General features: G+C 37.0%; 1 protein-coding gene across 1 annotated transcript; it reads right to left on the bottom strand.

Moving 5' to 3' along the window:
* Positions 1 to 6,129: 6,129 nt before the first annotated feature.
* LOC149289050 (nitric oxide synthase 1-like) lies at positions 6,130 to 37,750 on the bottom strand. The gene is made up of 27 exons (XM_089491112.1): positions 37,056 to 37,750; positions 32,206 to 32,317; positions 27,200 to 27,337; positions 26,976 to 27,121; positions 26,633 to 26,795; positions 24,160 to 24,251; positions 23,542 to 23,683; positions 23,264 to 23,403; positions 22,474 to 22,648; positions 21,803 to 21,904; positions 20,060 to 20,254; positions 18,529 to 18,614; positions 18,230 to 18,374; positions 17,745 to 17,849; positions 16,688 to 16,746; positions 16,225 to 16,341; positions 15,540 to 15,714; positions 15,125 to 15,263; positions 14,815 to 14,893; positions 13,530 to 13,723; positions 13,088 to 13,257; positions 12,730 to 12,940; positions 12,190 to 12,277; positions 10,069 to 10,190; positions 9,666 to 9,814; positions 8,090 to 8,284; positions 6,130 to 6,252 (listed from the first exon to the last, which is right to left on the bottom strand). Exons 1-27 carry the CDS (start codon positions 37,748 to 37,750, stop codon positions 6,130 to 6,132), a joined length of 4,257 nt encoding a protein of 1,418 aa, XP_089347238.1.
* Between the last annotated feature and the right edge of the window lie 17,412 nt (positions 37,751 to 55,162).

Below are 55,162 nucleotides of genomic sequence, written 5' to 3'. Positions count from 1 at the left end.
TGCAACTCTATTGGTCGTTTCGGCAGGGGGCTCGCCTGCCATCAACGAATGAAGTGCATTCTGCAGTTCTGCAATTCATTTGTTGATGCCAGACCACCCCTTCCGGCGACCAATAGAGTCTAGCTGCTGCTGCTCCGATGTGTTCTTAACCCCGTATTAACCCCTGCTACGCAGCCGGGAGAAAACAAAGATGAAACAAGCACGAAGAATGTACACGAATATTGCCCGAAAAGAAGACAGGAAAGGGCGAATATTCGCGGAATACGAAGTTTTTTTCCCCCCCGAAGACGAGCACAAAGACGAACACGAAGAGCCCCCTGGTGCCCAAGTCTAGTAAAAATATTGTCGAGGATATGAAATACAACTTAAATTGATCAAGTAGAATAAACAAAAATGGTTCATGATTTGCATGTTTAGAAAAAAAATAGACAACCAGGGCTGAGTTAATGAAATTTCTTTTATGTTTTATTTATGTAATCTTTGTAAACAGACATATGCAATGTTGATTTATATCACAGGTTGCTCGAGACTATACACAGGGAGGTGCATGCTTACACTATAGTTAAACTGGGGTGGGGGGGTAATCAACTAACCTAATGGAATTGAAAGATATATTCTAGAGGGTAGATGGAAAAGTCTGAGAGACAATATTGGCAGAACATTCTGGAGGTCAACTTTATCAGTTAGTTAGAACACTGACATTTCTCCAGATCTGTTTTAATATTTCCATGCAGTGTAGTTGACATATCAGGCCTTTACAAAGTGACAGTAATAAGGCCCCAGGCAACACCAACAGTCAAAAAAATTGAGAAAACCCTATACAGGACGATAGATCAAGAATCAAATGAGCGCAAAGATTTTGTTTGGATTTGAAACTTAATTGTGGCACCATGTAAACATTATTCCTCATTGCTAACAACTCTCAGACCCTTTATTTACTCTTCCATTTACACCACTTAATCAGAATATACAGTACATGATCATACAATGTAGACTATTCCATCGTTCCAGCTATATGATGCTGACTGCATGTTGTTGCTGAATGGAAAATAATCACAAATGAAAACTGTACAATACATTAAAATATATTGTACTCACAGCATCACAAACATAATTGCTTAAAATGCTGGAGCCATATGATTTCATATACTTTTATACCCTATGCATACATAAACATCTATGTTGTAATGATTTATCCTCTCTTTTTCCCTCTGCTTTCCAGTTATCACTATTTAACATATATCATATTTGTAACCATTTCTGTATTTTTATTTTTAATATATTAGTTATTTTATAACTTAGAATCCACAAATACACTTCCAGGGCAAGATAAGGTTCTGTGCCAATATAACACTTCAGCACCAAACAATAGCTTTTCACTAAGAGTACATATGTTCAAATATACCGTAAATGACTCAATGGTGGTATACCTTTTAATTTTAAGCCCTACATTAACTCGATCACAGATATATAAGATGTATAAGCAGCTTTGCATGTAAAGAAATTCAAACCAACATAGGAATGGTTTCAATTTGAGACAAATACAAAGACTTAAAAATGACAAAATTAAATAAATTAATAAGTTACATAAACTACATTTTTAAACCATCTCGTTATCTTAACCAAAGTCACAATCCCTGCAAAAGTGCAAGATAACTTGAAATTCAGCAAGTTGAAAGTACAGCATGAAATTGTTAGCATTTTTATCATTTGAGGGTCAAAGATGTCTCCCTGCATAGCTCCCTGGTAGCTCTTAACAGGTTCTTTGGACATTTCAGTTATTTTATGTCATTGCTTCTAAGGATGACAAAAAGCCTAGTGTATCTTCTTTGAATGCAGTAACAGCTCGGTATATGGAACAACAATGCAGATTGAAGACCAGAAAGATTTTGCCTTCTTGCGTTTGATGGTAGCATGACCTCAAATCCCTCAGAACATGAGATCCATTAAATTTGAAGACTGTCAAATAAAGCCTGAGGAATATTAGTAACATCATGCACCAGAGATTTTTTATTCTTATGTTTATATTTTTTTTATTTTTGGCTCTTTTTTTGCTTTTCATTCCTTGTTTCAAGATGCAGCTGCTGAACCTCAAGCAAAGACACAGTAGTGAGTTTATACCCGAAACACCTGAAATCCCATAATAAGATGCAATATATTATGTATATATGTCTTTTGTATATATATATATATTTATATGTATATATAGATGCATATTAGCACAGGACAAAGACACCACAGGGCAGCAGGCATAGAGGTGTCCCATTAAAAAAAAAACTCTTTGCTGCTGAAATTACAAAACCCATCTTATGTGAGAAAGAATTAGTGAATTAGCATATATGGAAATCTCGACACTGTCATGTGGGCATGGAGGCGTTTGTTGTCATACATGCAGTACACACAGTTTATGTCTTCACAAGCTCTACATGCAGTTGTATGATGTGACGGAAGCCTCCATCACTGGGGCCACTGGAGAAGCCTGACTGCCAGCCTCCTCCCTATTGACTATGGGCCCTGGGTTTGTAAAGACTTCTGTGGCTACCCCCAGCAGTATCATCTCATCACTGGCTGAGGGGATTATCTCCGGCAGACAGCCAGGATCTGCCACCAGGGAGTGACTGCCATTGTTTCAGTTTAATGTTGTATAAATCAGTCTCCCCCCTATTGTATTGTTAATCCCGTTACTGCCCCTGTTGTCTCTGAGAGGCAGATTAAGGGGGTGGTTTGTGTCCCAATATCTTGTTTTATGTTAATGTGTGTTTTGCTGGATATATCCAGCTCTGTGTGTCTAAAATAAATCAGTCTTCGTTTGGTTTTACCCTACACTGAGTCTCGGCTAGTGACTGGGGAACCGGGGAAAGTGTGTTGTCCCAGGCTAAGGGAGCACAAGACAGCGGAGGCAGTCGGTCGGACTAGCCAGCTCCGTGACATATGACATGTGCATGAATTGTGTGCTTGCAAGACCAGTTTGACATCTTTTGAATGATGACACTTTCCAGTTATGAGCAGAAAACCCTGCAGGAGGAAGAAAATAAACATCTTAACAGGTATTTAAACATCAGACATCTGTGCCAAAAAATATGTAGTGTTATCAAACATTTTCATGTGATTGCTTGTTGTTATTTTACAAAATTGGGAAAAAAGAATGAATCCTAACCCCCTACTGCTTCTAAACTCATCTCCCTTGCTCACCCTGATACCCAAGCCTGTTTAGCATACTGACAAGCCAACTAAGTGACTCTCAGTTGATCACTAAACATGGCTAAAAGTTGGAGGTATATATGACTGTGTGCCAGGGAACTCATGTAGCATATGTAGAACACCAGCTTTGCTAACAGACGGAAGAGATATGTGGGCCCTACAACTGGTATAGCATTATGGATTGTAGGAACATCAGCATCTTCAGAACCTTGACTATATATTTAACTTGTAATTTTAATATTAGAGCATTTGCTATTATTAAGAAGAAGGCCAGACACTAGGGAGATGAAACGTGACTACGTGAGGCCAATGCTGGTCGCATTAGCGGACTTCTTCTAAGAACTCAGCCATTCCTTGGGAGATAACCTATTTAAAATGAAATAATTGTACCCACTTTTCTTGCCAATACCCTTACAGAGCAGGAAAGAAACATAAGCAACAATATTTTATTTTAACAGAAGAAAATGCAGACTGACTGGGGAGGCATGCAAAGTAATCTCTAGTCTTATTATAGAAATAAAAGTCATAAGTGCTTGTTCAAGTTACAGTAAATGATCCTATTTCTCTTTGTTGTGTTACAGATACTGTGCTGCCTGGGATGGGGGAATTGTAAATAAAGGCAGCAATACATTAAACGCAGGTAATTATAGTGCGGCCTATTGACTGATGAAAAAAAAAGATCTTTACTCATATAGAATAGAAAGATGCGTTGAAAAAGGCCTGCTAGTTAGCCTTCTAGATTACGAGTTCTTCATCAAAAATGGATAATTAAGAATGGTGAGAGAAAAGATGAATACGAGAACATGATCTATGAAGCACAAACACAACCTGTTTATTGCACAGATATGGACCAGCCAAAATGGCCATAACAGATGCTTCAGAATGAACCAGAATGACAAATGGCTTGTTTTGGGACAAAAACAAAAGTATCCCAGCTATGAACTCGATGAGACTGGAGTGCTAAAGGTCTTGGCTAATTAAACATGGACAAAGCCAGCAGGCATTCGCTCTTATTCCAAATCAGAAGTGAAGCTCCTTTCAGGATTGGAGAATTACATGGCCACAGAGATTTTTTTCATACATAGTTAGGCGGCACATGCATCACATTTATTCTGTTCCTAGGAAATTGGAATGCAAATCTATGTATTGTACTACTTTTTATCCTTACCTTCCTTTTTAACAAATGCTACTTCTGTAACCTGACTTCTCGGCTCTTCATGTCTCTACCAGCACTAAGAGGATAAGCAGAAGCAAATGATTTTGTGAATATAATCAAGCACAGGATTTTATAAAAATGTTCTGACTATCAGTGTCTTCCCTGATATATTTATGCAGTATCTTTCATTATCTGGGCACAGAAAGGTGAGATACCATGGATCTGTTCCCAGCAACAAGGAATTACCAATGGCGGATTTTACAGAAAAGGCTGTATATGCATGTTAATATCTTGAATAGGAACTATAATGTCAAACATGCAAAAACATTTCTCTCTAAGTGTCTTATATTTTACTCTCTAAAGACCCCGTAACAGCTGTAAGTCTCCATCTGACACATTTCAGAAGTACTATCTCTAAATATGTCATTTTGGCTTGATTTGTTGATTGTAATACATTCCATGTATATATGTTATGAAACAATGCATACTGATGGATAGGTTAAGAGAAAGTTATATGCGTTTTAGTTTCAAGTTTGAGAGAAAGAGAGAAATAAGCAAATGGACATTTGGTACCCTGACTGAACGGAGAACAACATAGCAAGAGAAACATCTAGAAGATGAGGTGAAGCAAAAGAGAATAAAGATTGATGAAGGTAGAAATGAGCCAGTTGCAGTACTGAAGATGGAAAGAAGGACACTCCAAGAGCTTGGTTCCAAGAATGTTACCTGTCAAAGAATTGTAGCTATTGTATTTGAAGCAGAAAAGCTCAATTCGTACCTTCCTCTGGATCAACACAGTAGGGACACAATATGTATATAGGTTGAACTTGATGGACTTTGGTCTTTTTTCAACCTTATGAACTATGTTACTATGTTACCTTGAAGGGCCGATAGTGAACTAGGCTTTAAGCGTAACAAAGTCTGCTGTTGAAAATACTGATTTTAAGGGGAAACTCCAATCCTTTTTTCTCAATGTTATGTAGTCAGGAGGGTACCTAGTAATGTCTGCTTAATGGTAGATGTTAGGTGATGCTGCTTCCATATCGGACATCAACACCATTTGCGGCATCTGTATATGCGCAATTATATTGTACACTATGTTACATGTGGCGTAATCACCACAGTGTTCCGATCTCAAATCTTTTTGAGAACCACTGTATATTGTCTGTGGATTCAGTAGTATAACGAAATTACTAACTTACTTAACTGAACAAACAATACCAACTACATTATGATATTAAAATGCTATTGTCTGAAATTGCCAAAATATAAACCTTAAAGCTCCATCTTTTTGAGCATTATTTTCTGACCTGCTCCATTAACATATTTTCAATTGCATTCTATCTTCTATGCAATTGTCCATATCAAGTCTTATGATTGTTTTTGTATTATTTTCCTAAATATTTTACTATATCCATCAATCCTGACTTGGTCACTTTTGTGGACAGGGGAGTGCCATCTGGACACGCCTACCTCTGTGCCATTCCCTACTGTCTTTGGCTAGCCCCGCCCCATGCATGTCTAGCCACACCCTCTTCACAAAGGCACTCCTTAAAAGAGGCCGATCTCTAGGTCGCTACATTGGGAAGTTCCCAGGTATGATATGTCCTGACAATTTCAAGCGTTTAAATAAAGTAAGTGTGAGGGAATACAAATAATAGATGTTTCGAAAGGCAAGACAGATCTACGCTGAGACTGCACTTCCTTGAGCTTGATTCATTTAGCTTTTATGTAAATCATCTTAAACTATACGTTAATAGCAATGCAAGAACTTACTCATCAGAGTCCTTTTTGCTTTCTTCAATAAATGCGATTGATTCAGATCTGAGACGGTTTGTAACTTCATATGTCCGAAGTGTGACTCCAAAAATATCTTCATGATATCTGTTATCATCCTAAATGTGTGTAAATGGGGAAAAAAGCAACTTTGCTGTAAACATTTATTTAGCATTTCTCCTGAGAAAACGTCTGCTACACGTTCTTACAAGCATGTGATACATTGCAGAGAGGATGATATAAGATGACACAGAATCTGCTGGCGCTCTATTAATAAAATGTAATGGCACAGTAATTTGCCAGCTTATTCCTTTAAGTATGTCATGGGCATACCTAGGAACCTTCTGGCTCCGGCTACCCGAAGCCCCCTTTATGCAAAGCTACTCTCGCAACCCGGAGAAGCAGAGCTTCACCCAGAGTCTTCAAGTCAACACTGGAGTGTTCCCAGGTACGATCAAGGGTGCTGCTTTAATAATTGTGATAATGAAATGTAGTGGGAGCATAATTCATATCACAAAACAATCAAAATAACATGGTAACATCTACTTCTATTCTAGGAAAAAATGTAACGTTTCAACAACTGCTTAAAATCTGCAAACTGGGACAGAGGTGTCTTCATGAATTCATAAATAGAACATATTACAACAGCCTTCACAGTGCATAGAACTAATCCAGAAATCACCATGAGATGAGACTTTGCCATAAGACATAGTTGATAGCATGACTACACAGTAAGAACAAAGTACATATTTTAGCACGCCTACAGTCAGAATGAGAAACACATTACTGCTCCATGTTTAGAAAGATGTTTAAGAATCAAGATTTACCATGACTTACTATGTTAGAAATAAGTCACTTTTTATTTTCATGTCGTGTATATATATATATATTTTTTATTTTTTATTTTTTTTGGGCAAGGCTTTAAGAAATAACTATGAAAGAGGTATTCACCCCCCCCCAAACACTAAGGTACACTCCATTAATTAACAAGAGGCCACCTAAATAATTAAAAGAGCAGTGATAATAGGCATCAGTGATGGCAGATTCAGGCTTCTACTTTCTGTCATGAGACAGGATCTGCCAGTAAGTAGCTCTTTTTGTAGTCACTAAGAGTCGGTAAGAGTGGATGGCTCCCTGCTTAACCATACTGGAGAACTTGCTGGCTGTGACTACCCAGAGCCCGCCTTGCAGGATGCGGATCAGAGGTCCCTCTGCCGTCCGTGGGCGATCCCGCTGATGTCGCAGGACTTAAACCATTTTTCATGGGGAATTAGGTGGGGAATATGGTGTGGGAACAACGCCTTGTTCTGCATGACGCACCTGGCTTTGTTTGTAGTTCCCTTTTCCCCCCTCCCTTAAATCTAACTCCTGTGAATGATATTATATATATATGTCTAAATCGACACGCACTCACAGGGCTTTTTAGTAATCAGCAAACAATTATTAGCATGCAAGCATCACTGACGTTTCAGTCCTTTTGTCGAGTGCGTGTGGACCTATTGGCTACGCAGCATTTAGGTCAAAAGACTCATCTACGAAACTTATTTTAGCTGAATGCAGGAGATTTAACCGCTCTGGTTAGGACATATGATGAGGACAGGACTTTTACTTCAGTTCTACATCAGGCCTTACTTTGCCAGTTTTACTTCAGTTCTCATTTTACATATTATACAATTACGCTAATTCTTGGCCCTGAGATCATTATCACAGTATTATACCAAAGTGCCAATGTGTACCAAAAAAGTAACAATGCTCAAGTACTGCAATTTATACTTTCCATACTAATGAGATCTGATGAGAAATATCTCTTACTATAAGGCACGTGGGAGCTCAGTACACATGAAAGCTCAATTACCCTTAAATATTTAATAAAGTGCAACTATGTCCATGAGTATAATTTGTTAATTGGATGAGTTAATATTGAATTACTGGTGCATGTGCAAACTAAGCACTCACCCTCAGCTTGCTGATGAATGCTCCTGCCCCTTCGGGTGTAAGGTTTCCACACTGTTTGACAATCTGCTGGAGGCTCTTCAGTACATCGCCTGCCATGGTGACGTCACCACATACGTATATATGTCCTCCTTGCTCTTTCAGGGCTTTGTAAGTGACTTCAGACAGCTGTTCACGAAGCACATCCTGCACATATTTCTGTAGTAAAGTAAAAGAAGAAAAACATGTCTCACTTATGACATTACAAGGCACTGTATTTTACCAGCTATACACGTAGGGAAAGGGAGACAGGGCTGCTCTGTAATAAAGATTTTGTGCTACTACCTTAAGCTCTGGTGTGTATTTTACTTCAATTCTGTATTCAGCCACCAGTCTAGAGTAATTAATTATTTGCACATCTTATGATGTCCCTTTCCGTTAACGTGCTTTGGACTGGACTGCATAACTCTAGATTTTGATGGTGGAACATGTGATGTTTTCTGCATTTATCATTGTACTATAAAAGGAATTGGACTTTTATAAGCGTGGATTTTGAGACCTTGTATCTGATCAGTTTAATTCAGAGCTGTTTGATTCAATCCTGAGGAAGTCAAGCTGTAGACAAGACTAAATGCACAGCGTATATACAATGTTTTACACATATACACTGTGAACATCTACTGATCTGTAAAAGCTGTCTCTCATCACCATGAGTGAGTTATATTGGGATGCCCCATGACCTGGTACAAAGAAATAAGGACACAACTGTATTCACAATTAAACATGAGGATGACAACCAGAGACAAGCAATCTGAGTCCAGCGGACAAAGAGAGGGCTTACTTTCATCAATTTAGTCTTAAATGCACGTCTCTTGTTAGTGTTCAAAGAAAACTTTGGAAGTGGACTCTGTTACTGTATCTTCTAAGTGAAAAACGTTAAGTCACAAACTTTTTCTAGGACGTATTGTTATGTATGGCTTGTTTTTCATAAATTAAATGGCTGGGGGACAGACCACACAGCCCTGTATTGTGTTTCACAAAAAATGCTGGATTTCATTTTAAGAAAATAAGATTGTGATGCAATATTTACATTGTACATCAAGTAAGCTGCTGATATAGGATAATAAATTGGTAAGACTTCTCTTCCTGGGCAAGAGGCGCCTTTGGTTCTGTTATTTTGCAAATCAAGTCTGGATCTCTACAAGTTGGGAGTTCCCTGATGCAGAGAAATAAATGACCTTGAAAATAAACTGAGTGCCAGCTAAAAATAAGTCATATATCGGATTACTGTGTATTTATGCAGTGTTCTAATGGTAAGGCTTCACAGGGTACTGTAATGTCCATCTCAGAAATAAACATTATAGACTAATATAACAAGATCATTCAAACACCTTTCAAAAGCAATTATGGATGTGTATATTATATATATTTACAGTGCAGAACCACAGTTCGTATTTTGTATTATTCTATTCTGTTAAACATTGTGTTTATAACCAACTTGATTTCATTACTGTTACTTGTTAAGCGTCGTATTTGGGTTTATGTTTATCATCATGTTATATTTTTATTAAAATGCTGGTTAATATTGAGCCTTAACCACCTTTGGTTTATTGGGTTCCCGGGAATATGCTGTAAACAGTTCTTTAAACACGCCTTTGTTCTTGGCAAGCATGGTTTCCTCTTTGTAGATGTGGTCAATTTTGGATTCTCTGCAGCCAAAGACCAGGATCATGGGACAAGGCTTTAGCCCTACAAGGTAAAGTGAGAATACGAATAATGCTATAGCCAATTCACGACAGTACAATATTTCATGCCTTTATTCCAGATGGGGGTTGAGCAATTAAAGAGTATGTACATATATGTTACTTGTAGTTTAAGCCAACAAGTAAAGAGTAACTGTCTATGCATTTACAGCAACAAGCATACGTGTTTATGAGACGTGCTGCATGACCTTACTGATTTTTTCCCCAATTTTTATGTTAGCGTTGGATTAATAAACTAACCTTTGTGCTGCATATCATAAAGACGCTGTTGCCAAAAGCTTCTGAAAGGAGCAATGCCAGTTCCAGGGCCAATCAAGATGCAGGGAACATGTGGATCTTGTGGCATCTGGAAATTTGGTGCCCTGAAAATGAAAAACAGAGATTAAGAGACATGAATCTTAACTGTAGTAAAACTAAAATCTAGATGCAGCCGTCTGCTTTACACCTATCCAAACTGTTCAAATGAAAGATGACAACATCAATACAATGTAAAACAGCTATTTGGCGTAGTACACTGATAACTCTTTTATGGAGAAACATTGCATCCTTACGCTTGCACAATGGAATGCGGGTGAAATTTGGTCGGTAGGGTGAATTTCAAATTTTTTGCACTGGAGATTGACTTTCCCTTGGAATTGACCTACCCATTAAATGATTTAGCAGCAGCTCAATGTCAAAGTGGGAGTGCGTATGTAATGATCTAAAGCAAGCAATACAGGGCCGCACATACCAATTGCAACTCACGAGGGTCCTTATTTGGTTCCTTTATATGGTTTTAGGGCTAGTCTTAATACGTCAAATCCAATTAGATAAAATATAAGTTTTATTTAGCCATTAAAATGGGAGGACCAGAACCCAAAAAGCCAGAGTAGAAAAATATCAAACCACACGCTTAGTACAAATTAGGGATAGTGTTGTTGCATAAATAGGGTTAAACAGTAGACAGGGATGAGAGCAATAAATGTGGAAATGGGGATTAGTCAGCCTACATAAAGTAGATAGCTGCACTATAAATTCTACCTGACCATAGCGTAAAGCTTCTTTACTCGAAAGTAGGAAAAAATAACCTGACGCATGTTTCACCAGCTACCTGCTGGATTTGTCAGGGAAACCCGTATTTCTGGATTGCGGGTATTTAAATAGACACTCTAAGTCCCTGAACCGGGACTTAAATGAAAACACCGTTTTGTCTTTTTTGTTTAACTTTATTTAACATCCTCCATGTTAAAGTTAAAAAAAACTTTATTTAACATGGAGGATGTTAAATAAAGTTACAAAAAAACCAAACGATGTTATAATTTAAGTCCCGGACAGTGCCCCTGTTGCCATGGCGCCCTGTGCGGCCGCACAGGTCGCACACCCCTAAGGCCTGCCCTGGAGACAGCCCCAGAATATGATTCCATAAAGTATGGTATAACGCTCTCTTAATAACTTCATGAAATTTATGATTTGGGTATCATTTTTTTCCTCCTTCTCGGTAAAAGATTTTTCGATCCGCTGTTTGTACCCCTAGACGTCCCTGTTCCTGAGTGTAGGTTTGCGTATTGTTTGATGTTGGTCTAAAATAATGGACTTTTAGTGCGTGTGGAGGAACATTTTCTTTTGGAATCATTTGTGGAAGCATTGGTCTCAGAGTCATACCTGTCACCTGACTGTTTAGGTGATTAGTCATAATTAGTAACATTTATTATGGTCAAATCTATTCAACCTTTTGTCTCTACGAAAAACTTGATTAGTGCTTAAGTCATTTTTATCTCTTGGGAATTTAATAAATTTTCAGTCCTTAACCTGATTCTTAAAATGTGTCCAGATTAATATTTAATTTCTGTTCAAGTCTAAATACAGATTATCTGTTTTGAATGTAATAGTCTCTTGCGTTTCTATCTGTAATTGTGAGGCAGTCATGCCTAGTTCCTCTTGTTTTGTAATAAAGATTAGTTCCATCAGTCTAAAGGAACACTCAACAGTATATTTTCCCAGTTAGTATGAAAGGAATCACTAATCAAATGGCTAGTGGGAATATGATAATATATAATCATTGTGGATTTAATTCCAACTAGATACATTGGGAGTGTGGCTTTCTCTGCAAGTATTTGCGTTTAGTCTTAATATGCCACTAGCATTTAAGCAGATGTCGGAGGGGCCTTATGAAGAAGAATTAAGAGGTTGATTTAAATAATTGATAAACCCTCATGGGTATCCATTACTCAACCGCAAGCACCAAATAACAGTCAATGAAAAAAATAAATTGTGTAGGTGCTACAACACAGCATGTATCCAAATGCATGTAGACAAATGCTGCCATTACTAATGGCTACAGATAACTATAATGATAAAGATTAACACATAACGTAAACGTACCCTCTAACAAAACATGGCACTACTTCATCTGGTTGTATCCTGTTCAGCCATGAAGAACATACACCATGGTGGATTGGTCCATCCCCATCTGAAAGGTTATAAAACAATAAAAAATGTTCAGATACAATTTGGCAGGTTGGCATTACACCGCTAGAATTTAAGGATTTGCAGCTCCATTATCGCTTAGACTGGTTGCAGCTGAGAACACAAGCACGGATACCAACATGTTTCTAAGAGGTACTAAAAGAGGCCCAACCAAAAAACTACATATGTTTTCATGGGAAGTATTGTTTGCTGAAATATGAACATTCCCAACATAATCTTTTTTAGAGCTCAGTAATTACTACTTCCTTTCTGCTTTTATGTGACGTGGTCTGATTACTTATTAACCATATCCCAACCTGCTGCGTCCAAGCAGGTTAAAAAAAACTTCATCATTGTCTTAACCTCTGCTTTGACTGCTCCTTGCCGATGAATTCTGAGGTTATGGATCCTCCTTAGTTTTGCCCTCTTGGTCTATGCACTGTACAGGAGGATTACCTCTTGTGCGGTATGATACCACAGCAACTGTAAGATGAACTTCGTCAGGATACATCTCAGGGGAGGAGCTGATTGAGTAGTAACGGGGTTGTAGAAGGGGTAGTTGTGTAAGCAGCAGTGATGAGGGCATCTGTATTGAGGGAAACTCCTGCAGAGCCTCAACAATAGTTGGGTTCTTGTACCACTTCCACTGCTCATACTCCTGCAAGCCCTAAATCACCAGAAAACAAATATTATCAAAATTAAAATGTCAATCACATGTTATCATGCCATATGCTGTCTTAACTGTAATATCCATTACATTTTACAAATGGTTTCATGAAGTTAGTATGTAAATATTAGGATGTTGTTGTCTCACCTTACTCAGGATCTCCAGCTGTGTTTTCTCCTTATCGTTGGTAGCAAGGGATGCAAACTGCTGCATGAGTATCGGAGTAGGTGGGGTTGTTATATCTAGGAAGTACTTAAAGGCTTGGAAGATGGTGCAGGGTGGGATCCGCTCCTCTTCTGTCCAGTTACTAATTACACCTGTTTGGTATATGTGGTACACATTATTGAATGCATGTATATTTTTGTATGCAGTAAGCGACGAAATTTATAAATTACACAAGTGCCAGCTCTAGTGGCATTGATACTGTCCTAAAATTAGTATTATTCAATTATTATTTTTTCTTAAAAATCATAATTCAACAGTGCTTTTGTCATCAGTGATATTTTGCTCAACTTAACATTGAACACGAACAAGCATAACTTGTGTTATGTACCACATATGAATTTTATGTGAAATAAACACTTTATACCTAAAGCAGTATTTCTTTCTTCCAGCATCTCCACCCTCACTAACTGATTGACAGGAGGTGCGTCTTCCAGTCGTTCAATTAAGGCATTAACCAGATCCTCATGATTGCCAGGGAATATCCCCAAATGGTCTCCTGGTCTATACTTCAGCTGTTGGTGTCCATTGGTGTGAAGCCGGAGGAAAATGGTGGACCGACTACAGAATAAAAAATATTTACTGTAGACAAACTCTGCTAACTCTCCTAAAGTTAAAGGTAAATTGATATTTTATTGACTTCTTAATGATATATTTTATCACTGGGTGTTTATCAAAAACAAAAGAAGATGTTTTTGTACTTTTTATTTTCTATTTTATTATGATTTATTGTTTGAAATGGTGCTATCATATTCTGGGTAAACAGGACATAACAATTTGATTTAAGAAACAAGAGGTAAAATGAGTTTACAATCTAAGGTAAGGGTAAAATATTACACAAGAGGCAAAAATGCAACTGTAGTTAAAAAAAAATTGTTGGACATAAGTATTTTTGTGAAGCAGGAGTAGAAAAGGGACTAAAAAAGGTGATCTAAAGGTAAAGAGGATGAAGGAAGTTAACATGTCAGTTCATAGGGATCCCTAAACAAGTGGCTCTTGAGAGATGTTTCTGAAGAATCGAAGGCAGGAGGAAAGGCAGAGAAGCTGGAGAGGGCATTCCAGACGATGGGGGCTGCCCTTGAGAAGTCTTGTAAGCGTGCATGAGAACTAGAAATCAGAGTTGATGACAAACATCATTGGACTGAGTAGGAAAGTTTTTGAAGATGAATGAGGCGTTAAGTAGGGGAACCACTATTAAGAGCTTTTAAAGTAGGGATTTTTAAATGAACCCTGAAGCATACAGGTGACCAGTGAAGAGGCTGACAGAGGGGAGAGGTGTTAGTAAAGCAACAGCTAAGGAAGATAAGACATCAGGATTTATGATGGATTGTAAAGGGCAAAGAGGGGTAAGAAGGAGACCAGCTAAGATAATATATGTAACTGTGTAACAGCAATAACACTGGAAACGGTTAGAACAACAATAAACATTTGAGAGCTTTAGAATAGAAGGGATAAAACAGTCCAAAATCTGTGAGTTCAGCAGAAATGCTGGAAGACAATTATTTAATTAAATTGTTGTTTAAACTCAATAAGAGATTGTTCTGGGACAGTTTGGGCAGATAATTTTATGTAAACTTTTACCAAAACAAATGTTGGGCAAATCTTGGGATAATTTGCAAACTGACAGTAAAATTGTTACCAAACTGCTATACCCGGATTTTGGGCTTTGCAAGTTCTGTCGACACAACATACGCGCTCCATATACTTTCTTTTTGTGAATACTGTACAGAGCTGTTGAAATAGAAACATATTTTAAGTATAATAATAACAATAATAATACAATACATGATAACAGATGGTCGGCAATACACTCATATTTAGGAAAGACCCAAAGAACATGGTGGAACATGTCCCCAAATGTAGTTGCGTAGAAAGTTCATGCAAGGAAAATAAAAAGCACAAAGACATTTTCCTAAAGTCATTCCTATTCCTATTATCCCATAACCCTTGTTGATCCAATACCTTGTGTGAGTTCTGGTGCCTCAGCCACAAAACTAATTCGATATTTGCTCCTCTTCCAGCTGCGGTCATTAGTGATCAGTGAGTTGTTGGCTTTCTCAATATTCACATCATCCCCTACACAAAATACGTCACATGCAGCCTGTGCAGTAATAAAAACCACAAATCCTTTCAGTTTTCCATGCCACAAACCAACAATCAATACATACTACTGCTGAAAAGGAATAAACTAAACTATTTATTCTGACTGTAAAGCTGTATTAAGAGACACACCACGCTGTCTGTCTAGCTTGTCCCACTAGAAGCATATCAGGAATAAGATCTTCATTTATTGTTATCTCACATTGTCTACCTGTCCTATTGTTTTCAATGTGAATGTATGAAAATCGTGATGATGCTTCTAAAAGTAATACTCAACCTTAAATACTTTCTTGGCCCAGGTTCTAAAAGATTCTTCTTGCCCACAAAGTTCATCACCTTCCCCCATTTTCATTATCCGTTCCCCTCCCAGCTCTTCTAGCAGAGTATCGGCAGCTCGAGCAAAGGCACAGAAGTGGGGATAAGCTCTTGATCCAAGTCCAAAGACTGAAAACCTAAAGCAGAACAAGGCAAAAGCACAAAATATTGTATTTCAGTCCTTGCAGATTAACACTATGTCTGTTTGTTCATGTATCTGTAGCCTCTCGAAATAAGAAAGTATATTAAAGTACTTTTTGCACATTGGGGCAGGTGATATCATACCCTGTGGGCCGGCAACAGGGGCAAATGCATATGGGGAAATTCTGAAGACCCCCCATACATTTGCAATGGGGACCACTGAGCTATCATCTGCATTAAAATGCTGGAGTGTCCCTTTAAATATATATATAAGGATTGGCCTAGAATAATGACAAGGCCAATAATACAAGTAGGACCAAGTGGTTTATGTATATCAAATATTATTCCTTCCGGCTGGAAAAATAAAATAACTTGTATCCACGGCTTTGTGTATGTATATCCATCTAATATAGCTCCTTATCTGTCTTTTCCTTGGAAGCTGCAAAATGATACATAATGATTCAAAAACACTTCAAAGGACAAAGTCCTTTATCCATTACCCTTACCTTACATTAGCCAAAGGGCCTGCACTCCCAAAATTATCTCTCGGTCCTGTCTCATCACCAGACAATTTCCGAGCCTCACCAGAAGAGGAAACACTGTTGAAACGAACCTTGTAGCTCCTGAAAACAAACATTGATGACAGTGATAGTGAAAAATGGAATGCCCCAGGAAATTGAAATGGTTGCACCACTTTAAAATAAAAAATTCTCTTTTGCAGTTAAGTTGATGTTAAATCTTTGGGTTACATTGTGTTTATCCTCGGAGACATAGTCATTGCCTTTGTTACAGGCTACTGTTACCAGTCCTGTAGCTTTTTCCAAAATTTAGATATATTTTGAAGTTTATGTCATAGGTAAAAGATGATGATGACCTTTGTGTTACCAGTATCAGGGTGTGTGCATGTACTGACAGGTACGAAACATACTCTGAAAGTTTACATTTATATATAATAATGTGTAAACTTACGTCCGCTCCTCCAGATTAGAATTGGGATGTATCATCTCCATCATAGCACAGCCAAATTTCTGCAGTAAAAAGTAAATACGTTTTAACCTCTATCACATCATACTATGGTGGACCAGCTCGCTTATAATGAAACGAGTAGAAAGAAAGCTGCCTTTGGTGGAGGTTTGGTGAGTATAATCAAAAGTGCAACTAGAGACATGGGTTCCTTGCACGTAGTGCGGTATCATTTTGTACAGAATGCTGGTACTGACTCAGTATGCAATGAAACGAAATATGAGATAATTTGTATAAACAGATTGGTGTTGGAAGTGATAGAAGCAGAGCAGATAGTCCCTCTGATATCATGTAGTACTGCCAGTCCATCTGTCCATTTATGTAGATGCTGCTGCTTCTGTAAACATTCAAGTCTGTCACATACAAAACACCAACAAATGAGATTGATTGGTAATATTTGCTACCACGTTCCTAAAGATTTCAATGTTTCACACTTTTACTATTTGAATTTGCGGTGCAACTTTATGAACTAGTACTGAATATATGTCATTTACATAATGCAGTATGTTGAACTGTGCCCGCTGGGGCAGTATCAATACCAGTCATTATCTGCTTGTTTTGAATATATTTGACGAATCCAAGTGGTTATCTCTGCCAAGGCAAATGTTTTCATGAATTATAAACATACTAGGTATCTTTTAGTTACCTGGTATGTTTATGGACATGTTAAAACACTGTGGATACATTATGAAATTAATGAATCCCAAATACAAAAGTATGTCTTCCTGAGCCCTTGGGTATCTGGTAATACCAATCAGAGGTTAAACGAATTCTAGTATCCAGAGCTGGATTTACTTGCAAACCTATACACATTACTTCTTCCTGGGCCCCTTTCATTTGGTCCAAAAATGTCAGCGTTACCTTCAGTACAGACCTCTACCCTTGTTTATTCATAAATTGCTATAGTTTTCTGTTTTTCCATCTTCTAGAATTTTATTTTTTTTTGGAAACTACAATGACCTTTGCACTCTCCTACCATTTTTTGTTTGGCTTTCTTTCATACCTCCCCATTTTCAGGTGGGTCACCATTTCCAAAGGTGCTTGTCACCACCAAGACAAGTGTTTCATGTTCCAGGTGAACAATGTCGTACTCTTCCATGGACATGGCCTACAGAAAAAAAAGTGGAAAGTTAATGCTCTAAAGTGTCTTTGCTTCATCAAATATTCTTTTATCTTGTGCTAGTATTATATCTGAAAAAAAACAGGTCTGAATTAAGCCATGTCATATTACAATTTGTATAGAAAAAACGAGTATTAGCCTTTGGTATTACTTCAGGGCTGGTTGTGCTTGGTGAACCACATAATGTGTTATACTATATTTTTCTTAGAAAACATTGACTTTGTTAACTTAGTAATGAACCACCAAGGCCATATTGTCTTCAGAGGTCCAAAGATTCTGTCAAATTAAAGGTATTCAATTTTGTATACATTTTATTATATGTTAGGTGTAGGCTGGTTAAATTAATGATGGACAGCGTAACTGCTTACCTTTGCATCAAAAGCATGTTTAAAGATTTCACACAATGTTTTTGCGTAGGCTTCTGATTTTCCTGTCTCAGTGGCATACAGAATTGTTGCTTTCACTCTTTTCGCCATGGCTTGTCCCATTAACTTAGCTGAAAACTTTACAGCCCTACAGAGAAAATATATAACATAAGCACCAGCTAGTATCTTGCTTGTCAAACCCCTTATAACCATTAAGACAACCTTTGCCTTTGTGGGAGTTATGGTGGGAATGAAACTTTGTAATGCCCCTGTTGTAAAAGACACAAAAGTGTGGTACTTACTTGGCCAGTTTTTTAAATCCAATGGCTCTTTTCTTAGTTGGTGTTCCGTTAACACCTTTCCATATGTGAGTATTCCAAGGATCAGGCTAATAATGTTACATAAAAATATAGTTAATATGAAACAGTATGCATAAATGCTTTTATAGGTCACGTTGAGACATTTATGTCGCATTATCCATTGGGCCATGACAACAATAACAGATATAAGCATTATCTCTAGTTTTTTTTATTGTGTTCAGTATTTTTAAGAAGCAATAGATTTTAGATTCCAAGGTCACCCTAAGGGACATGTTCTCCATATCCACAAACTATTGGCTTTAGTCCTTATTGCTCTCCTTGCTGAAAAGACGTATCCCATTAATCTTCATGAAGCTGCATTTTCCTCAAGAGGTTGAATAACAGAGGCATCAGTTCCCTTGGCTCTCATCAAGACTCCTTCAATGAAGATTAACGGTGGAGTTCTCTTTGCAGTAAATTACAACTAAGTTATATTTTGATCATGCCTTTTATTTGTGTTGCTCTTTCTTTGATGGGAAGCCATTATTAAAACATAATTTGTTGTTTAGTGGCTTTAAAGGTGCAGTCATGGTATTTTTTATTTTAGTGTCTTTCAGTATTACATTTTAGACCATTTTTCCCTTTTGCTATTTCTTAGGCTTATTCTCTAGTGTCTACATCCCTCTCTTTTTCTGTCATTGGTCCCTCAGCCTGTCTGACATTTACCATTGTGGTCTGTCCCAGGAACCACTCATTCGGCAAGTAAATTAACCCTTAGTTGGAAACCTGCCTGCAAACCCAACTAACAAGATGCTTTGCTTTTTACCGAACCAGCAAAGCAAACACGATTTGCTTCACTGATTTCAGCTGATCTCAGATATAAAGTATCTTCTAATATATCACATAAAAATAAATGTATGTGTCTTTTTCTGATAAAAATTTAAATATGGTGTTCTGAAGACTGAAATACTAGAAAAATTCCCAGCTGTTTTGTAATTCTAGCTAAAGTCGGTTAGGCTATTAAGAAAAGAGTTGCGTAGTAAGCCATTTAAAGAACCTATAAGAATAAAAAAAACTGTTGTGTATTGTAGATTTGTTTCATTGACTTCTATGCATGAATTTATTACAGTAACTACTGCATTTAAGAATGTGTTGCCTAAATTGAATGAAAGTCAACTGTGCCAGCTGTAAAGTCAAGTCGCATGGAATTAGTTCAACCTACAGAATTTGTTAATACCAAAAACGATTTAACCAACTTAGGCAAAATTATGGAAATCTGTTTAGCTTTTAAAGGGCTAGTACTTAAGATATGAGATACTTGAAACCCCTTATGGCTGTTATATAAATGCTAAAGCTATAAATATGAACATTTTGTGAACAGTGCTTATAACAGTCAATACTATCATCTTTCTGTCTGTGTATGGAGTCGTAAGACAAACGTTGCTCATTTTGACACAAACCAAAGCAGTATCGTGTCTGAAGAAAAATGTCTTTGAGAAGCTGTAGTCGCATTATAGGAAAAGATAATTAATACCTGATATTCAAAGGATGGGGTGAGCCGATAATTGAGCATCTCCTGGTGAAATACAGGAGTGATGCTTCCAGACATTGGCGGTACAATCCAAACCCAATCAGCTGGACAGCCACCTCGACAACGGTACTCATTTTCCATGTGCTTGATAAATGACTCGGTTGCTGAGTGATGGTCGACAATTGTTACTTTATCACTCTGAAACAAAACAACAAAACAGAACTACTTAACACACAGAACAATGTAGTCTTGTTGACCAAAATAATGGTTCCATTAAAGGAATACAGGGTGCGTTCTAGTGTAGTTCTTTCATTTTCTTAAATCTTCCTCCAAAAATCCAATCCCACTGAATGATTTAGCATGTGTTTTTACTATCAAATGCATATGAAATGTCAAATCTCATCTGCCATTTCTCTGAACAATTTAGCTTTTTAAAGAAATAACCCCACAGTGAATACATATCACTTACCAAGTTTACAAGTATTTTTTTTTCTTTCCTAAAAACTACAAAAATAGACATGGATAGGTTGTTTCCATAGAAACTGAAAAGGCTTCTTAAACATTTATGTACTGTTTTAATGTGATTCAACCTGCATATTAAAGGATAAAATGACAAATCTGCACATTTGCTTTACATAGTAGAAAGTAACATTAATTGTGTGTTGGAGTGGAAGTGTACTTTAAAACAATTTAGAAAATGCCTGTAAGAAACTTACACTAAAAATCAAAATCAGCCAATATAGCTAAAAATTGTATTTATTTTCACAAGTAAAGGCAATATCATTTTAAAATAACTCCCTGCTTCCTATCTTTTTATTCACTTTCTATCCATGGCAACTTTTATGACATAAACCCCTTTTTTTGAGGCCAAAAGTCCATTGGACACTGTTTAGCACATAGGTAATATTCCTTCAATAACAATTATGTCTTATCTTTTTTGTGTTTAGATTCCATCAAATGTAAATAACGTCTTATAAAGTAAAACCTAAAAACGCAAATTATAAAATAAATTAATACAAATGACACTTCTAAGATAACGAAACACACCCTAAAATAAAATGCATAGGTTGTTTTGTCGGTGTGACCGACAACTGTGACATAAATCCTCAGCGATACTGCAGAAAGAAGATACACAGCCTTGACATTCCATTTCAGAAAGCAGCACACATGGTAAATCATTTTGAAAAATGCTGTGTCTGTGTTTACAAAGTAGAACTTTGATATCAGTCATTTTGGGGCACCAGAAGCCATCATACAAACTACCGTACTTAGATTAATTTCAAGTAACTTTGTAGCTACTTTTCTGTTAAAATAATACTGTGAAATGTTTTTGTGCAAGCAGTCTCCTGTATTTGAACCATGGGACCTGGTGACTTTTCTGTATATTAAACCACCCAACATGCCTCATTTTCTTAGATTCCTTAATTTATGTTCTTAATGCTCAACCTACGTTTCCTTTTTCTGCCAGGTCAGATACCCCTTATAAACACTAGATGTTACTATTTAAGCAAATTAAGCAGCTGCTTAGGTTCCTCTTTGACCTAAGGGCTTCTTCAGAAGATGTGAAAGGATGAGACTTAGAGTTTGCATAAAGTTTTTTTAAACACACTTGTGATCATACGTAATGGGTTCCTTAGTTCATGTAATGTAAATTATGCTTTTCATTACATGTATTAGAGATGGACCCCCTACTTTTTGTTACGGGTCTATATAAAAAAAAAACAGAGGCGCCCTTGATGAACATACCTGAAAACTGTAAAGAACTGCTATGTTGATCTCCACCAGTGCTTGGTCTTTCCACAGTGAAGACATTTTCCTTGTGTCAAGGTTCATTCGGTTGGCCACTTCCTGGAGAAAGATAATATTAATAACACAATGATCGCACATGTGATATCTGCGTTATATAGGGAGTGTCTGAGGATGGTTGACATTCTAGTAGAACAGCAATTTCAAAGACCCTAAAACGATATGCTTGAGTTGACCATGTCACTGTTTTGTAGACAAACTTTGTAAGTATGGTTTTGTGACTAGTGTGCAATAAAATATAAAAAAATATAAAGTATGGGGGTATGTTTGAAATGTGATTCTGGTTCAAAGTTTGAACATTGCTCCAAACTGGCACATTACCTTATTATTTCCATGATTGAAATTAAAAAATTTGGACCAGGATCACTTTTCCATATGTAATGTTAACTGACAACATTTAAAAAAACTGTATATCAGGTATAGAATCTTGCAAGAAAATACATCTAGACTGCATTGTGAATGTAGATGAAACCTTAATCTTCATATTGTCATTTTAAGGCTGTTTTTAGCTATGCATGAAGTTGGTTCCATAGGATTATTAAACTGTACATCCTTTAGGCACAGTTAACTATTCCTGCCAAAAGGTGGAGCTCTTTACCAGGCCACAGTACCTCCAGTATGTTATAGCGAGAGTTGTCACAATAATCTCGGACCCCGATTTCAGTGCCCATGTACCATCCACTAAATGGGCACGCACTGAACTCTAGACCTCCAATCTCAAGCAGCAAGTTGGATACAGCCGGCAAACCATACCATTTCAAACCCAAGTCCTTAAACCATTCAAATCTGGAAACAAAACAGAAGGTAGGAGAGCATAGCTTCAAATATGATTGATTAAAAACAATATCATTACTGTTTTAGCAAAAAACAATAATTTATGAGTACATTATGATTTCTACAAGACATTACCAATTATTCAATTAACAAGTGAAGACCTGAGGGTCAGTGATAATAACCGGAGTACAAATTAATCAGACAAAGGTTTACTGGAACCTTCCCCAAAGAGTATGCCAACTAATATTGTGAGTGGGTGACTTTTTTATAATAGTGTACACCACTTGGGACTTGGGGATCCCTTCGAACATTCTTCCTATCCATAGCACTGTACTGTGCAACTGTACTGTCAATAAATAAATGTGAACTAACCACATAATTCTCTCTATGAACACTTTAATAGAAACATTGAATTTGACAACCAACAAGAAACAGTCCCTCACTGTTTTAGCCTCTACCCTCTCTGTAAAGTAGTAATGTGGCCCTGTATTTACATTACTGTCTAAAACAGATCAATTTAAGCCACTTTTTGTTTGAAATCTGGACCAATGAAAATGGCAAAACTTCCAGCTCAAACTTTGAAAATGCTAACCATATTCTAGAACGGTACAGATATGTGGGTCTTACTTTGGATGCCTGATCTGGACTTCCATGATGAGTTCTGGAGGAATCTCAAACAGTTCAGGGTCATTGCCATCTGCTTGAAGTACTAGGGGAAGGACATCAAAGCGGCCATGTGGAGCTTTCCAGCCTTGCTGAATGCAGATCTGTAGGTAAACATTTGCTTTGAATGGACCTTTATATATAGAAATATTTCTTGTAGCGCTGCAGAGATACTATAAGCATGTTTTTCTATATTGGAAATCCTAAACTAAAGTTGTTTTGTTATCTACACATGGCGTTACCTCGGTCAGCTCTACATTAGCAGGGTCTCCAAGCACAGAGCCATCGGGCTGCTTATATCCAGCATAACGAATAAGCTGAGCATTCCAGATCCTGAAGTCACGTTTCCCATCTGTCCTCTGCGGAAAAATAGTGATCGCTGATCTGTAACAAAAAAAAACGTGTTGCCACCAGTGTTATTATTTCTCTACTTAAAACATAGCAATTTATAAAACTGTACAATGGAGTTAAAATAGTCCCATAAGAACCAGCAGGGTGTATAGAAAACAATTTTGAAAGACATTTTCCTAAATACTCCTGACACATCCATTATGGTAGAAGTGGCTCATTGTAGAGTCTCAATTTCCTAGGGACCTCAGGCAGTCTCTAGGGAATAGAATTTCCCTATGGACCAATCTAAGGATTGAACTATATATATATATATATATATATATATATATATACAAGAAGCACAATGTGAAGGGATACATTTCAAACTGAGGCTTGGCATAATTGCTGCTCATTTGTGTGGCATACATTGCTATGGGAACTGAATTCCAAAATGTGAACTGGAGAATTTAACCCGTCAATTTTTGTTCATCATTCATATCCCAATATTTTGTATATTCTGTATGAATTACCTGAGGTTGCCTTTGTTGGTGGCATATTTGATGTGGTTGCAGATGTAATTGTACATTCCATGCGCGGTGGTGCAGTCCCGAGCATCAAAGACCTATAACAGGAGAAACACCAGGTTAATATCTTCTGTTAGCAAGAGAAGTGAATCTTTTTAGTCTTCTACATATCACATTATTGTATATATGGGCCAAGGTGCACCCAATGCAAGGTTATTGGTAACCAAATTAATATGAACGGCATTAGTGCACAATATTATAATCTATTATGATGCAGAATAATCTTTTTTTGCCTGTAAATCAGAAATGGGGTCTTAAATCATTTCTTTAAAATTCAGATTTTTGATATATTTTTATAACTTTTATGACACCAGTTTGACTCGAATACAGAAGGAGAGATACACAGAATGATTCATCACTGTCAGGTCACACATCCAAACAAGAAGCCATGGAACAGTTTATCTTTCAATAACCGCTACCAAATCTTCATAACACTGCAGCTCAAGAGCCACTATGAGGTCATACATTTAAAGCAAGAGATTCATAAATGTATTTTATTAACAGAAAAATAGCTGGAAACAATCATATTAACTGGTAAAATGCTAACATGCTGACAGGTCATTGGACATTGACAAGAGAATGAGCTAACCCTGATTTAGATTAATTGAATTTTATGACTAACGTGAAGGCAGATACATGAAAGCAGGATTTGAAACACAGAAAACATTTGCAGTCTAGAAGAATAATTCCCAGGCTTTTATGTGACAATATAAGGAAAATATATCTATTTTGGAATCCTACCAAATTACACTTGTGCAAATGACAACAAATTTCGATTTGGACACAATTCGGAGGGCTTTTTCCATTTGCAAATGATATATGTTGTCACTCATGCTGTATTGTTTTCTCTTACACTTATGCTCACTCTCTCATTCTCTCTTACACTCTCATTTGCTCTCTCTCAATGTCTCTCTCCAATGACCATTTCCTTGTACTTGCCTCCTTTTCTGTTGCTCCAATTCTTATCTTGCCTCTTCTTGTTCTTCTTCCCAAGTATCAGCTCTGTTATCCAGGTACTTCTGCAAAAGGGGGCTGAGCCTCTATGCACACCTTCTCCCCATTAGAGGAACGGGGAAGAGGCTGTCGCTTTATCCTTTTGTGGAATTACTCCAAGAGGGCAGAATATTGCAGATGGATTCACAAGAAAAAGAGGTCCAGAGACACATCTCTTTCTCTGCTAATCTGCGTGCAATATTCTGGCATCTTGGAGTACTTCGCAGAAGTACCTGGATGACGGAGCTGATACTGGGAAGAAGTGGACAAAGAAAGAAGACCAAGAAGAGGAAAGAGAGAGTGGAGCTGTTGACAAGGATAAGGACACGGAAGATGTCAGCAGAGAATGTAAGCAGACACTGAGAGAGCATGAGGGAGAGTGAGCGAAGGTGTAAATCCAACAACCTGTCAGCATGTTAGCTTTTGAAATTAAAATATGTACGAATCCGAATGCACAAGTCTGATGTATACATTTAGATTAGAATTTAATTTCTTAAATATACAGTGAGAGAACAGCATACCCTTCCTTATATAATGAAGTTTATGCATAAAAAGTAATTAGTAAGCAAAGTTAGAAAAGCCTTTCCATTGATTGATTTTCCAATAAGACCACTCTTCAAACTTTGCACAAAAATCATTTTAAAAACAAATTTACACCAATGGCTGTTAAAATCACTGCCTTCTGTAAGTTGACATGTTGAGCTGATGGCCTTAATTGTAGATACATCATTGTGCAGGACCAGGTACCTCTGCCCATGGCAGTAGTAAGCAAATTCTGGGCTATTTGGCAGATATGAAGTTTCTCTCGATTTGACACAGTGAATCTCATGTTGCTTCCACACAGGGCCGGCCCTGCCATGGAGCAGAGTGGTGCAATTGCCCCAGGCGGCACTTTGCCGCCCCAAGGGCCTTTTTTTTTTGAAGCGGAGGAGAGAGAGGGCGCCGAGTGGATTTTCGCTTATCAAGTTGTCAGTACGCGCTCGGCGCCCCTCTCTCTCCTCTGCGAGCCCTCTAGCTCGGTGCCGGCTTGTAATGCTGAGCACCAGAATATGATGTCATTTCTGGAGCTCAGCAGTGAAGCAGGGAGACTCTCGCCGCAGGACTGCTGGAAGGTAAGTGAAGTACAAAGGTGGGGAGATAGGGTAGATAATAGGGAGGGAGGAGGGTAGATAATAGGGAGGGAGGAGGGTAGATAATGAGAAGGTAGGGAGAGGAAGGGTAGATAATGAGCAGTGGCGTCGGCAGGGGGGTGGCATTTCAAACTTCGCCCCAGGCGGCACTATGTCTTGGGCCGACCCTGCTTTCACAGTACTATGAATCCACACTTGTCCAAGCATGGACTAGAAAATACTACCTCCTGTGTCTTGCATAAGGAATAGTTAATTATTCAGTTCCATTACTGAGAACAAACTGGAAAAATCCTAACCTGCAGTTTGGACCATTGGATCCGGCCCACACAGCGAGCTGCATTCCGCCAAGCATGCTTTGCTCCGTATATCAGCTCTGTGTCTCGTAACTGGTAGGTATCGGTTTCTTCGATTTCCTTTTTGACTTCCTCCAGCCTCTCCACATGAGCTTTAGAGCCAAATCTTAAAGAAGACAGGTACAAATGAAATGTATAGCTATAATCGCAGAAAGATTTGGGCACCAAAATGCAACTTTTTAACACTCCCTGAGTCCCATCAATGACAGGTGGCTTGCATTGTTCTTGTCCATGAGCTACTAAAATAAGCATTATAATGAATGTGACTTGTAATAGTACAATTTACCTTTTAATAGAAGAATAATATTGGTCAATGAAGTCCTTAGCAAGAGGCAGAAGCTGTTCCTTCGTTCTAATGTCTTCTGGTTTGCGCACATACTGTGGGGGGGTCATGACAGCTCCCATACATAACTGCTCTGTACAAGGTGTTGGCTAAACAACAGAAATTTCAAACGTTAGTTAGGCACAAGTTATACTCCTTTAACGTAATCACTAGAACACAGAACGTACCATGGAAGCCTTGAAGTGCAGTGTATCATGCAGCGTGGAGTTGGTTTCCCAGTTCCGAACTTTCAGATAACGAGGACACTTGGAAGGGCTTTCATTGACCTGGCCCTTTCCAGGGGAATGTCTACCCGAAGCTGAAACCTAAAAGATAGTATAATTAAATAGCAGAACCAGTAGGAGAACTTTAAGGAAGCCACCAAAAAATAAAAATAATCATGGTATAAAACAATAACTGGAAAATACATAATTATTATTTATAAAATGGCATAGGTTTTGTAGCTTTATGCTAGTGTTATAAGCAAAGTAAAAGACAAACATTGCATGAAGCAATCTCTTTAAAAGAGGAACGATCACTACCACTATCTGAAAGACAGTTATCACTTGTATGATATTTAATATTCTAATTTAACTTACTGAAATTTATATTTTCCATCCTACACCCACTACGCACACCACCATGGAAATGTGCATTTATTTCCCATTATACCCCAGTAAAGATTGCATTGGAATCCTACTGCCAGCATAAGTAGGAAGTCATAACACACCTTTTTATACATATTGTGACCCCCGTATCGTATAGCAGAAGAAATATGAAGTTACACTGTAAAGCTGCTATCATCATTGATGCTAAAGTAGGTGGTCGTTTTTATAATAATAATTAAATAAAAGGTATGCTCTATTGAGGTAGAGAAATTTGACCAGAAACAGAGATTTTATGAAATGTGACAGATTCTACTTAAGTAATCAGAAGACTAATTATGATAGGGAATTTACAAGCCACAGCAGCCTGAAGGGTTTCTGGTTTCGAAAGCAGACCCTTACGAAAAATTACTGCAGTTTTTTCTGAAGTAATACTGCAGTTTTTTGGACATGAAAAAACTGCAATACTGCACTTTTACTGCAGTATTACTGCACATTTACTGCACTTTTACTGCAGTATTACTGCACATTTACTGCACTTTTTTTTTATACTGCAAACCTACAGTTGTACTTCAAAGTACTGTAGCTTTATTGCATTTGTACTTCCGTACAAAAATAACTGCAGTACAACTGCAGTACAGTGAAGTACAAATGCAGTAAAAGTGCAGTAAATGTGAAGTAATACTGCAGTAAAAGTGCAGTATTGCAGTTTTTTCATGTCCAAAAAACTGCAGTATTACTTCAGAAAAACTGCAGTATTTTTTTTGTAAGGGGATAATAATCAATAAATAAAAGCACAAAAAATCCTCCATTATTTCCGTGATGTTGATGAAAATGTTTACATGACAGAGCACGGATGTAAAGCGTTGACACTGAAACAATACAAAGTACATTTTTGTTAGTTTTGGGATCCTACAATGTGAATGAAGAAATACTGTATTTATAGTGGTAAAATATTGAGTTGGGAATGTTTTATTATCATTCGCATCAAAACAAGAAAACCGCTGTGCCACTGTCAAAAGTACACCTACGATGTATTACATAAATCTTGTTAAAACTGGTCCTAGTTATGTTATTGTCTTTTTGTCTAGCTATCTAACATATATCTACAAAGACAGATCTAGACAAACATGGGATTTTCTCCGGGTTTGGTACCTACAAAGCTTCCCAAATACTGGGAGTATGGCTAGGTAGGGGGAGAGAGATTGCTGCAAGTAGGGGCAGAGCTAGCCCCGGTTAGAATTTAAAGGGGGGAGACAGTACGCAAAAGTGGATGGAGAATATCTGGGAGTAGGCAGAACTAAATGCTGCTCATCATCCCTAGAGATTGAAGTTACTGGCCCGGAGAGCCTGGGAAGGAGCTCTTCAATTGCAGGTATGGAGAACATTTTATAACAATATTTAGAACCGATCATAACTGTAACAGGAGTTTGAATGCTAAAGACAGAGCAGGTGAGTTAACTTTTTAATGCCCTGACCACTCCTGGCTTGGAAAATAAGTGTTCCTGTAACTGTTACAGGTCACCGTTGGAGTACTTACATTAGGGGAGAAGTCTTAATTCAGATTTATTTATTTTTTGCCATAGTAGGTTTTTTGGTGCCAACAATGGAAAAATCTTATTTTAAAGGGTACTTTAATGGATAAACACAATAGTACATCATTCTTTTCTGGCTTTAGTTGGTGGGATAACATGCATACAATAGTATTAAACCCAATTATATCTAAAACTCACAAATTACAGAAAAATAGTTCAGGTGAACATACTGTATAGATGACCACCATGGATAAATGGCATACATGTTTAAACACTGCCAGGTGATTTAAACTGTTCCCACAAAGTTGGAAACATAGCATTGCCCAAAATGTCTTGGTATGTCCCCTTCAGTATACCAAAGCATTTTGGACAATCCTATGCTTCCAACTTTGTGGTTGGATGAGTTTGGAGTGGAAGAAATTGACTGACCCGCAGAAAGCTCTGACCTCAATCCCATCGTCCATCGTGTCTGACCTCACAAATGTTCTACTGGATGAATGGGGAGAATTCCCACAGAAACACCCCAAAATATTGTGGAAAGCCTTCTCAGAAGAGTGGAAACTGTTAATAGCTGCAAGGGGGGGCAACTACATATTACTATGCATTTAGAATGCAATGTTATAAAAGTTCCTGTTGGTGTAATACCCAGGTGTCCCAATACTTTTGTCCATATAGTGTATATAGTGTAAGAAGCGCTGCTTAAATTGTTGGCATTATACAAAAAAAAACAATAATAGCAATCATAATAATAATAATTCTATATATATTATTACATAATATATTATTATTCTAGTATTTTCAGAAATCTGAGGGTTTTTTTAGATGGTGTGAAAGAATGCTACAGAGCATCCCTTTGAGAACAAAGATGACATCTGTTTTTCACTTTGCCATTTTTACAGCTTCACTTGACCTAATCCTGACCAGTGAGACAAGCATTTACAGTGACCTCCCTGCAATAAGGATTATTGATAGACTAGCACGTTACAGAGTTAATGTAACTGGCCTTGAGGCTCTGCTGGGAGAGAGGATTTCTAATACCTAAAAAAGGATGATTTATTTCAGGCGAAATACCGTAAAACTGTCCCTAAGGGAGAGTTTGTTTTACACTGGACAGGGATAATTGGTTCAAAATATGCTCTGGAGAATTATTCAGACCTAGGTGTTAGTAGACAAGACAGCAGCTAGTGGCATAGTGCTACAGCAGCAAAGACAGATAAGACCAAACTGGATATCACAGATACAATTGTCCCTTGCCATAGAGGTCTCCATTTAAGTTAATTATGTACACAGATAAATTACCAAATATGGCAAGACGAATGTTCAGAGGCAACTCTAATTACGAATGACAATAATTATTTTTATATGACATTTTTACATGTGTGGCTTCAGAAGAGAAACCGAAAAATCACGTTTGTATTATACCATTAAGCAGATGGTTCTGACATTATATAGATTTGTTATAATACCTTCTTTTGTTTATAAATGATTCCAAATAATGATAGTTTGCCTGCTAAATGAATGTATTAGCTACCACATAGTAGGTCCTGGATGCACAGTGTTATCTTCAAAGTCAGTTTACTGGTGTCAGTGTCTTTTACTCTGCCTGTCCTCCCCCTTGCTGGTTGCACACACAGGTTACAAAGTCTGTTCTCCTTTTGAGACATGATATGGTCCCAGAACAAGGTCCTCTGGCATACAGGGCAGCTCCTTTGATTTAAGGACTGTTCCGGGCAATATGGACATGTGGTCAGTGGTCACCATAAAAATGGGTTAATGATTTAGGGATTTGTGGTAAGACAACATCTACAAAGTTACAGCTGATCAATTCCTAGTCACCAATCAAAGGCTAACACAAGCCAATCTCTGTTTAAAGCAGATGTTTCATGGCAATCATACGAGTGACATATATTTGTCATGTAAGCATTTTGCTACTTAAAGTGGTACCGTTTGAGAAGGAATATAGAGAACACGTCTCTGTATGCAGTTTCCACTTTCCAAATATATAGCATGCAAAAAAAAGCAGGGGGGTGGTCATAGCAGAGATTATAGGAATTCTGGTCTCTGGGAGATGTGTAATTCACAATGGATCAGCACCCGTGATGGAAGGGAAATCCAGCATTTATGTCAGAAATTTAAATTAAAAGCAGATTAATGTTGGGGCCGAAGGGCAGGCGTTCAGTAAAAGGGATTACCACGGGACATGGAGTTTAGTGAGAATTGAGAAAGGGACAGAGACTCCAAGAACGTTAGGGGAATACCATAATCTGTTTGTTTTGAGAGTAGGGATACATTTAACAGGAAATCCCGGTCACCTCTAGTATGTCACACACACACACACATATATATATGTTATTACATCTGATGTGACAGTGAATTAAGAGTCCAGTAACTGGCACACTTGCATGAATGTTCAAATTTGTACATCCACTGTAAATGCATAAAACAATACAATAATAAACTGCAGTTCCCTGTTCACTACGCAGAATAGAAAACATACTTTATTATCAGAAGAGCCCTGACTATACTGGACAATCCTGATTTCATTTCATCTCTGCCATCCTGCGTAGAGCAGTATATTTACAACAGGACAAGCTGGCCAGAGTTTTTTTGATTATACTTTTCAAGAATGATAGCTTTCCACCAAGCTGATTGCAAGGATACAACAGATCAAGTCTGACAATAAACAAGCAGTTAGCCCTCTCGACGCAGGATGGGTACAGGGTTAACGTAAACTGCTCTGACAGCTTCTCTGATCCAAGCTTTTTAGGGAAGGTCATCTCAAATGTAGTACATTTCCTCAAAATCCATCTCTGGTAAAGGCAAAATGGAAAAACTATTTGAGGACATTTAGGAGAATGAGTTATTCTTTTTGAACCTTACTTTTAAAGTGATGAACAGTCTGCATAGAATAACATGGACCATTCAGAATTTTCAACACTTAGTTAGGCTACCCTTTTAAGACCTTAAAAGTTCTAGAGTTTAATACTCCATGTTAACGTGTGCTTTATAAATTAATCCTGTAGATGGTTGAAGAAATTCATCTAATTTTCCTACCAGCTCAGACTCCAGGTATGGGTTATTCAAAACCACCGGCATGTTGTTGTTGTTCTTCCACAGATCACTTAGGACTTGATCATTTTCCCCTCCTGTTGGTTTCTGAGATTTACTGAAAATAGAAGAACATGTCAAGTTCAGTATCTATAGCATGGTCATTTCCTGAGTATTTATGGATCCACTCTACTAACTCTTTATACTTAAAACATGTACAAAAACTCATCCCATAGAAATAACTATTTATTTATGAAATCTGAACTCAACAAAGAAAACTCACAGCCTTCTATTGTTGTCCTTACATAAATACTTATAATTCAGTTGGTTTCTTTGTGAGTATTATTGTGTTTCATGTTAAAATATGTGAAGGTGTACAGTGGTACAAAAAAGGTATAAGGACACCCAGAAGTTAACAGTATAGTTAGTGTACACAATAATATGCTATACGGGGAATTAACCGCTTTATGGAGACTGAGTGATTCATAGCTGATGATCTGCCACAAGACAGAAGGGAAATCCTGCATTTATATCACAAATAATGTGTCGAAAGCAGATTACCGTTGGGACAGCACAGCAGGTGCTTACAGAGAAGGATTTAAAAGGAAGTATAATTTTCAAATACTAATACATTTTTCAAATAACTGATTTAATACATTAGCCTTGTAATGCAGTCAGGGTTTGCTTTCATCTCCTCCGTTCAGCTACTATCTATTTATTCTTTAGGACAAATGACATGGCACATTCACTGTATGGGGTTTTTGTATAGAAGAACATGCAGTCAAAATTTCTAATCTGAAAGCACCATTTATAATTAGGGTTGTTGGATTACAGGGAACAGTTAACATGAGCGCGAACATATGTCCCACAACCACCCACAAATCTACCAGGGATTCTTGTTGCTACTATAATGTTGGTACACATCTAACTGTAAAGACCACGTGCATATGGTTATCAACACTGACAGTACTTGATACTCTAAAGTCAACATAGTAACCATTGATGTGAGATTTTTTTTTTTTAATTATATGCTACTGACAATTAAAATAAGCTATAGATGCAAATGTACTGCTCTGTGGAATATGATGTTACTATATCCATCATTGTATAATAGAATTATTAGTACGGTATTATGATTATTATACACGCATTAATGGTATTTGTTATTAAGTACACTACTTAATACAGAAGAGCAAATGAAGCATTACATTCTGACTGATGAACAGTTAGCTGTACTTTCATTTTTTTGGTGCAGACAAGCTCTCTAAGCATCAAAAAAGGAAACCGTATTGGTAACTGACATCTGATCATCCCAATCTCTTTGAGAAAGACATGAGCTCTCGATGCACTGACATACGGTTAGTAGACACCTCTATTCGATGTGTGTGATCTTCCAAGTTCAAACACAGTTTCTGTTTTGGAGAACTAGCCGGCCTGCGCTGAGTATGTGGACAGCATGATGACGGACGGGGCAACCCTGCCCCAAACCAGTTTTAAATGTAGCACTAGCAACAGAAGCGAAATTGTCAATCTTACTGAAAACCAATTTTTAGGCAAGATCATGTTTACTAGCAAATATCTGTATAGCGGGGGAAAAGGCTTTTCAGTACTCACCTGTATTAATATTTACATGACAAGTGTCACCGAATGGACATGGGAGCTAATGAACAGAGTTCATTAAAATTAAAAAATGTTATATTGTCATTTTTCAATAAAGATATTAACTTACTACCCATGCAACGTATGGAGATAATATTGCAGCATATGAAAAGAATTATAATATGTATGTATGTAAAGAATGAACCCGAATTAAGAGCTGTGTAATTGAATACGATTCAGTACTTGTACTAATACTGAATCACCCTTGTGTGACAACAGATTAGAAAAGCACATTAGGCTTTAAAGGGAAACCCTAGCATATCTTAATGAAATATGTAAACACCAATCCAGCAGGTTTAGTAAAAAGGAAACAGAACTGCATTTAATCACAAGTAGTAATAATAAATACTAATGAATCACAGTGTGTATTCAAGATGCACTAAGCAATCCGATAAAAATAAGTTTGATTCTTCCGCAGACCTGTATATTAATATCATAAGATTATCATAAGATTATTTTTATTCGTAAACCCACCGTCTCTTTACAAATCACAACTAGTTCTCCTCCAACCAATAATTACATAGGGGCTTTATTCCCCGAAGGGAGAGTTCACATGCAATGTAAACATTTCATTGTATTTACTATTAACCCTTGAGCATCCATTAAATGAAGTAACACGTATCTGCATAATAAGCACACCTATGCATGCATCAAGCAGGGTCACGCACACGCCATATAGAATATACCTCTCAGGTAAACCCATAATAATTTATATTGATCAGCAACATAAAATGTTATTTAATCAACTCACAAAGTAGCAACTAAACTCTGTTCCTGTATAGTTTAGCCTTGTATCATACACTCATTTTTGGAATTCAGTTGCTAAATATTTCTTACACCCTAATCCCAGATAGCACTGGTTATCCTGTATAGTATAACTACAGTAAGTGTATACAAATCTATATTATAATGTATTATAGAAGTTATTAAATCATGTGATGAAGCTGATGAGAAGGCAAAGAAGTCAAATATATCCCTATATATTTAATGTATATGAACAGCTGTTTATTTAGCATCCGATTATCCTGTTATAATCAGAAGCTGTTCTAACTGGGGGGGGGGGGGATACCACGGTCTGCAATGTATATCAATCTACATTAATAATAACATATTAAGAGAGAGCAGAGGGATTTGAGTGTCTTTGTGTTAGCCTTGTAATGCGACTTAGCTGGGACTTGAGATATCAGCCTTGTCTTGGCTGTTGGTCAGATGCTGTGAACCATTAGCAAGCTCCTCCAGGGGATGAAAGTTGACTTAATTGGAAGTAATATTCATCACAGAAGGGTATTTACAGATCGTTGTTAGGAAGTGGTAGAACAGAGAGTATGATCTGTGCATTTCATGCTTCGTTACATTAATTCACGACAAGGTTGGCATTCTATTTATTTCTATTGATTGACACTCGTGTAGAGCTCTGATTAGGTTTTTACCAGTGAATTGAAAGCCAGATCTAGAGGCACATTAATCTCTTTAGAAAAATTCACTGTATGTATATTCTTAGCAAACAATTAGCAGTTAAATCCAGACCTTTTACAACAGTGCAGTTAAAAACCTGCAGTTTGGGAACTGAAAACCATGGAAAACAGAGCTGACACTGCAATTTTCTGGCTGTGAATACATAAGAACCTGTGCATAATATATTCAATCACTATTGTGTCTAGTAGTTATATACTCAATATGTTGCTTGTATAAGGATCTGGAGTCTTTTCTTTTATAATTCCATACACTAAATAAATCCATGTACCTGACTAAAGCAACCAATATATATGTACTGAAATATATATAACATTTCATATGAATTACTTTATATGTATGCCATTGGAAAATGGGAAAATATATGTTCTCAGGATCTTTATAATTTCTAAGTTACATTTGACAGCAGATAAGAAGCTCCAACAGTTTTTCCTGATTTGAAGACTCAGATCTTAATCAGTCCATGGTCCTGTTTTTGATTAAGGATTTGCCAGTTTAAGCCATATGCCTATTCCGTGCGTGTTTAAATTCCCTCGCTATATTAGCCTCTACCATATCTCTCTCTTTCTTTCTCTCCTCCAAGCTATACATTTGAAATCCCTTAGGCTTTCCAGATAATTTATATATATTCTGCAAGCCATTTACTATTTCAGTAGCCTTCCTCTGAACGTGGGTTGCCAGCGTGGTACCCCTATTTTTGTGTGCCTTAGTCCTCAAGGAAACCAAATGCATTATTCCCATCAGTGATTACAATATGTAGTTTTCTTGGTGTCTTTGGCATCTACTATATATATGTGTGTCCAGAAAACAAGGCTGGTCATTTGCACGTGTGCCCATAGAAGCAAAAACAGAATACATGCCTATGTATTAACAATATAAATGTGTATATATGTGTGTGTATATATGTATGTGTGTATATATATATATATATATATATATATATATATATATATATAGTTTTAATTAAAATCTTGTAGAAATGTGCGGTTAAGTTTCTTTCAAATGCTTTTTTCTGAATTTATCTGTGTGGTATCTGTCTCCTTGGACAGGAAAATGGTAGACATTCTGCTTCTTTGGACTATAATGCTATTTTTTTTTTAATCTCTGACCTAGTTACTTGTTTGTTCTTGATTTCTAAGGTGGTAAACATTTGCTTGAAGGCCTACTGCACTATTGTACAGATTGATTTCTATGCTCTACATTCACAGCATAACATCTTGTTTAGTTGACAGAGCCCCTTTATAATTCACCAATGTATGTGCTGTAAGGCCATGATAAAATGGTAAACTTGGGAAAAATATTTAAAACAATGGATTTATAGAAACCGTTGAGTTGCTTTTGTTAACCAATGTAAATGGATTCTTCACTACAGCACACAAATTAATCTTAAAACTGAGGGCCAAGGAATTTCAGCTCCCTCTATAGCTACTCCTCGCTTATTACCAATGCATTCTGCCAGTTCATTGAATGCAGAGATTCGAGAGAGGATAAGGAATTACTGCCAACATCATATGCCAATAAAGCAAATCCTAACAACTGCTAATCTTTCTCCTTGAGGTGCCTCTTGAGGACATGCTGTAAACCTGTACGCTTCACATGTTTCATAACTAATCCCTGTGACAAAGTCATCTAATAATTATTATGGTGCTTGCTTCATGATTTCTACTTTTTTCTATATCAAATGCATAGTTTATCTTGTGGTTTTTTTTAATCAGACAATTTACCTGTCAGCTTGACATTCTGCATCCTTATGTTCTATTGGTTGACAACCATCTCCATTTAGCTCTTTTCTTGCATTCTGTAGGAGGTTCACCACTGGCTCTATCTCTTTCAGGATATCATTGCTTTCTGCTCCACTGTTAAGACAAGGATTGATGCTGATATCATCACCCTTGGCTCCGTCAAGTCCATTTAAGTGTAGAAGCTGGTGAACTTCCTGCCAGGAAGAGCCAGCTGAACTTGTGGCACTGTCCACCATGTTATGTTGATCTTTACTGTACATGCTCTGACTTGAGAGATCAGATGACTTGGATTTAGGGCACAGAGGCCTGGTCACCCTAATAGTCTTAGGTGTACCATCTCCAGTGAAAGTGGTCTCTAAATGGGTTGTGAATCCCTCAGGACCTCTAAGGATGAGAACCACAAAGGTCTCCGAAGGAATACGCCGCAGGATCTCCAAAGCAGTTTCATAGCTAGAATCAACAAGTGGCCTGTCATTCACTGCCAAAATAATGTCTCCTACCTGTACCAGGCCACTTTGCTCAGCTGCACCACCACGAATTATATCAGAGATAATCACAGGGGGTTTGTTTCTTCTTTGTTTAACAAGGAACCCCAGACCACCAACTTTACGTTTGTAGAGCCTTACAGAGATGACGTTTGGTTGCAGCTGTTTTACGCTGAATTCAAACTCCTCCATGGCAATGCTCTTTGCAGTCTGTGAGGAACCAGAGAATTTTCAGAATTGTATGAAGGCTTAATCAATTTTCTTGTCCAAAAGTAGCAAGAAGCTGTGTTTTGTTTCTTGAAACTGATTCCTTCAGTGTCTAATGAGTTCAGGTTCAAATTTATAGATCAGTCCTGAATCTCAGGTGAACTTACAGTAGCTTGCTCTATCTCATGCTTTCCTCCAATTTTCAGTTACCTTGCTGTGCAACTAGGCTGTATAAGGAGGACCGAAACCTATGTTTCCCAAGTGAGACTAAATCCAAACAACTTTGGTGTCCCTTTGTATCTTAATATTTCCTCACTTCTTATAAATCCTTGAGTTCAGGTGTTCAGTTTGCTTCTAGAATTTTTGTATCTGGCGGAGAGAAAAACAAAACGTTACATTAATTTGATTAGTAACATAACATGGTGCAGTTTCGAACTTTTTGATGAAATATACTAATTCTACCAGAGCTAAACACTAAGAAACTGGCTCTAGTTATCAAGCTTCTGGCGAATAAAAAATTATAGAAGAGGTGCTTCTTCAGTATGTATTATGTTCATATTACCTTTAATAATGTACTTTGTTAATTTCACAATTTTTAGATAATTTAGTTTTGTCCCCACCTAGAGCTGGCCGGCACTCTATAAATAAAATGCAACAATTATGCTAACACGTCCATAGTAGTTAGCTGAACATAAGGAAGACAGGTGTGACAGAAAGAAACCACAAACACTGTTCCTGTGTGTAAATAAATATTCGTTGTTACTCATACCGTAAATGGTTTCTTTTTTTTAACATCTCTTTACAGACTTTAATTCAGTAGTTAGATAAATTGTTTTTCATTTTTAGATTACAGAATCCTTAGTTAGCTAATTGATGTATACGGTATCACTGGTTTATTTAAAACATCTTTATTTGGGAAGTGTCTACAATAAAGTTGATCCGAGGTTGCCAGCTGACACCAAGGAATAGAGAGGAAGCATCCATTGTATAATATATCAAAATTTAAGTCCATAGACCATAAAATCAAAACAAGAGGTACATAAACAGGCACAGGGTAGAAACACAGGCTAGACGCTTAATTTTAATAAAGTTTACATATTTTAATAAGTTTAAATAAACATCTACAATAAAGTTTCCAAGTTATGTTTAAGGAGATACACATGCAAATTACAGATGAAAACTGATGGTGTGAGAGATAACATCTCTCTCTTCCAAGAATATCCAGAATATCCAGACAGTTTTACAGTTGTTCGGAAGAAAAAGAACCTAAGATAACCTTTTTCGGAACATTACCTTGAGACAAAATTGAAATGATTACTGAATACTTACTGAAGCAATAGCGTAGATAATGCTAATATCAACCTATTCCTAATGATAAATAAACAAGTAACATTAGGTTTGTATCACATTTTCAGTTAGGCTAATAAAATCAGTATAAGTTGGGTCCTGCCTCCCAAAGCTAACTAGAGTTGTGATTTTATAGGCTAATAACGTCAATGAAAAAGACTGTTTAGTAATAATGAGATATAGTCACAGCTTTAAGGAAAGTGACAGCATTATAATAACAGACTCAAGGCTTCTGTAAATAATAATGCAGAAAGCTGACTTTGCCACTCTACGGCTTCAGCTCACACCACTCTGCAGCAAGAGATAGTTGGATAAATGATGAGGTCACAAGCCCAATGAAAAAAAATAAATTTACTAAATTGGATACAGTGTATTTTTCTTTAGTTATTCCTATTTACTCAGATTGTGAGCATTAATATTTCAGGATGCCAGGCACCACTGATAACACATGATTACTGGCGCAAAAAGCAGCTGATTATACAGCAACATGATAAACACCTTGTAGATCATTTCATATGTTCAATATACATATTCATTAGAATGTTTGGTATGCTTGAGTCTTTGGTCTATAAACCCATGCCTCAGTGATTGCCAATTTACCAGGTATCAAAAACTTTCCGTGCTTTATTTTAGAGGGTGAACCTTTTACACTGTCATTTAAGCTATGTGTGCTCATTCTCAAGGCTGAATGTATTTAAATATATTGGCCATTCATTATAGGTTTATAATACACATAATAAAAGATGTCGAAAGTTAAACTCTGCCTATATGTCGTATGGATATTTTTAAAAAGATTGACAATAGAGAACATTGATGTATGTCTGTAAACTTCTTTAGTAATCGCACCCAGAGGTTGTGTGAGGGTGAAGCTTGATCTGGAAGGGCAGGGTAATGGACACATGGGGCATGGTTAGCCACAGGTGAGTAGGTGCAGAACGGACATGAGTAAGGTGGATCCTAGCATGAAAGAAAGCACAACTAAATGTCACTTCCAACACCCAGAGAGCCAAATGAAAGCCCTGGATGCCCACCAACCAGCTGACACAAAATATAGTACATAGAGGAGGCAAATGAGACCACATTTCATTAAGGAGAGGAATAAAAGGTTTACTTTGATCATACTCAGAACTGAAGATTTATATCTATTTATATACCGTATATCCCCCCAAAAATATTTTTAAAAAATATCTTTGCATGACTTAAATACAGGGACATTAAGGGAGATTTTTTCTTGGCTGTTTATCGTAATGCTGTGATGGCAATTGTAGTCACCTGATATCTACTCATAGACTAAAATGCAATAACTAACTGATGACCAGGATTATAGAATGTTTTAAACCAATTCTTTATTACTTCATTTGGTTGAACAGCCTGGTTATTCGGAGCAGAAACATACAATGTTAATGTGTATAGCCTCTTACATATGTAAGGGCATCATGGTCTAAGGAACTCAATAACCTGAGATTCACAGGTCTTAAAATGGTCCAAGAATATGCTATAGTGTGATATACAACTGAGCACATGAATAACGCTAGAAGATCAGATTTTCCTTTGTAGGTATTAATAGGAATAAGTGTCGATTTGTGAACTCATTGGCAGGAATTTTTATCTAACAAAGAGATATGTAACTTTGTGTTTTATTGTTGCCCCAATAAAATTATTTTTTTTACTTTGACTAAATATTATCCTTTTTTTCTTGGGTCAATATGGCAGTATTCATCTTTCACAGAGAGAATTGTAGTTTATTATACCGTTATATTGTAACCATTATATTTCATATTTCTCCCATGCCAGGTGGGAAATTCTGTTGTAATGGCATTATACAGATTGTACACAGGTTAGCAGATCTGTTAAGCAGATGCCTTATTTATTTTATATTGTTGGCTGTTTTTGCAGAAAATGTTTATTCTGCCTACTTTATGGCAGCTTCCTGATCATTTTCCAAGGTGGTTCCTCAAAAATACTGCCGAAGGTAATCTAGAAAGGCAAATGAGGATTGCTTCCTTACAGCAGCCTTTACTCAATAACAGTAAATAATTTTACCTGCTGAATTTATCACTTTTGCAACTAAACGAAACATGACGTTGCTGTTGAATGGCCAAACCTTTTTTCAAAAAAAAAATAAAAAATAATAATTCTTCAAGCACATACAATTTTTCTTCTTACTTATTGTTAAGGCTGTTTTTAATGTGAAGCAAAAGCAGAAGCTGTCTTGGGCCCAGGCGTACTTCCAATATGTCACACCCAGAAGCGGAGGATCATAGGCTGTTTTAGCTGTACAGAGACGCCGAACTGATTCGACCCGCCCAGAGCAGTAGCATACCTAGCGGGGGGCGGTCCGGACCGGGTGCCGCTCATCAGGGGGGTGCCAACTTGCCGGCAACCGGCACCCCTCCAGAGACGGACAGTAATGTCCGCCGCTGGAGGAGCAGACTCGCAAGGGAGCGGTATCGGAGGTCTTTAACAGACCTCCGGCTCCCTTGAGTGATTTTAAGCCGGTTCAAGGATCTCCCTTGAACCCGGCTTAAAATCATTCAAGGGAGCCGGAGGTCTGTTAAAGACCTCCGATACCGCTCCCTTGCGATCCACACGGCAACAGCTGCTGTGCGCCGGGGTTTGTTGTCAGATCCCGGCGCACAACACTGAAGCCGCGCCCACCGCTGTCCGTGCCCTCTGAACCGGAAGAAGACAGAAGAACTGAAGAAGAGGAGCGAAGAGCAGGAAAAGGAGCTGTAAGGAGAAAAGAGGAAAGGTAGGAAAGCATTCAGTGAGAGTGGATTGGTATGTGTGGATTAGTATGTGTGTGGATTGGTAAATGTGTGGATTGGTAAATGTGTGGATTGGTAAATGTGTGAGAGTGATGGGTGTTATGCTGTACCATTTCCAATGTATTTTTCATTATATAATGATGCTCTAAAGTACATCATAACTCCCATCACTCTATACTGTTCCATACAGTGGCAGAGCTAGGAGACAGAGGCCTTGCACCCCCACCGCAGGACTCCTGAAAGGTAAAGAACTTCAAAGAGGGAGAGGGTAGATAGGGAGAAGGGAGTGAGACGGCGGATAGGGGGTAGATAGGGAGAAGGGAGTGAGAAGGGGTAGATAGGGCAATCATACTCCTATCATACCAAGTCTGCGAGTGCCTCCTGGAATCTGGGTATGCCTGGGCATGATAGGAATGTGATTGCTGTTAACAATTATATATATATATATATATATATATTAATATTGTTATTTAATTGTTTTGTCCTATTTTGGTGTGTTACTTACTTTAAATAAAAGTGTTAGATTTTTTTTATGGTGTGGGGGGGGTCATATTCAATTTCGGCCAGGTAAATGCTGCATTTTCGGTTTCAGTCCAGAATTCGTTTTGGTGCATCCCTACTACTAATGAAGTGGTAGGACTACACCACATCAATGTTTGGCTTAGTATATAGTGATTGGGGTTATGCTGCACTATTGTCAATGTCTGGCTCAATGTATAGTGATAGGGATTACGCTGTACCACCGTCAATGTGTGCCTCAGTATATAGTGATAGGTGTTATGCTGTACCACCGTCATTGTCTGCCTCAGTATATAGTGGTAGGTGTTATGCTGTACCACCGTCAATGTCTGCCTCAGTATATAATGATAACAGTAATGCTGTACCACCTTCAGTGTCTGCGCCGGTATATAAGGGTAGAAGCTATGCAGTTTTAAAGTGTGTGTGTGTGTGGGGGTGCCACATACAGAATCCGCCCCGGGTGCCAAATACTCTAGGTACGCCCCTGGCCCAGAGGCTTTGCTTTGGTTTTTATTTATTAAAAACTACATTATATTGGATTTTTCCTTCTCTTTTATTCTTTTAAATTGGCTACCTTGGGAGATCATGATACTGTGAAGATTCTGCAACATCTTTACACTAAGGGAGACAAGTCACTCCAGTCATTGAGCTGAGTTACAGCTTTCAACAGTGGGTTGTTCCTACACCAGGCAAGCAATCCATTCGTCCATACCTACTGTATGTGCACGTGCATATATACATACAGGTATACGAACGTGTGTGAAAATATGATATATGAGATATATTTTCTTTTCATATTTTTCATGGATTTATACTTACATATACAACCTATAATTGATTAAGAACAAAGGAAAACTGAACATCCAAGGATCCAACACTTAAAGTGCCCCCATTATTATTCACTATTTGTTTCACGTATTTCTTTTTTACAACACACAATCTCTTCCTTACATTGCACATTAGTTTAAGGGCCCACAGCAGCTGTCCCTTGGGCCCCTGAACAATTACCAATTGTTGTGGTGAGCTGGGATATGGCATTATATACTGGTGCCCAGCAGCCGTGGCATGTAAGCCGTGGATGAGGAGACATTTGTGGATAGGTTTATCCCAGGAGCTGCACAGATGTCCGCCTTGCACTCAGGTACAAAAATACAAATTCAAACACTTATAGGATGTAGCCATAGAGACTGACAAAGTTTCTGAAACGTACCTTCTAGTAAACTATACTGTCTAAACAGGAAATTTAAGCCATCGTTTCCCTTATCAAGTAGGAGACTTTGAAAAAGTTTTAAGAATACTCACTAGAATGATTACCTTATGAAGACTCTCAAAACTTAAATACTTAAAACGTTAATTAAAAAATATAATATGGATTTAAATCATTTCAAGACTTCATAGCTGTCAAAAGGTTAACATGCAACATCTGGGATATTTCAGTCTGCGTGTGATACACTGTGTGTCTTCTATTTATATGGAAACAGCAGCGTTTTGTATATCTTCTTTGAAACAAAGCAAATGTTATTTTTACGCTGCCTATTCTTTTATTCCTCTGTGTCTTTTATGTTTCCGAAGTATTTATTTTTGAAACCCCTAAACATTTGTCTGCTCACTAGAACAAGATGAGGTTTTTGACTTCTATACAAATTTACATTTTTTTTTCATCTAGAACTGAAGGTATTAAGAAAGCAAAATGTTTTGTATGTGCTGTTTACTCTCTCTTACAAAGTACCATGATTAGAATAATTCAAAGGAAACTGCTATATTTGCGAGCCAAAATCAAACATCATCTTTCATGTGTGATCTGATTTTTCACCAATGGCTTAGAGTTGTGCGAATTAATATATGTGAAATAAGCAAAGGCACAAGAACATCGTCAACTTGTATGACAATACGCTTCTATAACAGTTATATATATAGTACTGTGCAAAATGTTGTAAGAATGCTTTCAAAAATAGACATTTTAATAGGTTTTTTAATTATTGATTAGGAAAAATCTTAATCAAAACAAAGTTGGTGTAACCCCCCTTTGCCTTCAACACAGCAAAAATTAGTCTAGGTACATTCGCACATTTTTTTTTAGGAACTTGGCAGGTAGGTTGATCCAGACATCTCGGAGAATTAGCCACAGTTTTCCTGTTGATTTTGGCAGCCTCAGCTTCGCTCTCTTAATGTATTCCCAGCCAGATTTGATAATTTTGAAATCAGGTCTCTGTGAGGCCCATCACATCACTTCCAGGACTCTTAATGGTGGAGATAGTTCTTTATGACTTTCTGTTTAAGGTCATTGTCATGCTGCAGAATACATTTGGGGCCAATCAGATGATGATGATATTGCATGATGGATACGTATCTGTGTTTGCCCCAAACTTGAAAGGAATTCCGCCATGCTTCACTGTTGCCTGCAAATACTCATTTTTGTACCACTCTTCAGCCCTTCAAAGAACAAGCTTCCTTCTGCTACAGCCAAATATTTAAAATTTCCACTGATCAATCCAGAGCATCTGCTTCCAATTTTCTACAAACCAGTTCCTGTGTTGTCGTGAATAGTTGACAGTCTAGGTTTCCTTGGCAGAGCACTGCTATGTCAGTGGTTCTCAACATTGGCCGATTCTTTGTGCTTCTTCAAAAGAGCTTGGACAGAACATCAGGAAACCCCTGTCTGCTTTGAAATGTCTGCATGGGAGACACCTTGCTGATGCACTATGACTACCTTGTGCCTTTGTTGCTGTGCTCAGTCTTGCCATGGTGTGTGATTGTTTACATTGAATTGTCAGAAACCTCACCCTGTTAGTGAGTTTAGCTGTTGCTCGCCAGGTTTTATTTCTCCTACTCAGCTGTTTCTGTTTCAACCTACATATTAAATTAACCATCAGCACCTGTTTGTTATATTTGTTCAATCATACACCTATCTACATGCCTACAAGATCCCTGACTTTGTGCAAGTGTACCTAGAAGAATTCATGCTGTTTTGGTCACACCAAATATTGATTGATTTCTTCTGTATACTCACTTTGCACTTTGTTAATTAATAAAAATACACTATGAACTTGTTTATTTTTCGAAGCATTCTTAATTTTTTTCACAACTGCCTTAAACATTTGCACAGTACTGTGTATATTCCTATACAAAACCCAATGTGGGTCAGTGGTTACATGGGAATTTGAAAAGAACACACATTTTCTTTGGTTGTTACGATTTTGAAATTGAATATAAGGTTTTACTAAAATTAGAATGACTAAGGTTTTTCCATGCTATACCATATTTATTATTAAAAGAAGTGGTTAGCTTCTCACTGGTAGAAGCAGTGAGGTTTTTAGAAACATAGAATTTAACTTCACATATAAAGCATCGACCCATCTATTCTTGTCAGGATATTCAGGATAACCATGTACCTATCCCATGCATATCTAAATTCTCTCATTCTAATAGCCTCTACTACATCTACAGGGAAGCCTTTTATCTACCACCATCTCAGTGGAGTATAGCTTCTTTATGTTACTTCTAAGCTTCTGACCCTCTAGTTTTATATTATGACTTCTTGTTCTAACATCTCCCCTTCTGTACTTTAATTATGGATTTAAATGTATCTAGCCCATCCCTTATCTTTATCCCCAGTCTCCACCAAGCTGTACATATTGAGATCCCATAGACTTTCGTGAGAATTTTTATTTTCAAACCATTTACCATTTTAGTAGCCTTCCACTTAACTCTTTCTAGAATGGCAATGTCCTTCTGGAGAGGTCTCCAAAACAGTACACAATACTCTAGGTGAGTTCTGACCAGAGATCTGTAAAGTGGCATAACAACGCCTCTAGCTGTACAACCCAAAACCCTTATTTCTTTCAGATGCTTTCCTTCATTTCCCTACTTACCGCTAACTCCTCAGAAATAATTACTCCTAAGTCATTCACTTCTGTGGTCACTTGCAGGAGAGTATCCCCAATGCTATATCTTATCTTTTGGATTTGTACATCCCAAGTACCTTATTTTACATTTATTAACCTTAAATTACATCTTATATTCTGATAATTTACTTAAATAATTTGCAATTTGGCTTGTTCTACCATGATGCAGACCTTTGTATCATCTACAAAAGGACATACCTTACCTTTGAGACCTTTTGTAATATTGCTAATAAACACTTTAAAAAAACTGTTCAATTTATTTATAAGCCTTCTTTGAAATGCCATCCCAATAGGCTTATATTAACAGCTCCTTCATGGTCCATTATTTTAGTTACCCAGTCCAAAAAATTCAGTTTATTTGATAAGATCTCCCTGCAGTAAACCCATGATGTTTCTGATCTTGCAAATAATTTATATCCACATATGTAACAATCTTTTATTTTAACATGGTTTTGTTAAGTTCCCAATTCTACTTGGAAAACATACTACTTGAAATGACTTGTCAAATTTCTTAAATGGTAACCATTTTTCTTAACACAACTGCATTAAAAGCACTTTTCTTCAAGCAGTAATAACCAAAATGATGGTATAATTTAGAATGTAAGGGTTAATAAAGTAGTAGTGTTATCAGAATTAACTTATCAAACAAACTACTTCTTCCAATGCTTTGTTATGCCACCTAATAAGAGTAGAATGGAATGGCTATGACAATATATTTCATTTGTTGACAAGATTTTAGTGAATCATACATATTCTGACACTATATACTTATTGCAGATTCATATCTTTTTACCTTCCTCCAAACAAAAATAATCTCACTTAAATCATATTTCTCTGTTCCTGTATTGCAGGTTCGCACGTTAGATTATTGTATAATTGAGCTTAATCACATCTGCTATTTACTGCATGCGGGTCTGTTTGCCTATAATTTACTTGGGCTTAGCATTTGCTCAGCCTGCGATGCTAATTGGTTATAGGCTCTGATTTAGCTGACTGGACATTGCAGTAAATGTAACATTATTCACAGAGCTGCCTTACAGTGATTAGGAGTCACATAAGAGAGCTATATGTTTGTTTAATAAAAGCACATGTCACATAAAAGTGTTTAAAGTAAATGTTTTGTTATATTTGCACTTATCTTCAGAGTACCAAAACCTTTAATAACAAGAGAAATGATTATGATTAACTGATCCGTATAACTTAAATGTGAAAAGCACAGATTTGTATCAGTGTTGATGCTATGTCGATAGCCGTTGCCAGTAGTGAATGATGACAGCTTTAGCTGCAGTCTACGGAACATAAAGTGACAACAGGTGGCAGGAGTCTTCCAAAAAGTACAGATGGTAAGAGATCTTACAATCTACAAGTGATGTTAGACCCCTGTTGTGGTTTTCATAATCAATTCATCACACAATGTACAGTTTCCATTATTGGTGCAAGGGTAATGTAAATGTAATATATTGGCATAGTCATTTAGTTCTGCTCGTACTAGGCATCATAAAATAAATCAGTGAAAGTAGTTTAGTTGTGATAATATTACCACTTAGCTACCTCAATCTTTCTGGTTGGGAGTAACAAATTGGTGAACATTTATGCAATATCATTTACCAATTGAGGCTGGGTTCCAATAATGCATTAAATCAGTTATTTATAGTTAGTTATAGTTCAGATTACATATGTACCCTGAGACAAATCTTTTAAAAAACGTGTTATCCTACAGTGATGGCAAAGTACAAATCTGTGGGGTGTAATGTATATTTGTAGTTTTTACGTATGTGGGAATGACAGGGTGATAGGTGTGAAGGAATACCTTGGAGTAAAGCTAAACCTGTATTCCTATGAGTTCCAGGATTAATTTAAAGGTATTTTCTGTATTTTTTCTACTCTTGATTTGATTTTTTTTTAACGGCCACTTTACTTGGTACATAGGAGGCATCAGATAAGACAGATGTGGGCAGATAAGAACATTTGACGGGTATTTTCAAAGGTTTCAGGCAAGTATGAACTGTCAAGAGAACATATGTTGGCAAAAAAAAGAACATAAAGAAGGTGTTCGCAATTTGAACAGGAAATATGTAGGAATTTCTTTTCTTGCCACTGCTGCAAATAACCAGTAGTTTACGTAGTTTAGATTTTTTTTAACTTTAGCTGTATGGCCACTCGTGGTGATTTACTATAGGGAATTTATTTGAACTGTACCTAATAGGTAAATCAGAACCAAAGCAGACGTATTTCTGGGTGTCTGCCAGTCTTTGATCAGAGAGCACCCCAGACCAGAAGCCACCCTGTTACCCCCTGTGCACACGCACTCCAGGTAACTTTGCCTAATTGACCTGCAGGATAGTTTAATGTCATAACCTTTGACTCTATGGCATTATTAATGTTAAAGGGGTAGTCCTATGAGAAAATAGACATTTTCTTTAAGCAGTAAATATGGTGCTCCTTAATCTCCTTACCCTGCATGTCATCATTATAGGCAATCACGCCATTTTGGGTCATATTGTCTGCTCATTTACAACCCTGCATTTATTAGTTATGGTACTAATATAGTCCTGTTTATTTAAGTCCTCCCTTCCATAGTCTCTCATGGTTCACATGGTCCCTTTGTGTGATTTAGACTTGAGGCATTCCATCAATTACCCCAAGTGTGATAAGAAGTCAGGCTGTCTGTTTAGCAGATAACAAAACTAGAACACACACTGAACATTAGTTGTGTTGTAACAAACGCCTACATTTGACACATGCTCTCTTTTAAAATATGCATTATATTAGAATATATTTAAGAAATTAAACTAATGGGTTGTTTTACCATCAAGTAATGAACATTGTTTATCGACATTGCATTATTTCATTTTTCTAAACTGTTTGTTTCGGAAATAATGTTTTCTGCAGCTGCATATTTATTTTGTGTATATGTTTTTGAACTATTATCTCATTCCAGTCTATTAGATAGGCACACAATCCTTATCACGCTGCCTTGTGGTGACAAAACAGAATGTCTTAAAGCCACTGTTCCTCTTAAACAAGATACCAATAGAGATAACTGACATGTCCTTACTAATTATAAATAAGCAATTAGGCATGAGGATTTTAATGCCGGATTCAGTTATTAAAATGATACATCTGGTAAGAGTAAGTAGAATAGGATCTTTAGGGTTCCACTAAACCATCTGACACATGAATGTCTTTTGGGAAAGCCACACTAACTTTTATTCGACACCAAACCACTTTACCGAACACCACATTGCATTAAATGGTCTAGTTGAAATGTACTTTTCTATTGGACTGTAAACACATTTAAATGGTCACAATTTCTTTTAAAAAAATAAGTACACATTCCTTTAGTTCTGGAGGGACCAACCTGTTTAGCTGTTTTCCTAAATCACAGGGGAAATGGTCACCCTACACATAGAGCGGATAATGGGAAGATATTCATTACCATTAACAGACCATAGTTTTCATATTTTTTTGAAAGAAGGAACTTATGGAGGCAATACCTGCAGCTACGCTTTAATTCAAGTAGTGATCAAGGGATTATTGCTCTTGGGAGCCATGAAAATCTGTCCTTAATCTTTGCAAAAAATAGCAACAATTTAGACAGGTTGAACTTGATCAGTTTGGGTCTTTTTTTCTTGATAGTGTGGATGCCTGAACCCAGAATGTTCCGAAATTACTGCAACAAAACTGAACCATGAGGTTTATTCAATACATTTTTAAGCAAAGTGTTTACTTCATCACACAAACTACTTACCATCATAAAAAATTGTAGTAGTACACTCATATGGTTCACCTCCAGCCATGCTTAAAGATTGTTTGTCTACGATTCCTTACATCATTTCCCCCCCCCCCTACCTTTCAGGTTTCTGAGCTCTTTTGATCTGTATATCTCCATGCAACTATTAGACATGATCAGTTCAAGCACAGAGTGCTTATTTGTCTAGGCTATTCTAGTTCTACATTGTTTCGTTATTTCAAGTTCTAACTCTTTGGTTTACTGATTACTGCATTGATCTTGAATTTAGACACTTCTACGAGAACTGTGGAGACGACCATGTCATTTCTTTTGGTTATGCTTGAAGATGTTCTTATAATATTCTGTGCCATAGTCATTTGAATCAACCAACAACCTTCATGCAATACTGATATATTCCATAACTAGTGCTGGTTTGAACTCAAGAACTTACACTATTACCAGATCCTCACACTACACCACCAACACAATATATGTGGAACAGTGAAAGGATTCCTATAAAGTACAGATACCCATTTTTTATTTAGCCCTTAGAGGTGTGCGGCACATTATTGAGTCTTCTCGTACGGGAAGGGTTACACGTTAACATTTGTTGAAGCTCAATTTTAGATCCACTTTGTAGCTAAGTTAAAGGTGACCAAATTGTCTCAGTTTCATTCACTAATTGAATTGCCACTTTCCTCCGCATACAGTATTTTATTATAATTAGATTCTACTCATGCTTGTTCATTTTCATGTAACTGTGGGTGACACAATACAACAAGTCAAAGAACAAAATAATTCTCAGATCCCGTAGCAATTTACCACTAGTTTACATGGAACATGATGATTCATGTTGCTAATTTTATACTTGGTAACAAGAAAGACAACATTCTGTGGCACAAAACCATATTTTATTGGTAACTATGCAAACTAGATGTTCTCAGTTAAATGTATACACACATTCTATGATTTTTCTTTACTGCTCTGATTAAGCCTGCAAGAACTATTATCTTGAAAACAATATAAAATATATAAAATGTGTGTATATATATATATATATATATATATATATACACAGACACAAACTATATATATATATATATATACATATATATATATATATATATATATATATATATACACATAGTTTGCACATTCTGTATTGGCTGCTGACACAGAGCTGAGCAGAACAGGGGAATATGCACTCATCTGAAAGGGAAATTTTCAGAAGAAACTACGAGTGACATTACAATCTGTCAAAACATTGCATAGATTTTATGGTTACCAGGTGCCTGAAGAGAATAAAAAGCAAAGCTCTACCTACATAGAAGAGCTATGGAAATATTTTGGATATGTTGGTATCCAAATTATCCTGAATTCCCAGGGGTCTGTTTATAGAAGCTTACTTGGGGGGAAAAAAATTCTATGGAACAGCTAGTATCAGTAAAAAAGAACAGTAATTCTGGGGAATGCAGGTAAGTATTGTTGTCTACATATGCGATATGTAATTAAATGGGATTTTCTGTTCTTTCGCTCAAGCACAGAAATTGAAGGTGGAAAAGAACACTTTATCATGTCTGTCAGTTCTCAGCCTTGTATTTTAAAGACTGGGTATTCCTGAAGGTTTAACACTTGTAATGCCACTGAATGTGTAAAGCAATACACACATATTTAACAGTCAACTGAAATGTTTTAAATAAAGGATCTTATTTCTACCCTTGTCATTTTCTTTTTTTGTTGGTATAATCCCAACCCATGCAAAGTGACATGCTTAAAGGCAAAACCTCACAATGCACTCCTCCTGCCAAACACTGCAGGTCTGACATACAGGAGAAAATAAGACTCTGTCACTCATCTATAGATGCTGGGCATGCCTTGGTATTTAATATGAAACATGTTAAAACCTATGGACTTTAACAAATCTAAAGCTGCCGCTACTCATCTTATCATGTTATGTATACAGAAGTCAAGCCTGTTCTAAAACTAAGATTGGAGCCCGCACATCTATTTTAAGGGACATACATCTTCAGCAAGAATAAGGTAGAACTGTAGAGTAGTGCATTATGGCGTCACTTGTTGATTAAAAAGATTAATTGGTGATAGAATGCCACAAGTTCATATCATGACATATTTCCAGTTAAAATTCCACTATTTCAGATTATGTCTGCTTAATGCTCCAGAATGATATTCTTTATGGAACTTTGAAGAGAGTTTTCTTTGCTATATATGTCAATAGAGACATGTCCAACTGCAGATGGAATTATTGTTTTAATTTCTAATCAGCAAAATCAATCCATAATCCTAGTATGTAATATATAATATCTTTCATTTAAGTTCAGAATGAGCTTCTACATTCTAAGAGGTGTAATGATTCTGTGTTCTACCACTATGTTACAATTAAAGCTGGTAAATCACCAAATCTTGCTGAAACTGGCTGACACCTTTCAGGAGTTCAAGTCTTCAAAACATTTCCTATTTTAAAGATCGTTGTCATAAATATAGACTTTCGTCCTTAAGAGGCTCATATACTAGAAAATAAGTGATTTGGCATAGAGAGAGAGAAGCCATAGAACCAAGCTGCTGCATAGCCTTCAGTTTACAGGCTGTGGTTAAGGGTATGCAGATATTCCTATAGTAACTGGTTCCAGGATGATAAAGAGCAGGGACACTAGATTAAAAAAAAATCTCAATTTCACATATATCTAATATTTGCTATGTTTCCTCTTTAGATTAGGAATTTTCATATATATATATATATATATATATATATATATATATATATATATATTCCATCCCACTCAACAATCCTTTGCGGGAGATAATTGCTTTCACTAAGTTCACAATAGGTACCTAAGACTTACATATGTACATATATATATATATATATATATGTATGTGGTCTTGTGTTGTATCCTACATACACGTATATGCATTCATTACTCTATGTCCTTAGTTACAGAATGGTTCTCTTAACTACACCACACAAACGATGATTATAAAAGCTCCCATTAAAGGTATCACTCGCATAGCAGCACTGTTGCTGAAAAGATTTACAAATCGGTTACATACCCCCCACGCGTGTTCCACCCCACGGCAGTTTGGAGCCACTTGCTCAGAGAGCGCTCTTCGGATGGTTTCAGCACCTCGGATAGCGCTCGGAACTGCGTTGCCTATGGAGAGCTCGGAGCTCCCTGATGGCTGCAGCCGCCTGTTCAGTCCTGTGTGAACTTCTCCCCTCCGTCACTAGGATTCCGGTAACTTCCTGCCGTTATATAGCCCCTCGGCGGCTCCCTCTATGCTAACGGGTTCCTTACGCGTTCCATTAATTGGATCCAATCCCTCTGGTCTGCATGAAAAAAAGCAGCCTTCCACCGTCCGCCTGGTGAATATAACAGTCTGTAGACCCGGAGGGGCTTATAGCATCAGTGTGTGCATTCACTTATTCACATACATTCCCTACCAGCATCATATATGTTACAAGCAGCTTTACTCTCATTCTTCATTAACGGGTTAAAGTTCATTCACCCCCTTTTAGTGTAACATAAATTATAGAAAAGAAAAACATGATTGCATTAAATACCTATCTATATGTACATACATATATATATATGTAGCCTCCCTTAACATATTAAAATACAATAGGTTTTTTTAATTATATATATATGTATAATGCAAAAGTGTTTTTATTTTCAATAAAATATAAGATGATTATATATAGCCTTCCTTAACATATATATATATATATATATACATATATATATGATGCCAACTTATTAAATATATTCAAATATTATATCAAAGTATTATATTAAGTATGATCTGCAAAGCTTTGTGATATATTCTACAATTGTTATATAAGCTCTGAGAATCTGGAGGGGTTTTAATGAAAAGGTGGGTGGAACAATCAATTAAAAAGTCTGACAATCCCCACACATTTTTGGATTTGAGAAGCAGAAATGTTTTTTTTCTGTCTAGTTTTTTTGTGTGTAACATACAGGCTAGCTTGTGATATCACCAATATAAATGGATAAGGTCTTCAATGGTAAAGGGACTAAGTGTGACTTGCTTAGTATTGACATTGTATCCATACACTGCATGAATATGTAAGGGTTTAACAATATTGTAGTAATTGAAGTTAATGCCAAAATGCCTCTCAAGTATGCACTTTTTTAATGTAAAATTAAACACTCAAGATATCCTCATTTAACATTTTGTTCCCTTTCTCACATCAGGGCTGTGTGATAACATAGCAGAGCTCTAAAGCATCTTATCTCCCTCAATTAATGAATTACTGTTATATGCACACATGCCAAGAACTGGCTATACAATCCCTGCCCCCCTCTGTGTCTATACATTTTATCAATACAGCTAGTTTTTCTTTTTCTATATAGCCAACAATGTAACTACGGCCATGTATGCTCTACAATGAATCTTCCATCTGCAGTATGTAGTCTTAGGTTAGGGATCTGGGTGGAGGGGTTATTACTTTGTCACATAAAGACCGTTCATTGTACCAGATCTGTGTCTGTGAATGGGGTTAATGCTGGTTATGAAACTCAGAAGTAAGAGTTCTTCCTCATCTTCAGTATCAAATACACATTGAACATAAGGGCTATCATATTTTTTAACAGCCTTGGAAAAATCATTAACATTTCCTCTACTCTATACTGTGCCAGCAGAGAGATTGCTTGCCAGTATTTATCTGTATATCCTTCTCTACACAGACATATAGGGCAGCTAAACATAGAACATTCTCTGAGATTAATACCTAACCCCCTCTTATACTGCAGTTCCTATATACAGACACTTAACTGATTCAACATTTATACTTCCATCAACTCCAGATACCCTGTGCAGAACCTACTCCAACATCTCAATAACAGGTGAGATAAGCATTCCTTAAGAACATTGTTCTAAAACTTTGTATCCACATCATAAGTAGAAAGTCCAAGTAAGTGGAGGGAAAGGGGTCACAAATAAATCAAATTAACTTTCAACAATATATGAAACACTAGGAGAACTTCTAATTAACAGTCTCAATAGTAGTATAAATTATTTATTATTATTATTATTATTATTTATTGTTTTATATAGTCACCATATTCAGTACCACTGTACAATGAGA

The sequence above is a fragment of the Sceloporus occidentalis genome, unplaced genomic scaffold (assembly GCF_023333645.1).
Source record: "Sceloporus occidentalis isolate IW3139 unplaced genomic scaffold, rSceOcc1.0.p SCAF_48, whole genome shotgun sequence".
Lineage (NCBI taxonomy): Eukaryota > Metazoa > Chordata > Lepidosauria > Squamata > Phrynosomatidae > Sceloporus > Sceloporus occidentalis.
The sequence above is the reverse complement of the archived record's forward strand: the minus strand, read 5'-3'. Positions and strand labels throughout refer to the sequence as shown.

Bases quoted from the DNA above. Each gene is read 5' to 3' on its own strand.
- LOC149289050 (XM_089491112.1), bottom strand. From the start codon at position 37,750: ATGGAGGAGTTTGAATTCAGCGTAAAACAGCTGCAACCAAACGTCATC. The intron at 24,252-26,632 runs GTTAGGATTTTT...CTCCTGTTATAG, and splicing joins TCCAATGGTCCAAACTGCAG to GTCTTTGATGCTCGGGACTG. The intron at 16,342-16,687 runs GTAAGTTTACAC...GTTTGTTTTCAG, and splicing joins TCTAATCTGGAGGAGCGGAC to GAGCTACAAGGTTCGTTTCA.